This window comes from Rhinichthys klamathensis, unplaced genomic scaffold, assembly GCF_029890125.1.
Source record: "Rhinichthys klamathensis goyatoka isolate OS25496 unplaced genomic scaffold, OSU_Roscu_1.1 h1tg000819l_1, whole genome shotgun sequence".
NCBI lineage: Eukaryota > Metazoa > Chordata > Actinopteri > Cypriniformes > Leuciscidae > Rhinichthys > Rhinichthys klamathensis.
Window position 1 is genome coordinate 343,623 of NW_026607205.1, and position 72,089 is coordinate 415,711.

Consider the following 72,089-nt stretch of genomic DNA (forward strand, 5'->3'; position numbering starts at 1 on the left):
TAATGGAATCACAATTGTTATCAACAAACAAATAATACTTTACATTTTTAATCTAATCTGGTTTATAAATGTTAAAACTTGTAGCATTCTGATGAAATAACCAGAGTCAAGAATGTGTTGTGATGTTGTAGTGCAGTCTAAAAAAAATCCGTAATAATATAGGGCACAGCGTACCTGTTTTTTACAAGTGTTTTACCAGAATTTTGAACTTCATTTTAGGGTTAATGGAAATGTCTGTACAATAAGCTGCCAGTACATTCACTGTTATTTAACAGATTTATTTTTTACATTGTGTATCCTGTGCAGTATTCAGTGAGTATTGAATCTTCTCTTCTGAAAATCAAGAGACCAATATAAAAATAATGAAATGAAATGCATTTCCATGGCAGGAATAAACACTGCTGCACCGAAACTTTGCAAAGGCAGCTGAAATAAAATATCTGACTGTAACAATGCAAATGAATCAAACAAATAGGCCTTATATAGTCTCACAAAAAGCTCTAAAGAATAAGCTGAATCTGTTTAAAAGTGTATATTTTAAAGTTTTATATTAATTTAAAAGCAAAGTTTAATATAAATTGTAAATTAATATAATAATTCCAAGAATATATCATATGTATTATACATAACTACAATTCACATAATATAAATATAATAAATAATTAGCAGCAAAAGATGAGCAATTTTGTGTCTAAAATTTTTTCACTTTAAACCGCTTTAATTTGGAGCGAGAGATCAGGGGAAGTGGCTTTGTGGCATCAGATATTAAATGTCACTTTACTCACAGCTGATTGGCCCAGTTTCGGTCTGCGATGTCTAACCCAGAATAAAACCTGATCCAGAGCAAGTTAAATGTGTTTGGGCAATCGAGAAAAACTGTAAAACGATTTTAGTTTATACGACAGTGTGTAAAACTGTAAAAAAAAAAAAAAAGTCACAATAAAGGCACAATATGTAAGATTCCTGGTTTAAAATATCCAAAAACCACTAGAACTATGTTAAATATTTTGTTGACTTGTGTATCCCACAATTTATCAACAAAAAATGAATCATTGTTATATAGCTCAACATGGTTAGTCTTATTGTTTTCTTGATTTACCGTGAGCCACGTGTTTGTATCTCACTCAGAGACAACACTGTTTTGTCAAGTGTCTAACAGCATAAGCTTTATTTGTAGTGTTGTATTTTTATCCCACTGTAACCTCTATAGATCCTTCTACGACATTACCATAATCTGCTGCTCAAATATTGCCCTTGCCTTTAGAGTAAAGATGTCAGATGTTGATTCAGGATCCTCGGCGGTGCCTCTACCAGTTCAATCCTGGATTCAAATGCACTGGGCGTTTGCTAATATTAATATTTCATTACAAAAACAAAATCATGAAATATTAATAGGGAAAAATTATACTCTTAAGGCTCTTGCACACTGAGTCCGAAATTTTCGTATGCGTTTTTTCCTATTCGTGATTCGGTGGCTCTGAATTGTCAAAACACCATTCAAACACCATTCAAACTGCGGATGCGAAAAACACAGAAAATCGAACCCGATCCGATATTTTTTTTTAATGACGGACGAAAGTTTCAGAGGCAGTGTGCAGGCGTGATTGACATATCGTGAGGTCGAATTTTTTTTAACGTGCAAAAATTTCGGATGCGAATTTCCTACGCTATCTCACGACCAATTCGTACGAATTTGTACGAGTGATTAAAAGGTGGCTAATTCGTAAGAATCCGTACGACCTCACTCGTATGAATTTGTACGATTTGTCTAAACCCACGTGATGGGTAGGTTTAGGGGCTGGGTCTGGGGTAGGTTTAGGGGCGGGGTCTGGGGTAGGTTTAGGGGCGGGGTCAGGGTAGGTTTAGGGGCGGGTCTGGGGTAGGTTTAGGGGCGGGTCTGGGGTAGGTTTAGGGTCGGGTCTGGGGTAGGTTTAGGGGCGGGTCTGGGGTAGGTTTAGGGGCGGGTCTGGGGTAGGTTTAGGGTCGGGTCTGGGGTAGGTTTAGGGGCGGGTCTGGGGTAGGTTTAGGGTCGGGTCTGGGGTAGGTTTAGGGTCGGGTCTGGGGTAGGTTTAGGGGCGGGTCTGGGGTAGGTTTAGGGACGGGTCTGGGGTAGGTTTAGGGGCTGGGTCTGGGGTAGGTTTAGGGGCGGGTCTGGGGTAGGTTTAGGGGCGGGTCTGGGGTAGGTTTAGGGGCGGGTCTGGGGTAGGTTTAGGGACGGGTCTGGGGTAGGTTTAGGGGCTGGGTCTGGGGTAGGTTTAGGGGCGGGTCTGGGGTAGGTTTAGGGGCGGGTCTGGGGTAGGTTTAGGGACGGGTCTGGGGTAGGTTTAGGGGCTGGGTCTGGGGTAGGTTTAGGGGCGGGTCTGGGGTAGGTTTAGGGGCGGGTCTGGGGTAGGTTTAGGGGCGGGTCTGGGGTAGGTTTAGGGACGGGTCTGGGGTAGGTTTAGGGGCTGGGTCTGGGGTAGGTTTAGTGGCGGGTCTGGGGTAGGTTTAGGGGCGGGTCTGGGGTAGGTTTAGGGGCGGGTCTGGGGTAGGTTTAGGGGCGGGTCAGGGGTAGGTTTAGGGGCGGGTCTGGGGTAGGTTTAGGGGCGGGGTCAGGGGTAGGTTTAGGGGCGGGTCTGGGTTAGGTTTAGGGGCGGGGTTAGGGTTAGGGTAGGTTAGAACAAACCTCTCCACAAAAATTTTATACTAACCCTGCTATAGGCCGCCTTCTAACTATGGGCTGTCATTATAGTACAGCTTATTCCCTTATAAGGTAAAACTTTGGACTTATCCTTTATTTACATAAGCTTGCAGAAGCACATATTCAAAATATATGTTTCCTTTTCACACTTATGTAATGCTGCACATACACAAAAGCTTTTGACCGTCGCAGCCCTTTTGACCTTTCTCTAGTTTCACACATTTTCTATATCTGAGGCAAACGATGTTCACAGATCCCTTTAAAAATACATGTGTTCCTAACAACTCTAAACATGTTGCGTCCACACACACCCACACACACACCTACACACATCCACCCACACACATAACACCTCCAACAATGACCCTTAAGTTTGCAGGTCAAGCTCAAATTATGCTTTAAGTAATTTGTGCTTGTCCAGCACATTCAACACATCCTCATTTGAGCAGTCTATTTCATTTTCAACCATAAAACTGTTTACAATGTATATTATTTCCTTATTTAATCGCTTGACTCATCTGATAATCTTTATTAGCTGATGTGCATGATGAATCAGTTCGTTTCGAGGGAGTTGAGCCTTAGTGGAAGATCTTCACCAGCGCCTTTCATCTCCATCCATTACATTCAATGCATGCAAGATAGTCTTAATGTGGTGGCCGAGAGAGAGCTCAACTGAACTGAGTGCTCCAACTGAAGAAAACACATGCACATAGAAAAAAAACACATGCAAATAGAAAAACACCCGCACATTTAAGAAAACATCTTCATCAGTTTCACAACACACGTGTGCTCCAAATACTCATAACACAACCAAATACAGAAACGCTTCACTTTACACTGTTTCATTTCTAACTGTATCAAACACACACAATTGAAATAAAAGCAGGGTTTACAAATTTGAATTTACTACTGTACAATAAAAGCTACACCCATGAGTGCAGAAAAAAAAAAAACTTTATTTTAGGATGTTCAAACCTTCAATTAAAATATTAGAAACTTCAATAAATATGAAAGCAGCAGAACGTGACTTTCATAATGCTTTCTAAAAATAATAGCAAAATATTTTTAAATGATTTCTGTGAAACACTCAAATATGTTGTGGGTCATGCGCTCACATATTGTATGTCAAAATATAGAATCATGATCATATTATGATCTTACGGATGGACAGACAACAATATGAGGTTCGTTAAAAAAGTTATAATATGATTCATGTAATCGAAAATATGTTTAGAGTTCACACTAAACTCTTCTGCATATTAAATATTAAAGTTATTTCTTATACAATTAGGCGTGTCTTTATAAAAAACACACAACAGATCTAAACATTTCTAACCTAACAATGACACCGTTGTCTGCGCTGATTCAGACTAGATTATATTTAGTCTCAGCCAAACAATGCATTGTTAACAGGTCAAAAATGTTTAGATCTGTTGTGTTTTTCATAAAGACACGCCTAATTGTATAAGAAATAACTGAGTTTAACATGCAGAAGAGTTTTGTGTGAACTAACAAATTCAAATTCCATTTTCATCATGTTTTGTAATATATGCTGAGTAACAAATGAACACAAACACACTAAAACCATAATGACATACATAAACTACAGTCTCTATTGAACATTTCTGCTAATTTGTGTTTCGTAATTGTTTTGCTTTAGAAACTTCACTGAAAAGCTGTTAAACCCCTAAAACAAATTAAATACAAACATTAGGAGAAGGATGTTTTATTTTATTTTTTGGACAGTATTTCATAAATCAGTGTCAATGACAATAATTGAAAATTCTCAATAGAGCAAAGAAAAAAAATAGATATCTACAAGAGATTAAAAACAAATATATTATGAAATGTTGCATGAATTACAATTGTTAACATCGCATTTTCAGTTATAGGCAATGTCAGATAAAAATCATAAAAGTGCATCTATCCATCATAAAAGTGAAATAATGCACTTTTATGATGGACAGATGTAGCATTGAGCAAAAACAAATACATCAATGATTACTGTAAATGTCAGATCAGATTAATTAAAAACATGTACTGTATGAAATGTACTTATAAATATAATATCCATATGAATATAATTTCCATTTATACACAATCATCTTATATTCTGATAGAATCTATGATGAATGTTTATAAATGGATTTTACATTTATATAGTATATTCTGTAACCAAATGCTTGATATTTTTGATATTACATGAATCTGTATCATAATAAATAATAATGCAAAAATATTAAATATACATTGTTTAATCAACGACTGCAGATGATGAAGAATATTTAGCTGCTTAGATTATTAGAACTGCTGCTTTCTAAGAGAAAAGAGAAACACATTTTCAGAAGTATAACACAAACAAAGATGAATATAACAGATTTGTGCATCACTTCTTCAGTTATAACTCTATTTGGTCGCCTCTCGAGGGAACTCAACACTGCGTCAGCTGCTCATGCTATGGGGATCATCCATGGAAACCAGTGTCTGAAGCGTGTGTGTAATCGCACCAGTCTTATAAAGATAAGAGCTTGCTGGATTCTCTCTCGAGGGATGAGATGCAAGTATTTGCACAGAGGGAAATCTGCTGAAAGCGTTTTATTGTGATTCATTCGCTGTGTGTCGCTCGCTGTCTTGAGAGATGAGAGTCGAGCGTCTGCCCCTCACGGTTTGGGTATCAATAGTGGAGATTGTGCAGAGCATGAGGAAGAGTTCGATGAGATTATTCTTTTATTTGGTCTTCTCCTGTTAGCTCCGTTGCACTCAAGTCCCTTTTTTAGATCTGGAAGCTTTCTCTGCGAATTCTTCCAATTAAATATCGATATTAATTAAGCATCAATGCTCTCGTGTCGGCTCAGGAAGTCTGTGGCTCTGAGGCCGGTTACACCCTAAGATGATATCATGTGGTGTGTGTAGTTCTTGGTAATTAGATGTGCAGAGAAAGTTGAGGCGGATGCTTTTAATAATCCAACTCTTCTGCTGCCACACAGAAGTCTTAGATCTCCACATTGAGGAGTCGAGATAATGGAGCCGAGATATTTGTCTCCTACACAGTCAAATATTCGCATGTGGAAAGGCTGTGTGAGTATTGTTGCTTGTGAATATCTCTCTCCTGGCATTGCGTCCTCTTTGGAGGCTCTCGCCTTGCCAATGGAAGTAGAGCAAGTGCATTTGACAGATGCGTTGAGGAAGCTCTGCTCTCACAGCTCGTTTCTGAAGGGATGCCTGTAAAAAGTAATAAGTTGACTTTACTAAGAAAAGCTGTGGAAACTGATTGCCTCAAATTTTTCAAGCAAATTAGGTCATAAGTTTTGACTTGATACTACTGTCTACTTCTTTGTAGAGTTAACTTGTGTATTTGTAGAGGTTACCATAAAACTTGAGTACAGGTAACTTAATAAACTCAAGTTTAGGCAACTTACAGATTTAAGTTGAGATTTGTAAGCAGAACTTAAACAAAACAGTTAATTTAACATGTCTGCTTGTTCATTTTACTAGAGGAATGTGTGGAAACTGATTGCCTTAAATTTCTCAAGCAAGTTGTACTCAAAATTCTAAGTTGAAAATACAAAGACAGACAACACATTTGGCAAAACACTAGAATGTTTATTTGTTCAACAATAATAATGTTAAAACATTACTGGCCCGCCAACAACATTTTAGAAATAAAGCACAATGCACTCAAGAAAAAACAAACAAACTAAAGACAATAAAGACATCAATGTTTCTTTGTTTTTAACATCTTTAAAATGTTTCAACAGTGGTTGAAAGCAGAGCGTTTAAGTCACAGAGTTTGGTACAGAATGCCTTTCCTACTACAGTTCTCTTTAAAATTCTCTTCTTATAAAACTCTATTCTAAAACCAAACAAGTAAACTTGAAATTCAAAACATCCTGTTAAATATGGATATTTTTATATTTTTTCATTTTCAACAATTGGAAAACACTGACGTATCTGTAAAACAACACTGAACAATTTTCTTTAGAGTTCTCTTAAAGGAACACTTCACCGTTTTTTCATATTAAACTATGTTATTCCCTTTACTAAGACGAGTTGATACATAGGCCTACCTCTCTCGTCTCAGTGCGTGCACTCAATCGCTCTGGCGCGTCGCGACACTTTGATAGCACTTAGCTTAGCCCAGTTCATTCATTAGGACTCAAACAGAGAAGCGACCAAACACCTCCACGTTTTCCCTATTTAAATACAGTTACACGAGTAGTTACACGACCGAGAATGGTGTAAGATGATTACACCAGTGTAAAATGGATAACTATAATGTATGGCTGAATAGCACTTGAGAGCACTTCGACTCGGTGCAGTAATATCATCACTCCTAAAAAATCCTCTCATCATCAGGAGTGATGATATTACTGCGCCAAGTCGAAGTGCTCTCAAGTGCTATTCCGCCATACATTATAGTTATCCATTTTACACGCTTAGAAAAGCGCCACGTTTTATTTTGTGTCACCATACTTGGTCGAGTTACACTACTCGTGTAACTGTATTTAAATAGGGAAAACGTGGAGGTGTTTGGTCGCTTTTCTGTTTGGATCCTAATGAATTAACTGGGCTAAGCTAAGTGCTAACAAAGTGTCTAGCGCGCCAGAGCGATTGAGTGCACACACTGAGACGAGAGAGGTATGTATCAACTCGTCTTAGTTAAGGGAATAACATAGTTTAATATGATAAAAAAAGGTGGAGTGTTCCTTTAAAGACAGCTCTATTCACTCAAAGCATCATGGCCATGATCTATTACTGCATCAGGCGATTTTTCAGTGATTGGATTTTAGGTTTGAGTGACTTGTGGCCAAGGGACAAAATCACTCTCTGTATGAAGTCGAATGTGCTCTTCAGTGCTGCAGGTTTCGAGCATAAATTAGTCCAAAGAGCAAACACATTGCTTGTGGAAGATTTTCAAGATCATCCACAACCACTGTACCTTCCAGAACGATTGCTGTTGTTGACGCATCAAGATGCAGGGAGTAGGGTACGGCAGCGGTTGCAGACGACTCGGGAATCACTGTCAGAATACCTATTTCAATGTTGGACATATCTTCATTGTCATCAGTCCTAAAAATGGGAATAGCATATAACAAAAATGAGGTCAAAGAAAGCCACAAAACATATTTTAAAGGAACACTCCCACCGTTTTTTCATATTAAACTATGTTATTTCCTTTACTAAGACGAGTTGATACATACCTCTCTCATCTCAGTGCGTGCATTCAATCGCTCTGACGCGCGGAGACACTTTGTTAGCATTTAGCTTAGCCCAGTTCATTCATTAGGATCCAAACAGAGATGAAGTTAGAAGCGACCAAACACCTCCACGTTTTCCCTATTTAAATACAGTTACACGACCAAGTAAGGTGACACAAAATAAAACGTGGCGCTTTTCTAAGCGGGTAAAATGGATAACTATAATGTATGGCGGAATAGTACTTGGACTCTGTGCAGTAATATCATCACTCCTGAAAAATGATATTACTGCGCTGAGTTGAAGTGCTCTCAAGTGCTATTCCGCCATACATTAGTTATCCATTTTACCCGCTTAGAAAAGAACCACGTTTTATTTTGTGTCATCATACTTGGTCGTGTAACTACTCGTCTAACTGTATTTAAATAGGGAAAACGTGGAGGTTTTTGGTCGCTTCTAACTTCATCTCTGTTTGAATCCTAATGAATGAACTGGGCTAAGCTAAGTGCTAACAAAGTGTCTGCACGCGCCAGAGCGATTGAGTGCATGCACTGAGACGAGAGAGGAATGTATCAACTCGTCTTAGTAAAGGGAATAACAGTTTAATATGGAAAAACGGTGAAGTGTTGCTTTAAAGGGATAGTTCACCTAAAAATGAAAATCTTGTCATAATTTACTCACCCTCAAGTTGTTCTAAACCTGCATGAGTTTTTTTTCATCTGTTGAACTGAAAAGAAGATATTTTGATGAATGTTGTTAACCAGACAGTTGAGAGTAGCCATTGACTTCCATAGTTAGAAAAAATACTATGGAAGTCAATGGGTAAACTAAACTGTTTCATTACCGACATTCTTCGAAACATATTATTTTGTGTTCAACAGAAGAAAGAAACTCATACAGGTTTGGAACAACATAAGGGTGAGTAAATTACAGAATTTTTATTTTTGGGTGAACTATCCCTTTAAGAGCACATACTCATTAAAATGTGAAACAAACAAATAAATAAAACGTATCTTTCACTTTCTTTTCTCTAACCCTTACTTTGTTTCAATGTCCTGACTGTTTTTCTTGCCTTCATAACTCTTCTTGCCAGATATCAACTGTTTGAAGAACAGTTTGCCTGTTAAATAAGAACCACATCAGAGAAAAAAATACTTACAAAACATGTCTTGTAAAAATCGGTGGGGTCCTCTCCGAGAAGGAGTGGTAGGCCATGAAGAACGGCTGTTTGTTCCGCATTGATGTTGGATTTCTGCAAAGTTATAAAAATGTATATTGAATAGCGCTCGACACTAGCACAACACAGAGCAAAAAAACAACAGCAAAAGCAACATTTGTTTTGCTATCGAAACATAATTGCGATGAGCTTACGTCATTTTAATCTGCTGCAGCCAATGTCTCCACATTAAGTCTTGAAGTTATTGGTGAAACGTTGAGTGAATCTGTCACAAAATAAAAAGACAAAATAAGCTAATACCTGCTTGTTAGTTACACTATTTTAATTAATGCATCGTGTTGTTAATTTCCATGTGAACGACACGTGAGCATCGAACTTTCTAGACAGAATGAAAGTAACGTTAGGCCGCACAGCCAGGATTTACATATTATTAATGATAATCCCCGAACTTATAAACGATTAACACAGCTTACAAACTGTACATAAAACAGTGTTCAGTAAAAATCGATTTTTGCAACCTAACGTTAGCTAGTAAGCCACTTGTCTCAACTGGTCTCATTCGACATAAAACTAACGTAACTTCAGTGTGCCTTTTCCTCTTACTGCACAATGAGCTAAATAAATTCTGTTTTTAAGCAATACAATAACATTAAAGTTGATAAATAGTTGTTCAAGAGGCTAGCATACCTAGTTTTGCTGCCGCATCCCGATCCCGAACACGAGATGAAGTTCTTCGTCGATGTCGTCTTCTTCAAGTTCAACCGTCCAATTGGGCAAATGCGCATGCGCGAGATGAAAAAAACCCCGAGTTGTTTCGTCTCATGCTGAAACTTCATAACCAACGACCAGTAAATATATAAAGCTCTGTAATACAAATAAGTACTGTGAAGCAGTAGCAGCCGATGGCTTATTAATAAATAAATACACACGCACGTGTGTGTGCGCGTATGTATATATATATATAGCTATAGCTATCATCAAACCGTTTCTAATTGTATGGTATTTACTAAAAATGTTATTAATTTCATTATTATTATTATTATTATATGCAAATTCTGTGCTCCAGATATTTGCAACAGTGTGAACATGCCTTTAGTACAATACACTTACCAATCTTAAGTACAATGTACTAGATTTGTTTAGTTTCACCTAAAAGTTCACAGTACACAGTGTAATCAAGTTAAATCAACTGAGTTTTCAAAGTAAGTTAAATTCACTAGTTTTTCTTAAGTAGAATCAACAATTACTTTTTACAGTGTGATGTTTTCATATCACTTCCATCTGGTGTTTGTGTAACCCCTCCACCCGGGTCCCACTCGAATGTATACCCACTCGAACCCGGGTCTCCGGCATGAGAGTCAGGCGTCCTAACAAGGAGGCTAAAGACGGCAGCCCCTAGCATCTGTCGCTAGAGCGCCTATTGAGATCAGAGGAGTGAAGTTTACTCGCACAGCAACTACTAGCTGGCCTCCGTTACACTTGTGTAAATATAATCACTATATTTGCACACTTTCTAAGGAATGGGCAGATGGATTGAATGAAGTGGACTACACATATCACTGTTATTGAAAAAAATTATATCGCAATATATTTACATTGAATTATTGTCCAGCCCTAAGTGGACTACACCCACTGTTGCCCTCCAGGATAGGATGTGCTAGTGCAGTATAGCACACTTCCTTAGCGAACTTGTGGCGATAATATCGTCACCTGACAGATATGCTTATGAGTGTAGAACTAGACAGGGGAGGTTGAATGTGGTTTATGTCCACTCAAAAAAGTTGGGCCTTAAAGTTGATGTATGTAAGCTTGTACTGTACTAAAGCATAAAAATACCATAATATGTTTGGTATGCATAATAGGGGGGGGGGGGGGGGGGGGGGGTGTTGTGTGTGTGTGTGTGTGTGTGTGATCTCGCCCACTGCCAGTTCACACACTAGTGTTTCGACACCCCGGGGTGTCAGTTGTTAGGAAACAGCGTATTTGCATCATTGCAGCCAGCAAACAAACTGGGTCAGAGATTGCAGATTGCACACAACCTAAAAAGCCTCAGTATCAATCTAAAGATCTCTATGAACGAGAGTATATTAAATCAACTCATCATCTCACAGTGTAAATCTCCTCGGCTTTCATTGTCAATTGCACTCGTTCTTGTTGCGTGTCCTCATGGCGTGAGCTAGCTCGACCTGAACTCACCACCTCTCTTCTGTCCACACACACACACACACACACACTGGGTTCCACATAGGGATAGTAACTAACACAGCGTTGAGTTCCCTCTAAAAGGAGCCAGGGGAACATGGTAACCCTTAGACGTTTCTGTATGTGTAAATCTCTCACCTTGTTTGAGACTCTTCTGAAACTCTGCAATGTCAGAAACTGGGAATGAAAAACAGAAAAATCTGATTATAGCCTTCGTGTGTAGCTCAAACAGCAGAGCGTGTGATGGTCTCAACTGCTACTGATGAAAGAATAATTCATGAATCAGTGTCACTTTATTTGAAAGCATCTGCCAAATACATGCAGTTGTGGAAATAATTGTACATATACCGGTCCTTACAGATTCGACAAAATGTGCAGTACATGTACAAACTATCTTCAGTAAAACTTTTCTTCAATTTATTATAATTCTGGGTCTTCATTCATCATATCTGGTTCTGGGTCTTTGACTGTAAATCCCCTTACAGTGTAAATCTACTGAGGGTTCAGTTATTTGTCCCCACATTAATTTCACATGTCTAGTACAATTATGTGGTTTTGTTTTATTACTACAGTGTATGCCTTTTTCTTGATTTACACAGAAAGAATGGAAGTGAAATGACAACATGCCCCATAGGTGGAGTTGATTATAACACGACCATATTAAATATACACTAAGTTTGTCATGATGGCATGTGTGGTAAGTTTTGAACCGTGATGTGTGTGACAACTCAGAGTTTCTTGTTAATAGTTACTAGAATTATAGTATTGTGTTACTCTTTTGTTCCAATGTAGATATTCATTAACGACAGCTTTTCCTGTAAAGTTTATGTATAGTGAATGAAAAGACAGTTTAGAATCGATTTGACTCCAGTGAAAGTAAAAACAGCATAAAATAAATCATAAAAATCATAAATATACTCACAGTTTGGTTTGCCACTATTAATGCTGTTTTTTCTGACTAGTCTCGGCGTCTTTTTCGGCTCATTAGATAACTTTTTGTCCACCATTTTTCTCTTTCTCTCTTGCGCATATGTTTAATAATCCTGCAGTTTGTGATGCTCCATATGTTCTCCAGTGCGATTACACTATAGCTTTGTATAATCTGTTTAAAAAGTTAAAAATGTAATTAATGTCGTTGTGCTGTGCTACAGGTCTATAGTACATTTCAGTTTCACTATAATACAAAAAACATGTCCATATATAAATATATTAATTAATAAGCATCCCTTTACTAAATAATTAAAGACAAAGTTTTATATTCACTTTATGATAATCTGAAAAGAGGGAATCTCCAGCACAGATCTGCTCTCTGCTTCTGTTGAGCTGAATGAAGTTCCTCCGATGCTGAATCCAGTTATTGTGTTGAATGTTATTTATTGACGCGTGGACCTCCCCTTTAAATGACGCGACGCTTCTCGCAACAAGCTCTGTTAGAAATGAATTAAGAAATTCAGCATTTCTCAACCACACAAGGGTGCGTTAAATTCGACTAAATGAATTAATAGAGCATATTGATCTAGTGGAAAACGAAACGGCACAGTTTACAGTACCGATATTTTTTAATTGACCGTTAAAGTTTTAAATGGGACAATGCATTCAGAGCCGGCAATTGCCATCAGACCTTTTAGTTTAAGTGGACATAAGTGCATTATGGTAGCCTACAGTTACTCATTTAATTAAATCCAAATTTTAAGCAGTTTTTACTGTTCAATTATTTATGAAGCTTTGCCAGCAAACGTTGAGGAAATTATCTGCATTATAGCTTGCGGGTTACAGAAACAGAAATAGAAACGACAGATCAAATCACTGTTTGGAATATTTTTGTCAAAACGCCAATACGAGTTCAAGCTAGACAGTTTTGATTTCATCTCTAAGACCTCATGAAAACAATCTTTACTATTTTATCACAAAGAGTAAAAAAGTAAAAATGTTCATATGACTCACCTTGCAGTTGAGAAGAATAGATGTTTAATTTGTAAGGGTGTTCGCTTCATGTACAGTTCGTCAGAATGCAGTATCAATAGAGAAAGTGCTTAAAATGCTAGAGACAGATCACAGAAGACGAGTCTCTCAAATACCAGAGAAGATAAGAGCAGATAAACTGATATCGAGGACAGATCAAATCAGACAAACCCAACAACCAGAAAATGCTGGGAGGGGGGAGGGGTAGTCCTAGCCTGGTTCTACCAGACTCTCGTACATTTCATTTGTACAGAGAGTCTGGCACCGCTCCATTGACAAGCGTTAACTTCCTTGTAGGCGGGTATTCTATTGAAGTCTAAAACTATTGGATCTGCCCAGAGTCACTCTATCTGCCATAACCAATCGCTAACGTTTGGTCGTGACATATGATTGATTTGATGGCTCCACTGCTGTAATCTATTAATCTAATAATCTATAATAGCATAATAAAATAACCAATCATTTACAACCATTGAACCACATAAACATTTATCATGCTATCTCAGGGCTTTTCAGTCTTTTAGATGCCACTTATCCCCAAATATGATCCTCATGTGAGAGACACCATCACATTTTTTTTTTTTAAATCATCACAAATGTAAAAGGCATCTAAAATATAATTGTCAGGGTCACCATCCAACACTACATTTCCCACAATCCCTCCTGCTCACCTCCAGGAAATCCCCAGTCTACACACAGATCGCAATCAGCTGAATATTAATCACCTGCTGTCACCATCACCTCATAAGAACCGTTGACTTGGGGTGCTTCTCAATATCCCTCCTCGTCTCCTCGCTCCTCCGTCCTCCATCCTATGACCCGGAAACCGATCGAGCTCAGCCATCTTGAAGGACATCTCAATTCTCTAATTGCACCGCGAGGAGGCGAGGATCGAGGAGTGAGGAGTGAGGATCGAGGAGTGAGGTTAGAGGAGTGAGGAGTGAGGATCGAGGAGTGAGGATCGAGGAGTGAGGATCGAGGAGTGAGGATCGAGGAGTGAGGATCGAGGAGTGAGGAGTGAGGATCGAGGAGTGAGGATCGAGGAGTGAGGAGTGAGGATCGAGGAGTGAGGTTAGAGGAGTGAGGAGTGAGGATCGAGGAGTGAGGATCGAGGAGTGAGGATCGAGGAGTGAGGATCGAGGAGTGAGGATCGAGGAGTGAGGAGTGAGGATCGAGGAGTGAGGATCGAGGAGTGAGGATCGAGGAGTGAGGATCGAGGAGTGAGGATCGAGGAGTGAGGATCGAGGAGTGAGGATCGAGGAGTGAGGAGCGAGGAGTGAGGAGCGAGGAGTGAGGAGCTTCCAGAGGAGCTATGAGCGAGGATACACAGGTGTACCCTTTGCGGAAGAGTTTTATCGACTAAACATGACGCATGTATCAATTCTCCTCCCCCTTCACATCTGTCACAATCATTTGAATTTATACTTGACCTATGCAGTTTATATAAACCACACATCTCACATATTTCAACAAGGTATCTTGCTTTATTATTATTATGAATTTCTTAAATAAACAAACTTTAACAACATAAGGGCAGATCCTTTGAGCACTGCTGATGACGCAGTGAAGTGACGCTCGAGTGATCAAGTATTCCAATGTATAAAAAAGCTTTCATTCAATTCCTCCGTCCTCATTTTCTTTCCTTGCAGCCTTCCTCGCGTCCTGCAGGGGGTGGAGCTGAGACACGAGGAAAGGAAGCGAGGATGCACAAATAAGAAATGAGAAGCACCCTTGAGCTTATCCTTGTTCCTTGTTCCTCGTTCCTTGTTCCTCTCCGTATCGATCTACAAAGAGAAAATGTATGTCTCCCGTTTACTTCAGTTTTTAGAAGTAAATATGACTTGAGAGGGCTTCGATCATGTCCAATTTTACATGAAAATTGTTTGCGATCATTCTGATAGCACGTGAAGGTATAACATAATTCACCCCAAATCCAAAAGAAAAATAAGAAATTTTATTTTCCATGAATATTAATCCCTCAACCCTAGGAATGGATGAAAATTAAGCATATTTTCAGTAGCCTATAAATGATCGATAAACTGTTTGATGTCACTTTAGCTATTGTTAAAAAATATATTGATTTGAGGCTGACCAAAATATAGTTACTTATAGTTATAGTTATTTAGTTTTCACGTAGTTGAACTTCTTGAACTCTGATATTTCAATCTCAATCTGATCCTTTTTTCTTTTCTTTTCTTTTTTTTTTGTGCTTTTTGTTAGAATTTGTTATGTTTATGTGAAATTGTGTACAATTTTAGTACGGCCATCCAGCAGAAGAGATTTATTTGAATCTTAATGGGACCTTCCTGGGAAAATAAAGGATGAATACAATTAAAATAAATATAGATGATTATGTGATCTTCTGTTCTTCTGACACTGATCCACTGAACTGTTTGTCTCTAGATCTCATTCTCACCGTAACATTGAATGTGTTTGCAGTCAGAACTCACACAAGCTTTTCTCACAGAGTTATAATAAATATCATCCTGTTAGCCAGCATCTCATTCTCATCTAATGTAGGACATCTGTTTTAGTGAAATTATCGGATACATGCTATAGTTAAAGCTAGATAGATACCAGCATTTTTAAAATGATAAATCCAAAAGATGTTTTGTTCTACTGGTTCCATCAGTGTTTTCACTTCTTCTTTATTTTTGGACAATGTTCACTAAATTCATCTCACATTTTCACACAAGAGACAGATGTTATCAAATGTTATCTTGTTTTGTTTTTATAACCATTGGCATTTACTTTTTTTTTATAACCATATTTAGACTCAAAATGAATATACTTGTTTATGAATAAGTCAATCCATCTTTATTTAGTGTTTAAAACAATATAGATTGATTCACAGTTAATAACAGGAAAACAACAGAATCAATGATGCAAACAATTCAGTTCAAGAGGAATGAAGAGGAAAGTAATTTATTTTGTAATCATATATTTGAATTGCTTTTAACTTATGTGAGTAAGATAATTCATACAAAACTTAAAATGATCATGTAATCTTAACTTGAATATTTTTAGTAGTGGAAACTTGGCTAGAAAAGCCACGTAAGCATCGCTGCGTGACTTTGATCATGCAAAAAGGATTGCCCCTGTGTGAAAACCCCTTGGTCCTGAGCCACCACTGCAGGGGCCGGTTTCACAAAGCTATTTTAATTTTCTCTTCTTTTCTATTCTATATCTATTTAAAAATAAATCACATATACTGCGTTAGATTAAACTGGTAAGGGTCATAGCACTTACATATTGTTGTCCTATTGTTGGTTTAACTGCTACTTTTTCTCTCCTCATTTGTAAACCACTTTGGATAAAAGCGTCTACTAAATGATTAAATGTAAATGTGTGGCATTGAAACAGCAGCCAGAAAACATCACATTTTTGTTTCACAAGTTTTTTGTGTGTCGAATCTGTCGATGTGTATGGACATAACAATTAGGAAAGCTAGGGTTATTATGCTACGTTCACACCGGACGCGAATAGCGCGTCAGGCGCGAGTGATTTCAATGTTAAGTCAATGCAAAGACGCGTTACGCGCGTAAAAGATTCCTGCGGCGCGAATGAGGCGTAGAGCGCGGCGCGGTAGACGCGAATACGCCTCATTCGCGCGTCAAGTTCGATGATTGATTTAGTTCAGGGGTTCTCAAAGTTTTGATAGGTGAGGGCCAATTTAGGAACCCAACATTGAACTGAGGGCCGCCAAAGTGGCGGGGGAGAAAACGAAGAAAAAAAAACTGAAAAGAAAATCCCATTTGAAATTATTTTAATGACCAGGTTGCATCTCTACAGTTTACATTAGTTGCAATAAACACATTTTAATTCATAACTGAGGCTAAACCTGGCAAAACTTGTGAAAATTTTTGGGGGGAGAGAAAGAAACTTTTAAAATAGAAGCTTACCAAACAAGTCATCATCATCATTCATTTCTATCATTGCTTGTCAGTCGCGTTTCCATTATTGCAGATTTGCATATTATTATTTATCTTTTTTAACCCGTAACTGAAAAACGAAAAATGAACGGTTGTTGTCTTTTTAAAACGCAAAGTTGAACAAAATTTTTATTTGAACTGGCTTCACCAACTGCTGCGCAAAAAAAGTAAATATCGACAGACTTTTTCAGATTTTTGTTTAAATGACTTTTGCCCCTTTATTAAACATTTTAAATATTCACAAATTAATATGGAAAACATGTCGATTTTACTGGTTTTCTAAGGCCAAATTAGAACCTGGAATTTATATTTTTCCCGCAGTGATGAATGAGAAGAGCCATATAGCCTGTACGTGTCTGATCTAGCCTGATTTGAGTTATAGGCTAATGATAATAAATGCGTCTGAAAAAACAGCGAGGCATTTTAATTGTTTATTAATAAACTATTGTTTTCTAAGTGTCGGCTAAAAACATATCTCCATCTCCGCTGTTAAGCAGATGCTCTTTTAGAGAGAAATCCACCTTTCATACGGATTACATAATCAGGTATTTGCTTTCGATTCGAGTTTGTTTGTTTAAAAGTGCACATTTTAAGCTTTAGCCTACACAGGCTATATTTTGTTTCAGTTCTCGCGCTCCAGTTCACGGAGATCATGAAAGCGCGTAGTAGCCTAGGCTACTGATTGTTTTATTTTATTTTACAAAAGCACGTTTTCTTGTTATGAGTTTACACAAATAAAAGTAGTTGCGAATAATGCATTATTATTTTCTGTATGACCAGAAATGATAGACTAGTTTAAGTTGTTTCCACTGTTGATAGGAAAATGCAAGTGTTCGCGCCCGCGAACATTTTGAAAGGTAATGGAAACGCGGCTATTAATAAGCTTGACATTGTTAAGATTATTATTAAGTCACATTGAATATTGATTACTTGGTCAACATACCCTTTTAAATTGCAATGGGATTTGTGGTGCTGGTTTCGGTTGGCCACGATTCCTATTCCTGTGTAGACAACCACTGTTCCTGGTGGCCTTGGGAGTGAGGTCAAGTGCGATCGGTCGGTCGGACCATGTAATTACCGCTTATGCCTATGGATGCCGCTAAACACCACTAAACGGAGATATTCATTTTTTCAAAGCAATAGTTTTAACAGTTTTACAGATGTTATCGCGGGCCGCCAGAAATGTTTCGGCGGGCCGCCATTGGCCCGCGGGCCGCACTTTGAGAACCTATGATTTAGTTAGTGCTATTTGTGCATTCACGCGTTTGACGCGAATTCGCGTCTGCCGCCCGAGTTGAAAAATCTGAACTTCTGCGTCAATTCGCGCCGCGTTAACCAATCAGGAGCCTGCTTGCTGCTGTCACGTGGTGAAGTGACAGTTTATAATGTTATTTTATGTTTGGCCTCAATAAACTATTTTGTAATATGACAAAAATACTTGGTGTGCAAAGCAAATCTTTCACATAAAAACTCGATTTCAATATATGAGAGATAATCATTTTGTATTGAATGCTATCTATTCCATATCTATTCTATGAAACATTATTATTCTAATGTAAAGACAACAAACAAAATTTAGTGTATAAAAACTTTTTAAAAAATCACAGGACAGGTTTCACTTTTGGAGGCTCCAATTATTATCAAAACAAAAATAAATGACAGATTAGGTGTGTGCGGGTGAGGGTGAACCTCGCGCCGGGCTGTAGAGCGCGGGCTCGACAGGCATAGACCACTTGAGGCCGAGGCCTTATACGGCCTACGCTGTCCTCGTCAGCGTCCTCACCGTTAGGTCCACCAAACCTAGCTCATGGCCAATTGTGAAACTCCTGAAACCCTCCGGAGGGTCTGGTGGACCCGAGTACAGCGACGATGTCCCCTACGCAGCTGTTTCTGCTCTCCAGAGCATATACCAGCGGTGACTCTCTCGAATAATGCTAAAGCTAATGCTCGATAAACATCTAAAAAGATGGCCGCCAAAGGGTTTCGAAACTTTCGCCTCTGATGCGCGTAAATTTCGCTTCAAACTTTTGTTTTTACGCGCGTCAATTTCGCCATTGACACGCGAATTAACACAAAGTGGTCAAGCGTCAAACTAGACGCGGTAGACGCGAATTTGACGCGCTATTCGCGTCCGGTGTGAACGTAGCATTAGGAATCATGTTATTAATGCCTTAGACACATTCAGTTCTTACACATATGAATACAGTTATAGTGCAGTTTAGTTTAATTTTGTGTAAAAATATCAAAACTTTGCTGCAATCGGATGAAATAATGAGTCTAGAAGGATATGTTAAATTATGACCTATGTTTTGCATGCTATTTTTAACTATAGTGCACTCTGTGCTGTATTGTTAGTTCTCTGAATTTCTAGTTAAGATCTTGGAAACACTGTGAGCTGTTGTTGTGGATTAGATATGTGGGTGTGCTGTAAACCTGTCTGGACATGTTGGACTAGTCTTTCACATTCAAGATACTTTCACTTTCAGTTATACTGAAAACAATGGTGATAAGCCAAGAATGCGTCACACAGCCATCATTCATCATCACAAACTGATGGCTGTGACAGATTCTTGGCCTAACACCAAATTATTGTCATTGTAACTGCATGTGAAAGCATCTGCAGTATTTACTTGTAGGATTTAAACTGAGAGTTTTATGCTCATGTTGGATTGAACGTTTTACATATTCTACACTTTACAATAAGGTCTCATTTGAAAACATTTGTGTAACGTAAGAACTACGGAAGCAATTGCAAGTAACAATATTTATTGGAAAACTCAGAAGACAGTCCACAGACAGGCAAGGTTGAAAACTCGGTACACGATCCACAGACAGGCAGGTAAGTGGCGCAGGGACTCGATGGTCAGATGGATACAGTGCAGGTGAAGTGAGGTGACGATCAACAAGACGAATCCAGAACATCCACAGGGAACAGACAGGAACAACGAAGGATACTGGAACGTAGAGGGATCAAACACCGGACATCACAAACAACGATCTGACAATGGAGATGAGAAATAGGTGAGATTAAATAGACCGGGATGATAGACTGCAGCTGGTGATGAGTGATTACTGAATGAGCTCTGATGAGCAGCCACGCCCCTCTAATCAGCACACACACACATGTAACAACAGAAACACGAGACATGAATGAGATATAGGATTTACCCACCGTGACAGTACCCCCTTCCCTAGGAACGCCTCCTGGCGTTCCCAGACTCCCTTACCTGTCGATTGTAATCATCGATAAGGGAGTGATCCAGAATGTCTCTAGCTGGCACCCAACTTCTCTCCTCCGGACCGTAACCTTCCCAGTCCACCAAGTACTGTAATCCGCGTCCCCTCCGTCTCGAGTCCAGAATACGATTAACCGAATATGTGGATTCCCCATCTACGAGGCGCGGCGGGGGGGGAACCGGGACTGGCGGATTAATGCGAGCATAAAAGACGGGCTTAATTTTGGAAACATGAAAGCCCGGATGGATTCTCCTGTACACTGGAGAAAGATTCAGGCGGACTGTCACCGGGCTAATGATTTTGGTGACAGCAAACGGGCCAATGAATTTAGGTGCAAGTTTATTCGAGAGGAGAGGAATATCCTTGGTAGAAAGCCACACTTTAGAACCGACGACGTATACGGGAGGCTTCCGCCGGTGGCGATCGGCTTTGGCCTTGGTGCGCGCCCCCACTTGGAGTAGAGTCTCACGGGCTCTCGTCCAAGTGCGATGACACCTCTGGACGAAGGCGTGGGCGGAGGGGACCGCGACTTCGGATTCCAGACTAGGAAAAATTGGTGGCTGGTAACCTACGCTACACTCAAATGGTGATAGGCCCGTGGATGACACTGGCAACGTATTGTGGGCGTACTCCACCATAGAAAGTTGCTGACTCCACGAGGAAGGATTCTTGGACACTAAACATCGCAACGTTCGTTCCAAATCCTGGTTGGCTCGCTCAGTTTGACCATTGCTCTGGGGATGGAACCCAGAGGACAGACTCACAGTCGCCCCCAGAAGTTTACAAAACTCTCTCCAAAATTTGGATACAAATTGGGGTCCTCTGTCAGAAACCACGTCTGTCGGGAGGCCATGAATCCGAAAGACGTTGTCAACGACAATGACCGCTGTCTCCTTGGCTGAGGGTAATTTGGGCAAGGGAATGAAATGGGCCGCCTTCGAGAACCGGTCCACCACGGTCAAAACTACCGTGTGACCCTGGGAGGGTGGGAGGGCGGTAATAAAATCTAGTGCGATATGGGACCAGGGTCTCGAAGGCACCGGCAGCGGTTGGAGTAACCCGTCCGGAGATCGATTGGAAGTTTTACCTGTGGCACAAACTGAGCAAGCCAATACAAAACTGCGAACATCACAAGCCATGAGAGGCCACCAGAATCGTTGCTTGACTAAAAACATAGTACGATTGACTCCTGGGTGACAAGCCACATTGGAACAGTGACCCCACTGAATAACGCTGGACTGTAAACTCTCCGGCACAAACAACCGGTTCGGTGGGCAACGAGTCGGAGGCGTTACCCCTTCTAAGGCCTTCTTGACCTTCGATTCGACCTCCCATGTGAGTGTAGAGATGAATAGATTCTCAGGTAAAATGCACTCGGGAGTAGACGGGCGATCGGAACGGTCAAAAATGCGCGATAAAGAATCGGGTTTGATGTTTTTAGAACCCGGGCGGTACGAGAGAGTAAAGTCAAAACGTCCGAAAAAAAGAGCCCACCGAGCCTGCCTGGAATTGAGTCTTTTAGCCGTACGAATGTATTCCAAATTCTTGTGATCGGTCCAGACGATAAAAGGTACCCCCGACCCTTCTAACCAGTGGCGCCACTCTTCCAATGCTAACTTGACTGCCAACAACTCTCTGTTGCCAATGTCATAATTGCTTTCGGCAGGGGACAAACGATGGGAAAAAAACGCGCAAGGGTGCATCTTGTCGTCTGAAGGAGAGCGCTGGGATAACACTGCACCTACCCCCACCTCTGACACATCGACCTCCACCACGAACTGACGTGATGGATCAGGGGTTATCAAGATGGGAGCTGAAACGAAGCAGCTCTTCAGTTTGGCAAACGCAGCTTCTGCTGCGTCTGACCACCTGAACGTCGTTCTGGGGGAGGTCAAGGCAGTCAGAGGCGCGGCTAGTCGGCTGAAATTGCGAATAAAACGCCGGTAAAAATTGGCGAACCCCAGAAACCTCAGTAGGGCCTTACGGGAATCAGGACTTGGCCAATTTACCACTGCCTTAACCTTGTCAGGATCCATGCGCATTCCCTCAACCGAGATGATGTGACCTAGGAAAGGAACAGACTGTGCATGAAACACGCATTTCTCCGCCTTGACAAAAAGCCCATTCTCTAACAACCTCTGAAGCACCTGTCGTACGTGTTGCACGTGTTCCTGGAGAGACGATGAAAAAAATCTATATATCATCCAGGTAGACATATATGAATTGATCGATCATGTCTCGCAACACGTCATTGACAAGTGCTTGGAAGACCGCTGGGCTATTGGACAAGCCGAAAGGCATGACCAAATATTCAAAGTGCCCCCTAGGGGTGTTAAATGCGGTCTTCCATTCATCCCCCTCCCTAATGCGGACCAAATGATAAGCATTTCTTAAATCCAATTTCGTGAAGACGGATGCTCCTTGCAACCTCTCGAAAGCTGAAGACATCAATGGCAAAGGATATGTATTCTTTACCGTGATGTTGTTCAGCCCCCGGTAATCAATACAAGGTCGCAACGATCCATCCTTTTTCCCCACAAAAAAGAACCCCGCCCCCGCAGGAGAAGAGGAAGGGCGGATGAACCCTGTTGCTAGAGAATCAGAAATGTATTTCTCCATGACCTCTCTCTCTGGGACAGAGAGTGAATATAATTTGCCCTTAGGCGGAGACGTACCTGGCAATAATTCTATAGCACAGTCATAGGGACGATGTGGAGGGAGAGAATCAGCCCGAGACTTACTGAACACCTCCTTCAGATCCCGATACTCCGTGGGCACGTTAGATAAATCCACTGTCTCCTCCTGTAACACATGAACAGAAACAGACGGACAAGCAGAGACAAGACAGGACTTATGACAAAAACTGCTCCAAGCCGCTACGGATTTGAGTTGCCAGTCTATTTTGGGATTGTGACGAGTGAGCCATGGGTGACCAAGAACTATGGGTGCAAGCTGAGTGTCCAGGATGTAGAATGAGATGGTTTCTGAGTGATTGCCTGATGTGGTGAGGATGATATCTTCAGTAACCAGAGATATGGTGGGGAGTTTCTGACCGTTGAGGGCGTGCACTGCAATCTGATGGGTGAGTGGTTTGAGGGGAACTTGGTGCTTGAGTGCAAAGTTGTGATCCATGAAGTTACCCTCGGCGCCCGAGTCCAGAAGTGCATGACAATCGTGACGGTGGTTGGACCATCGGAGTCTAACCGGAAGGAGAGTCGATGTCGATGAGGTCTTCTCGGCGGAGATCCCACCCGATAGTAGCCTCATACTTACTACCGGGCTGGGCCTTTTAACGGGCAGTTGTAGGCAAAGTGTCCCGCTCCTCCACAGTACAAGCAAAGGCCCTGGGATCTCCGCCTCTCCCTCTCCTCCCGGGAAAGCCGGGCTCGACCTACCTGCATGGGCTCGGGATCGTAGACGGGGCTGACCGCGTCCCCACCTCCAGCACGGTGACCCTCCGATTCCGCCGAAGAACGGTAGTTGGGTCCTCTTCGCTCCACACGAGACAGTCTGGCGTCCACTCTCAGTGCTAGCGCGATTAAATCGTTGAGTTTCGGTGGTAAGTCCATGGCATAAATCTCCTTTTGGACGCGGTCAGCCAACCCATGCAGGAACATATCCCACTGCGCCTCCTCGTTCCATCGGCTCTCTGCCGCCAGGGTCCGAAACTTGATCGAGTAGTCCGACACGGATCGATGTCCTTGACGTAACTCGACCAGCAATCTGGCCGCTTCTCTGCCTCCCAAGGCACGGTCGAAGACCCGTTTCATTTCGTCGGAGAGCGCTTGGAACGAGGTGCAGCAGTCTTCCTGGTTTTCCCACACCGCCGTTCCCCATAGTGCCGCTCTCCCAGTCAGCAGCGTTAGCACGAAAGCCACTTTAGTTCTTTCCTCCCGGAAGGTTCTGGGCTGGAGAGAGAAATGCATGGAGCATCTAGTTAGGAAAGCTCGACAAAAATTGGGTTCACCTGAGTATGTCTCTGGGGCTGGTAATCGTGGTTCCGACTGGGAGGGGTCCACTGGTGGTATTTGGGGAATCGGCGGTGGGACCGGCGCAGCGGGAATACGCAGCTGTTGGACTTGCTGAGTGAGCCCGGACACCTGCGCCACTAACGCCTGAACAGCACGAGCGGTGTCGTTGATATTTCTCTCTTGATTCTCCATCCGCCGTCTGCTGTTATTGACGAAATCCTCCAACGTCTCAGGATTGTCACTCGCTGCTTCCATTTCTGGTCAGATCGTTCTGTAACGTAAGAACTACGGAAGCAATTGCAAGTAACAATATTTATTGGAAAACTCAAAAGACAGTCCACAGACAGGCAAGGTTGAAAACTCGGTACACGATCCACAGACAGGCAGGTAAGTGGCGCAGGGACTCGATGGTCAGATGGATACAGTGCAGGTGAAGTGAGGTGACGATCAACAAGACGAATCCAGAACATCCACAGGGAACAGACAGGAACAACGAAGGATACTGGAACGTAGAGGGATCAAACACCGGACATCACAAACAACGATCTGACAATGGAGATGAGAAATGGGTGAGATTAAATAGACCGGGATGATAGACTGCAGCTGGTGATGAGTGATTACTGAATGAGCTCTGATGAGCAGCTGTAACAGGTACATAAAGTGTACTGTTAAATGTATGTATAGTTTATAAGAATTCACACAAAATTGTTCGTTTACATGTCCTGATATGAGTGCCTAAGTGGAATGAGTACCTTCCCCTTTAATTAATGTGATGTCATGAGTCAATATAATTTCCTGTTCTGTCCCCTCCTCTTCCTCTTTGCATTGATGATTGCAGTGAGAGGTGAGGTTATTTTGGGCTCCCGATAATCTTAATTAATCTCTATTTTAATTGTTGCTTTTATGTCTACATTTTCACTCTAATTCCTGTGTATAATATTATTTTACCTATATGTGCGGTTATTTTTGTCATTTCATCCCGATTAAGTTATATTTTTGCATCTGGGCCTAATGTGAAATGAGAGCACACGTGATAAGTGTACATCACATTTGTTTTATAGATTTAACGAGGGCGACTCTCACTAAGAGGCTGATTACATTTTGTTTGTATATCAGGTACGTTTTCTGTTATATGCATTTTATGTGATTTTATTCCTCTTTGCATTGGTGATTGCAGTGAGAGATTTAACGAGGGCGACTCTCACTAAAGAGGCTGATTACATTTGTTTTATATCAGGCATTAAAGATTTGTGAAGCTGCCGAATGCTGTTCTGTTATTAAGTCAACAAAAACACAACGCAGACAACAGACCAGTTACACAGCCACGCCCCTCTAATCAGCACACACACACATGTAACAACAGAAACACGAGACATGAATGAGACATAGGATTTACCCACCGTGACAATTTGTTAACTAGGCCTACATTAGTTAACATGAACTAACACTGAAGTCACTTCTACATAATTTATTAATATAAGTAAATACTAATTTCAACATTTACTAATACATTTTTAAAAAATTAAACGTATTTAATGTGTTAAGGCACAATGAACAATTGCAAAGCCAAAGGCTTTGAGGATTTAAGTCTATTGAAGTCGCATCTTTTAGCTTGTCTTTTAAAACTGATCAGAGGAACAGGATTTAATGTTGTGTGTGTGACTGTGTGTGTGTGTAATTGTGTTTGCTGTATTGAGTGGATAAAGCACTTTGGTCAATGGCAGTTGTTTTAAATGTGCTATAGAAATAAATAAATAAATTGTATTGTATAGACATTTTTAGTTTTAGAAAACTTTGCAACTACGTGTCAACTTGTTCTACTAACCCTAACCGTACTAATACTCTAATGACTGCTACTAATACTCTAATGACTGCTAGTTGACATGTAGATGCAAAGTTATTAGTTAGTAGAATGAGTTTGTTTTTTTTCCTGTCAGTTGCAGCAACACCTTTGTATGTTTTTCGGTTTCAAATAATGGGCAGTTATGGTATATAATAATTATAGAGTCTGACTCATAATTTTCATTGAGTCAGACTTGACTTGACTTGATTTGACTTGACTCATAATCCGAACACACGTTCAGATGTGACACTGTCACTTTAAATTACACAATGCTCTGCCAGACATGATCTGCTCTGAAAAGGACATTCCTGCATTATTTCTTCTACACAAAATAAGAATCTTCAAAACATCTTTTATGCTTCACTGAAGAGATAAAATCATACAGGTTTTGAACAACATGAGGGCGAGTTTGATGACAGAATGATAATTTTGGGTCAAACATCCCTTTAAAAACAAAGAGAAAGACAACCATTATTTTTTTTTTCTTTTAATACTTTTTAAGGACTAGTGTTTCAGTACTAGTGTTTCAGTACAAGTTACTGCCAACACACATCAGAGATTACAAAATACTGTAGAGGAGAGATTTTTGTGATTTCTATCAAAATCCAGTATCATATTTTTGTGATATCTGTTGGGTAACAAGTAAACACAAAGCACACTAAAAGTTTTTTGGGTTTTTTTTTTTTTGTACAATGAAATATAAAAGTTACAAACTCTGTTGGACCAAATTTTGTCTGGTTCAAAATCCGGCTCACCAAATTATACATTATAAGTTCATTCATAAGGCGTGCCACACCATGTTTACTATATAAAAGGAGAGAAAGTCTGATCCTTGTTGTCACATGTGTAGCAGCGCAAGTTTGGTTAAAAATGTTATCATAAAACTGGTTGGAAGACGACAAAGAAAATACAAATTTGGTTGGACCTTATTGAGACTTTATCTCAAAACGTTTGAAATCTTGATATTTTGAGACTTAGAGATCCTTTTATATATTGTTTTGGTCAAAGTTTTAATTTAATTTAATTTATTGTCATATTTATTTATTTTTATTTAGTCTTATGATTGTGGGCGGATCTTAGGCTTTGTTGTTAATAGTTACACATAAAAATGTTTCACACACACACACACACACACACACACACACACACACACACACACACACACACACACACACACACACACACACACACACACACACACACACACACACACACACACACACACACACACACACACACACACACACACACACAACAGGGGTTAAAGTTTTTTCCCCCTAGACAATAATTGAACATTTTTAATATATTTTTGTTGTCAAGACTGTAATATTTGAGTCTGTGCATAAACTGACTTCAACTGACATAAACTGACTGTGCATAAACTGACTTACTATTATGATATTCATTGAAGTAAAACAGTCTAGACCTAGTCTTCAAGATATGGAAAATAGTGAGATTAACCATTTTGAAATATGAAATATACTTCATTGTCCCTGATAGGGACATTTGTAATGGACTCAATAGCCAGCATTTCAACAGAACCTGATAAATTGAAAAATTACACAAAATATTCATACACACCATACATGTAAACATGAGTCGCTAATCCATTTGATAACAGTTTCTAGTAACTTACATACTGAACTATCAACCTATCAACTCCATAAAACCACAATCTTCGTAAAAAATACAATCTTTGGTGAAGTCTTTCACACACCAAATTAACGTGTGTGTGACAGACGGATCGATACAGCTTCTGCAGTAATGCGGTCGATGTTCTGGTCTGTCGTGGTGAAGAAGGAGCTGAGCTGCAGGGCGAAGCTCTCGATTTACCGGTCGATCTACTTTCCTACTCTCACCTATGGTCATGCCTCGGTGTCCCCCCGGAAGAGCTGGAGGAAGTGTCTAGGGAGTGGAAAGTCCCGACTCGGCCCCTATAAGCGGAAGAAGATGGATGGATGGAAAAATAAATACTCTGTAAAAACCCCAAGTAGATTTACACAAACTGAGAAAGTCTAAAAGCATTAGGTTGTTGTGCCCCGCTCTCCATTACTTAGGGTAAAATGAGTGCCGTGTGTGTAGATTAAGATGAGTGCAGTGTGTGTAGATGCGCAGTAGATGGTGGTAATACACTAACAGGAGGAATAGATGGAGACTGTGTTTCTGTTCTCCATCTTCAGTCAATCCTGCACACACACACACTTTAGAAGTATCTGTAGTTTCATGCTGGTGTTTGTCTGATGGTGTTTGTTTGAGTCTTCACAGACTCTTGTATTCCAGAAAGCAGGTTGTGAGACTTTCTGTTCCTAAACCTGAGGGACATTTCAGGGGTGAGCAGCCGTATAGCATCTGTAGAGCAGGTCATTTTAAACAAATGTTAAACAAATCTGTGGTCATGAGCGATGAATCGAACAGATGCAAATGAAGCATTAGCATCAGGTTCATGTGTTAGTGAATGTGCACACGATACCAGCACTTGTTTTTACTAATTCTTGTTCTGCTGGTTCCATCAGTTGTCATGATGTTTTGACGTCAATCTTCACTTAATGTAGCTCACATCTTCAGACAAGCACAGAAGTTATCAAACTGTGTTTCTAATTATAAAACATCACATGTCAGCAGTGTCATGACTCATGAGAAAGAGTAATGTCACTATTTACATAGAGCAAAGGATAAAAGATTTACATTTTGCTTTGCTTGCTGCTCTCATTTGTTATCTTTTTTTATGTATGCATACATGTACCAATGATTATTTTAAATTTAGTTTATTATATAAACTTTTTTGTATTTTTTTTTGTTATAATGTATGAGTTCAGAAGGTTAGAAAAGGATTCAACCGCAGTTGCTTGTTGCAATTCCAGAGGATCACAACAAATAAAATAAAGAGATGGAAGTAATCTTTAAATAACTTTATTTGTACTTTAAGCTTTTGAGGACCTAAAGTCAGGTCACTATTATTTATATTGTGCTTTTTACAATAGAGATGGTTTCAGCTTTACAGTGATAACAGGAAAATAATGCCATTAAGTTTGGCATAAAATCTAGAAGAAAGTCATTGTCTAAGTTTTTGATTGATTAATTTCTGTTGTCAAAATCATCTGGAGAAAACCGTGATGTCATCGTCCAGCTGAGTTCAGTTCTCATATAATGCTGTCAAAGCAGGCGGATAAAAAATATGAAGAATTATAAGATCATGTTTGATCAAGAAATGTCAGTCATAACCGATTCCTGCAGATGCGAAAGAGTGTGTGATCATAGTGCCTCAAGTTATTAATGTACAACACAGAAATAAACACAAACTGTTTCAGTAAACAAATATTATTTATTTTTATTTTTATAAAAAGTGTGAACCAATGTAAGTTTTTTCTGTGGTAGTGCAGATGAACAGATGCATGAAAAGTATCATACTGTAAGCTTCACAAACCTAACCACAGCTTTCTAAAGATAAAACACTCTGATGATATTAAGTGCATCAGCTCTATGAATATTAATGAGTCTCACCTCTTCTGTATCTTCGTCTGAAACATCAGAATGAAAGTCTTCAGGTTCGTCAGTGTCAGGAGAAACTAGAACACAAGCATCTGATCATCTTCATGTACAGTTTATATAGCAGATAAAATAACAGTTCAGGACTGATGTGACATTCAGACACCAGAGAAGAAGAAAGACAATAACAGTGTTTTATCTTAAACATCATAAAGACTCACAGTTTGGTTTTCCACTGTTAATGCTGTTCTGTCTGACTCGTCTCCGTATCTGTTTCTCTCTTGATTCATTAGTTTGAATCTCGTCCTCTTTCTTTGCCATTTTTCTCTTTTCCTGGTGTTTAATTCTCCAGCAGTTCATGATGATCCACAGATCTTCTGCCATTAAACATTTTACACTGTTAACTTCAGTTCTGTTTAGTACGTTTAGAGACAAGTTTAGAGTAAGAGTTTAACTCTTGTTAATGATTCTTGTGTTGTAGATTTACATTTCAGTCACACTATAAAACAAACATCAATGTCCAAAAATACCCAAAGATAAAAGTGTTACCTTAAAAAATACCGAGCAGAAATAACCACGACCTGAAGCCTGTAGTGTCTACCTGTCTATGACATTATCATCCTGTTTGTTAACCAAATTTAATTCAAATCATGCAAACATATGTCATAGTCTGACGTACTCGTCAAATAGCAGTGAGAGCGCGACTTGCGACAACACTCATGGAAAGAATCTGCTTTTCTTTGGTTATTAACATAGACTGTAAAATAAAATTAAACAGGCGTGTGGGGCCTTTATGGCCAGGGTCGATAATGTCTCCACCATGTTTTTTGTTTGTTTTGTTTTTGGGTGTGGGTGTGGGGGGTCACTGGGCACCCACCGGCAGAAACATATGGTGCCTATGCATGCAAATATGTGAATTACCATGATTTTTCACTTAAGGTAATGCAATTAGCCATGAACTATCATACAACATGTGAATAATAATTATTAGGCAAGCTGGTATTCTGATTTTTTTTAAAACCTCATTTGACCAATTCCAAATCTCATCCATGTTAATAATTCCTAGGACTGTATATAATCATTTATATGTGATATAGGCTAATTGTTGATGTGCGACACCATGAAAAATGTCCATATTCAGATTTGCATAATTAGTTGGCAGTATTTTCTACAGGTAAAAAGAATAAATTCAGAATATTTGAAATGCAGTTCATTTGCATCTTTTCTTGGCAACCTGTTATTTTTGTGACCCTGCTGAAACAACGAGCGTCTAACTTTATGATGGTCATGCCTTCATTTTGAAATGTACACAGTGTTGCGTCCTTTTCATGTGCGTTTCATAACTTTGATTCCCTATCGGTCAGTCACTACAACGTAGGTCAGACTGACCAATAGGAATCTCGCTAGAGAGGCCAATCTACTTCGAGTGAAACTAAAACAAGCCAATGCACATTGGCGTGCAATCATTTGCATCAGCTGTGAGCCTCGTAGCGCGGGTATTTAACGAGCAGCTGTTGCGATTGCACACTAGCTTTTTGCTTCGGAGCCAAACGCTTCAAGCTTGATCTACAAGAGTGTGACTCTACGAGCCTCTTCTTTGGACCTGTCCTTCCCGGTGCGGGCGTCACAGCACGGCAGCGCGAGCAGTCTTCTTTTTCTCTCTCCTGTCTGTTGTGTGTTGAGCAAATCAAAAGCTGTTGTAACAGCTGGTAAGGTGCGCCGTACGAGCGCTCAAAAGCTGTTTTCACAGCTGGTAAGACAGCGAGAGAGAGAGAGAGAGAGAGAGAGAGAGAGAGAGAGAGATCGCGCACAGACAGGTGCACATTCCTGTCTGTGTTCGCAGTGACAGTTCCCCTGCGTGTTTCAGCACCAGTGAGAGCAGTCCCTAAAAGAGCTTACACAGATAGAGAGCGTCTTTAAAAAAAAAAGATGACTTTCTATTTGTGTGTTTCTGGATGCGGCCGTTACCTGGGCTCACAGGATGGTCACAAACGCTGCCTCGTGTGTCTGGGCATTAAACACTCTGAGGCAGCGTTTGTGGATGAGTCATGTACCCATTGTGGGAAGATGACCATCGCGGAGCTGCGGTCGAGACTCTTGTTCCTGCAAAGGGGCGGAGTCCCCGTGCCTCTGCCTCGTTCCAATCCTCCTCAGAGGGTTGCTTCGGGCGGTGACACGGGTGACCTGAGGATCATGGTGAGCGCGTCTCCTTCGGGGAACCAACCCCCTAGGAGCCCTCACCCCTCTCATGCTCCGCAGCCAGTTGAGTTCCCATTGGAGAAAGCTGGACCATCCTCGAGGTGTGTACCGGTTGTCTCCTTTGGGGCTCCCAGTGAAGACCAGATGTCGATCACTGCACCGGAGGGTGGGTCAGACCTCTCTGCGGATGACGACTCGGCACCGCTGCCTCCTTCGGGTGTGCCAGCGGTGCCTGAGACGGACCCGGAGATGATGGCCATGCTTTCCCGGGCCGCCAACGGGGTCGGGCTCGTGTGGAATCCCCCACCGTGTCCCGAACCCTCGAGGTTGGACGATTGGTATCTCGGGGTGGCGCGCGCTGGTTCTCAGCAACCCACCCCAGTGCATTTCTTCCCGGAAGTGCATTAGGAACTTACAGGGACGTGGACTTTTACTGCCAGAAACCGTTCCGGTGGCTCCTCCTTCCTCACCAAGCTTGATGGCGGGGCGGCTAAGGGATACACGCGCATCCCGCCAGTGGAACGGGGCGTTGCTATGCAACTGTGCCCTAACTCCACTTGGCGTGGAGAACCGTGTCTCCCTTCCCGGGCCTGTAAGTACTCGTCGGATTTAACCGGCAAGGCTTACAAGGCCTGTGGGGAAGCTGCCTCTGCCATGCACACCATGGCGTTGCTGCAGGTCCATCAGGCCAAGGCACTGAAGGACCTGCACGAGGGTGGTCACGATCCCCAAGTTCTTCAGGAACTTCGTATCGCGACGGACCTCGCGCTTCGTGCGACGAAGGTGACCGTGCGGTCGGTGGGTCGTGCGATGTCCACCCTGGTGGTCCAGGAACGCCATCTCTGGCTGTGTCTGGCTGACATGAGGGAGTCTGACAAACTCCGGTTTCTCAACTCCCCTGTGTCCCAGACCGGCCTCTTCGGCGACGCGGTCGAGAACTTCGCCCAGCAGTTCTCGGCTGTACAAAAGCAGACGGAGGCCATCAGACACATCCTGCCGCGGCGGCCAGCTGCTGCCTCCACCCCGCCGCCCGCGGCACCTCAGTCTGCTCGTCGCCGAGGGCGTCCGCCTGCGTCTGCCCCTGCTCCCGCGCCGCAGCAGCAGCCTCCACCAAAGCGGCGCCGTGGAGCCAGTCGCAGGCAGATTCAGTTTAGACATAATTTCCATTTTAAGAACATAAACATTTTTACACAGATTTCAATCAAGCCATCTTTTGAATTAAACACATACGAGCATAATGATAGGAAACACGACACTTTCATTCCAGTATCTCTAATATTTAAAACAATTACATGACTTAGATGTGATCTAAGCAGAATAGACACATACAGGGGTTGTAAACACAATATATAATTGTTATGTTACATGATTTTGATTCTGGGTCAGTCAAGAATTGTTCTGGGATGAGTTTTATTGGTATTGGAGAATTGGAGGAAAGTCCTTATGTGTGTGTGTGTGTGGGTATCCTTATGGTCAGCATTTGTGCATCCGTGGTGTGTACCACGTGAGGGTTTAGTTTCGCAAATGGCTGTCTTCAAGACAAAGGGTATTTTGTATGCAAGTCCACTTTTTCAGCCTTAAGGATATAATTGATGAGGGGAAAACTAGCTCGGGACGCTGAATGGTTCAGTCTGTTTAGTCGCAGGGGTCAGGTGACGTCTTGTTAGGGCCTCTTGCTTCACCATTTCTGAACAGATCTGTTCTTGCCAAATTATAAAACATTGACAACGTCCTTCCTTTAGTTAAGCAACAAAAGGTCTTCTTGGCTCATAGCCTCAGGGATAATTTGGAATATGCAGCCCCTTGTGTTTGATTATGTACGAACGCTTCCCTCGTGTTTGGTCCATTCTCAATGTTGCTACAACCCCTAGTTGCTCCAGAGGCGTTCGACCTCTGAAATATATAGCAATTGTAAGTTGCTTTGGATAAAAGCATCAGCTAAATGAATAAATGTGACCTGATCCAGCAAAATGAGTCACAGTGACCCAAATTTAAAAATTGAGATTTTGGTATTAATGGAAAGAGGAGACCATAAGCTTTCAATTGATATCCTAGTCAAAGTCATACCTTGAATGGTTGTAAAGATATACACATTTGAATTATGGTCGTCTGCCCTCTTTTTCCAATTGAAAACCTGAGAAAATCGCTTTTAAAGTTTTTTGCCCGTTTTTTGTTGATATCTTTCAAAATCCATTACATTTAAAGGGATAAACTATTTATTTTACAGCTTAATTTGACCAAAGACATTAATATATAAATGCTATTAAACCAGGCTGAAGCTCAAATTATTTTAAAAGTATTTATTTGAATAAATAATTTAACAGTAGGCCTTTTACAAAAATGTACTAAAATCAGAAAGATTGAACAGAGGTGCTACATTTTTGTTTGAGAGAGAGGGTGTGTGTGTGTGTGTGTGTGTGTGTGTGTGTGTGTGTGTGTGTGTGTGTGTGTGTGTGAGTGTGTGAGAGTGAGAGAGAGAGAAAGTGAGAGGCAGAGAGACAAGGAAACAGAGATCAAATAATGCTAGTCTATGCAATCATATCTTAGTGTAGGCTAGTTGACAATAACAGCGTAACAAATTCATAACGGAGATACCAACAGTTAAATATTGGGTTAATCAAACACATTGTAATGGATTCTCCTTGCAGATAAATAGCTACACTCATTCACATTTGTCAATCACGTTATGTCAATCACGCGTGCACACTACGAAACTTTCATCCGTTATATAAAAACAATCGTAAGTTTTTCGCATCTGTAGCAAGCAGTTTGAATGGTGTTTTGACAATTCGGAGCCACCGAATCAATACGAAAAAACGCATACGAAAAAAAACGCGGACTCAGTGTGCAATGGCCAGGGGGCTTGATGACGCGTTGGCAACTTTGCTCGCTTTTGACAGCGACATTTCTCAAATTAATAATATTTAATCTTTCTGAGGAGATCTGCTAGCTTGTTTATTACACAGAGCGCTCGCTGCGAGTCTGACAGGAGGGTGGCTGGACCAATCGCGTGCCGGTCAGTCGAAACGGCTTCCCATCGACAAATGATCAGCATTTGTGTCGATTTCTAAGCTTTTTGATTGGTTCTATACAACGTGTAACACCATTTAAAGAGCAGAGATAGTGACGTTTCAGGGGATACCCGGGAAATGCTCAGAGGTGACGAGAGGAGTTGAGAAAGGCAATGTTCATTTCCAGCCAATTTAGGAAAACTTTGTACACTTTAATAGTAATTTAAATACCTTTACTCCATTTTCTGGACTACGAAACTTTGGGAGATTATTTTTGAATGTCTGTTCTTTGAAATTAGCAAAAAAAAAAAAAAAATCTATTATTTCATTGTTTTTCCACATAATCGGCCCATATCTTAAAATAGAACGTTGCGACTTCCGACTCATTTCGCCAGATCGGGTCACAAATGTAAATGTAGATTTCTTACCTATTCTCATTTCAGAAAGTCTGGATGATGGATGCAACAGTGGACCTGCTCAGATTTGGCTGCACTCTTTGCCCAGCCTCCCTCATTGTTAGACCATGGTTGACCACATGATCAACCAAAGTGTCTCGGATCTCATCAGAGATTACAGTCCTTGGCCTTCCTCGTCCTCGTCCTCGTCCTCCTCCTCTTACTCTCAGTCCTCTGGCTCTGCCTCTGTTTCCAATGTTGACATCCATTGCTCCATTGAAGAGCTCACCTGTTGCCCTTTTATGCTAAAGCTCTGATTGCTAATTGTAAAACTGTGTGACGGGTGTTTGCCCTTGTGATGAGTCAGTGTGCATATTTGAATGGCAGTGTATTCCATGTGAAAACAAGATATTTTCTGCATGACAATTGTGCCAAAAGCAGAGAATTGTGTGTAGTGTTTTGAAAAAAGTGTGTTTTAGAACTGCAATTTGAGTGTAAAGCAGGAATTGTGCTTGTAGTTTAGCAGAATTGGTTCAGGGGGTTGGTGAATGAGTTACATGTTGTGGTCATTGTGTCTCAAGTACCAGAATTTGTGTGTAAACAATTGAGAAAAACTGTAATAATTTCATTTAGGATGTTTTTCAAACAGACAGTCACTGAAAGCTTGCAGCATCATATCACGAGTGTTATACTGTAAATTAATGTTCAAAAACAAGAAATGTACGTTTGCAACTGTGAGTTTAAAAAATAATAACTTCCCAACGAATGCAGGTTATAATTTACCACAAAAATCAAAAGGAATAATTTATTTATTTATGAACATTTATTAGAGGATCAGCCCCATGAGATGAAACATCTCGTTTTCATGGGGGTCCTCAGGATCATGTCCAAACAATATAGAAAAGCAAAACAACAAGAGTAGATACAAAATACAAGATACAAGAAAAACCTCAACGCACGCACTCACACTCATTCACACCATGCACCCCCTCACACCACACACACACACACACACACACACACACACACACACACACACACACACACACACACACACACACACACACACACACACACACACACACACACACACACACACACACACACACACACACACAAGCTCTCACTATCCCCACTCTTCACAAATAGAGTTAAAGTAAATCACAGTGGTTCCCGAACTGTGGTATGTATACCATTAAACAGTAAAACGTTTTTTAATCTTAGACTCAGCATGATGGTGCTCTGAAAGTCAAGCATTTTAAGAGTGGTATTAAGTGTGAGATGTAAGAGAACAATCGGTGTAACATATTGCATAAAACACAATAATCCCAAATATAACTGACAAAGTTGACATCACTAGATATGTATATTTCTACATATATACACATTCATACACACATACATAACATGACACATATCAATGCTAAATCTGAAATGCTAGAAACAGAGAAGTATTCTGAAGATGTGTTAACAAAGCAGTTCAGAACAGAGGAAAAGACGTAAGCGAGCGGATAGATGAAGGAAGGCTGTTCCAATCACGAGGGGCTTTAACACAGAAAGCATATTTCCCAATTTCTCTCTTAACTCTAGGGACAGTAAAGAAGATCTGTTCGTTGTGACGAAGATTATATTGTGAACTGTAAGGCACTAAATATTGCGATAAATAATATGGATATTGAAAGTAAATGCATTTAAATATAAGCTGAAACCAATGAAATTGTCTTCTGGCTGAGGGTGCAAGCCAGGACAGCTGGTCATACATCACACAATGATGTGTCCTGTAGGGGCAGCGAAGGGTGAATCGGCACAGGCTGTTGTATACAACATCGAGAGAGTGTAGACAAGTGGCAGAAGTGTTAGCATATATAATATCTGCATAGTCCAGTATAGGTAGCAGCAACTGGGAGACTATTCTTCTCCTAACCTGAAAGTTAAAACAGTCTATCGATTGATATAATGTTTTAAGACGAAAGCTAAGTTTGTTGTTAAGCGCGTGTATATGAGCTTTGAATGAAAGATCATTTTCTAGCCAAACACCGAGATATTTAAATTTTTCAATTGACTCTAACGGAGAAGAATCCAGAAAATGCAGATTAAGATTATTTCTATCTTTCTTCTGGAAAAGCATACAGTAAGATTTTGACTTATTCAGCAGGAGTCTATTAAATGACAGCCACTGCTGGACAGAATCAAAGTCATGTTGTAAGAAATAATTTATGTCAGGAATATTCAATTTGGAGCAATATATAATTGTATCATCTGCATAAAGATGAATGTCACATCCTGAACAGCAGAGTGGCAAGTCATTAATAAAAATGGAAAATAACAGAGGCCCAAGAGAAGAACCCTGGGGTATGCCTTTATCTACACCTGTAAAATTCGACTGACTGCCCCTGAAGGACACACATTGGCGGCGGTGATGGAAATATGAATTAAACCACAGAAGAGATGAACGGGAAAGGCCAATTAAATATAATTTATCCAGGAGCATATAATGATCAACTAAATCAAACGCTTTTGTAAGATCTAAGAAGATGGCACCAGTACTCATATTGTTATCAAAACTAGTGAAAATATCATTTGTAAATTTCAAAAGAGCAGTGGTAGTTGAGTAGTGTTTCCTGAAACCTGACTGGCATTGAGATAGTAAATTGTTATCAGAAAGGTAGTTAGATAATTGATCGAAGATAATTTTCTCAAAAATTTTCACAATACTATTAATTATTGAGATAGGTCTATAATTGTTCATGTTTTGGGTGTCCCCTCCTTTATGCAATGGAATGACTTTGGTACACTTCCATGCCAGAGGCACTTCATGGGTTAGAAATGACAGATCAAAGAGCTCAGCCAATGGAGAGGATAGGACATGTGAAGAAATTTTGATAAACTTACCCTCAATGCCGTCAGGGCCCGGTCCACTGCTAGAGGATAGCTCGCTAATGGCCAGCTGGACATCAGCTGAGCTAGCCTGTCGAAATGTGAAAGAACTGTCATAGGGCTGGGAATTAACAGTCGGTTCTGGGTGAAAGAGCGATGACTGTACCTGAGGTGTTTGGGAGAAATGCAAACTAAATGCATTTGAGATAACTGCTGGATCATTAACAGGTGCATTATTAATTGTCATGTTACTCCTGGTACTGTTCGGCTTGTCAAGTAAGGTATTCATTTTTTTCCAAAATTGTTTAGGATTATTGAAGTCATGTGACAAAGTCTTTTTAGATGCAGTTACATGAAATCCGTTTTACGTGTGTTCCATTCCACATTTGTTTTAAGGTAGGGTATTCCAATATTGCTTTAAACGATCACAGTTAAGTCCCCGATATTCTTTATTGATTTTTTGCCACCCCAATAAAATCACTGGGTCTTACCTGGCCACCCCTGTAAAAAAGTTCTGGCTACCTAGACACCTGATAACACTCACAGCTCATCATACAGGGTTCGAGTTGTAAATCCTCTTCACTCTCATCAGCATCTCCTGCTTTCTTGGGCTGGTTGTTTTAATTCAATCAGAGGATCCAGAATACAATCCAGCAGCTCAAACTCATGAGTCTCAGAGGGGCGTGAGAGATTAACAACTCGGTCAAACTCCTCGGCGAGCTCCCTCTGAAACCCCCCACGAGTCCAGTCTCTGCTCTGCCTCATTAGATAAGCATTTCAGACACCGGTGGAGGCGTTCTTCAAAGCGTCATCTACACAGTGCGAGTTCCCTTTCGAAAGGGAACTCCAAAACACAAACGTAACGCTTGTGTTTTCGTTCTAATAAGAAAATGTCAAACAGATTTGATGTAAAGGCTAGGTCAGAGTGACTGGTCAAAAGTCAAAGATATATGAGGGGTTGTTTTGACTCCTTTATGAGCTTTAAGAGAATATGAAAGATCTTGCATTATCTCATGTCTGCTGAGATGGAAACAGACATTTTGATACAAAGCTACACCACATAACCATTTTAAAAAAATACACCTACTCGATCTTACAGCACAGAAGAAATAAACATATCAGAGCATATAGTAGACAATATATGATTAAAGAAATCAATAACATCTAAAAGAATAATAATATATTAAGTATATAATAAAATAAATTATATGAATAAAGACATTATCATAAACATTTACCATTTTGGATACAAATGTCATAATTTTCTGGAGTTTATGAAGGTTGTGATGGCCTCAATAGATATGGTGAAAAACTATTTTTTTGTGATATTCTGTGGAGGAACTTCAGATATGAAAAACAGATTATGCTCTTTTAGTATACAAAATAAAAAGCATAGCATAGCATAAAATGTGACATTTGTGACAAATGTGACTGTGACATTTGACTGTGAGTGTGCATAAGTTTATTCCAGTGTTTTTCCCAGCTCATGCTGAAACTGAAACTGAAACTCGTTACTGTATAAAAGCTGATCTTTCTGAACGGTTTGAATCTCTCAGAGCATCACTGGATGTGTCCTCTCTTCTGCTCATCACAAGGTAATTAAAACACTTTATCTTTAATTGTTCACTAAAGAGATTTGTATTAATTCATTTGTTAAATCCAGACATTTATGTCTATATTCAAAGTGAAACTGAAATGTAAACATGTATTGCTCAACAATCATTCACTGATTTTATTACATGGCTTGGTAGAATTCCAATGTAGAATGCGGTGTGTTGTTTCTTGATAACAGACGCTGCTTAGTATAACACACCGTTGCCATGATAAACAGAGCGTTGCCATGGACGCAGTTCAGAGACGAAACGGACTATTTTCTTTAGCGGAAGCAATACAATCGTTTTTAAATCAATAAACTCCTTTTTAAATCAATATGTTAAGTCAAATTATTGATTTATTTGGCAGGTAGCCGTGTAATAAGCGGGATGATGTATAGCAAGGCGGTTGTTATAGCGAATACAAACCCTTCAGGCTCTGCTCCGCGTCGGGCTCCTAGTCAGCCTGTCGGGGTGGTGTTCGCTATAACGACCGCCTCGCTATACATCATCCCTTACATAAACTTCACTCTGAACTGAACCACTGTATTCTTTTGAACAGATATTACCAAAGTCAAAATATATGATAAAGTACAGCATGGGAGAACATGCGCTTCACAAACTACAGAATAAATAAACGTGTGGACAAGTAAGAACGAGAAGAATGGGGAACAAAAAGGACAAAACGTTACAATCTAATGAACCAGAACAGAAAAACACGCCGAGTCTATTCAGACACAACAGCATTAATAGCGGGAAACCAAACTGTGAGTATTTATGATGTTTAATATCAAACTGTCATTTTTCATCATCATGTTTCATCTTCTCTGGTGTCTGAATGTGTAAAATCAGTTCTAAACTATAACTTTTCATCCACTATACAGTATAGGAAAAGCAACTTACAGTTGTGGTCATAAGTTTATATAGTTAGTTTTTTCCTATGAAATTCTGTTCAAGTCGGTTAAGCTTATTCTTATTAATAAAAATACTCACATTTAGTAGATTCTGCAACTTGTATGTAAATGTATATCCACAATTGTAAGCATTTGGAAGATTATTTAATTCAAAGTGAAACTGATTTATGAATCCATCAATCAAATGAACGCTTTATTTGACCCACTGACTTGCTATAATCTGATGTTTGTGTTCTTCATTCACAGTTTCTCACATTTCACAGATTCATTGTGATGTTTTAGTGTCACAGAAAAGGTGAGACACACACATCATATACAGAGAAATAGAGTGAAAACCGAAGCAGAAATCTGATGTTATATTAATCTTTGTGTTATATTTCTGTGTTTCTCTTTTCGCAGATGAATCGCAGCAGTTCATCCAACCTACAAAATATTCTTCATCATCTTCCTTTTTCAACAAATAATAAGTTTATGGTTAAGACATGCACTGCACTGTATCTCATCTCGTCTCCATACCGGTGTGATGACTCCAACTTCCAACCAGATGAACTGGATTAATACTCTGAATGTTCTGATCCAATCTGACTTCTGACCTGCAACACTGCCTGGATTATAAACAGACACGGTTCGCTTGTTGGCCAGAGGAGGACTGAGACTGGGTTCTCACAAGGTTTATTTCTCCATTCTGTCACTGATGGAGTTTGGGTTCCTCTCCACTGTTGCCTTGGCTTTTGGCTTGCTTAGTTGGGGACATTTATTATTCAAAAATAGTATTGATCCGCCTTACTTAAGGTGGACGATGACGCATGACTTTGTTGTATTATTTTCATGTTATCACTGAAGCTAAATCTGTATTGTAAAAAGTGTTATATAAATAAAGGTGACTTGACTGTTACAGTATATAAGATGAATGTGTATGAATGGATTTTAAATTTATATAGTACATGTTTGGATTTCATGAATATAGTACATGCTTTCCTGAACACATCTGATCATTTACATTTGCTGCCGCTATGGGTGTGTCTAGATTTCTAGGCTAGAGGGAAGGAGGAAAATGAGAACATTGTGTGCATTGCGGTTTCCCCCAAAATGTCTCCTAAACCAGGCCCTATACCCCAAAATAATCGCATGGGAGATAAATCCCTACTTACACCCTCTATAAATAATTGTGGAGAGCAGCAAATAAGAGAATGGGATGATATGAGATCTGCCCATAATCTTTATTCATCAAGCTCATACCTGGACTAAAGTAAAAGGCTCTCCAGAGACCCGTTATGGCTAGAATAAATTATTAGCAGAAGAAACCTATAAAAAGCACCCATCCAAAGGGTACAGTATAACACAATACAGTACTGTATATCCCTACATCAAACATACTTATACTCTGTATCATAGACTGTAAAAAAAGATGGACGACGCCCTTCACTATTTTCCACTGGAGAGAAGTGAAGCCGCCAGTGTCCCGATATGGCGCTGACATATTGGAACTTGAGTCTGCGCAGTCGCGATCTCGGGACCAGTCATGCGCAGTCGTGAGCAGGAAGTAAAGCCGCGAAATCAAGGCCCCGCCCCCTCACTCTCGCCCAATCAATCGCAAGCACACGCCCCTGCACCTCTGTCTGCTCCGTTCCTCTCCAGTGATGTCTGCTGATTGCATTACCTCGTTAAAATGAGGTGCAATTGCCTATCCTCTCCATATTTTGAGTTTTAACTATTATTTAGAGGTGATACTGACTATGTTAGTCTGTATTAAGAAGGAACTGATTTATCTGTGAATGTACACCTTTATACTTATACTAATGTAATATGTTTTTGTTATTTTAGACTAATATTCAATACACTTTGGAAAGAAGCACCAGTCTCCTCATTCTTTATGTCCTGACTGACACCCAGGGGTGTATACTGCTAACAAGTAGAACTAGAGCCAAGCTGTGTCCTTTCCTCTCCAACATACTCCCTACATCAAACCCAACAATAGTTGGGGAGGGAGGCAATCGCTACACAATACATTTACCTTTCTATTCAGCTAACAAGAAAAAATATTCTCTATCATGTTCAGTCGCATTATTATCTGTTATAATAATACAGATTCATGTAATATCAAGTTCATGCAAAGGCACAGTCACAATATTATACTATAATATATATATATATACTTTCAGTAGCTCTGTGAAAAATCACATCCAAAAATATAAGAATCCAACATTAAAGCATGTGAATAAATCTGTTTTTCCTGTAAAATTATCAGATTTATTTAGAAAAACATGTGCATTAGGCTACATTTACATTTTCAGCAAATTCATTCAGATGTTTTTGTCCATTTCGACTTACAAATGAGAAATGCAACAAGTGATTTGTTTTAAGGTGCTGTACATCATGAGAGGACGTGTTGCTGTGCTGTGGACTCTTTTACATTTATAACCATTTTTAGAGCTATATCTTTATCGTTATCATGGGCCTTAAAGTTATAGTTCACCCAAAATTGGGTCATCATTTACTCTTCATTTAAGTTGTTCTGAACTTGTATGAGTTTCTTTCTTCTTTTGAACATAAAGGACATTATTTTGAAGAATGTGGATAACCAAACAGTATCTGGACTCCATTGACTTCTGAAATCTGGAATTTCTGTCAAATACATGCTATTTTAGCTTGGTGTAAAACATACAATATGCTTTAAATGGTTCTTCATAAATGTAAATATGCACTACTATAACGACAGGATAAGGTGATGTAGCGGCTGTGGAAAAACTAATAAAGAACAGAAGTTAAAGCATCAATCGTTCTCCCCTCCGTCCAACTCAGAAACTCAAAGGTTTCCCAGTGGTAAATAAGACTGGGAGTTCATGTACAATTTTAACTAGGAAACCCTTATTTATGATCATTACAATAGTATTTGAAGCATTAGTCCTGATAATTGATAATAATCGCATTATTGGTGCACATGTAAACATACTCGATGAGGTTTGATGAGGTAATGATCAAACTGTTCAGCAAAATTGCGAAATCATGTCTAACTTGTATGTGTGTATTTCTGTATGTACCGAGAGCTCCTGAAAAAAAACACAACAAACTCCTTGTCTGTTTGCACACACTTGGTGAATAAAGCTCATTATGATTCTGACCTTCTGTACTGATTAACTTTACCCAGTTTACAGTGGGGCAAAGCTTTAAACAATATGGCTGTTCTTGTTTTTCATGCATGAGAGTCTCGTGGGCGCTCTGGTCATTAGAGACTCGAGGAAATCTTGTGAACAGTTTCTCAAGACTTGCTGAGGCCATAAACAAGAACTCTATAAATAGACCGGCTATGGTTACAAGAAGAGAGTTGGTTTCTAAGAATATGTGTCACAGTGTCTGGGTGTGTTCCCCGGGTATCCTCTAGAGGTCCTCTTCCCCACGGTGTCATCCCTTCATGAACTACATTCCCCACAATACTAGTCTGTACCCATAACTTTTATTGCACTCACCTGTTCCCCGTTCATTGTAACCAGCTGTTTCTTGTTAGTCCTTGTTAGATCTTGTGTATATATTCCCTGTCTGTGTCTTTACGTGTCACGGAGTCGTTGTTTTGTGTCCCCACACTTCTTGTCTGTTTATACCCGTTCTTGTTTTTGGATTGCTTCTCTGGATATTTGACCTCTGCATGGATTACAACGATTTTGGATTGCCCTCTTAATAAATTACTGCACTTGGATTTTCCCTCGTCCTGTGTGTGTTCATGACAATATGTTGAAAGTCAGTGGAGAGGATTTTGACACTCTTGTGTTGTTTTAAAAAGCCATTTGGCCCATTGAAAACCAAAGGAAGTGTGTTAAATGTCACTGGGCCCACCCAAGCCTGGGTAACAACATATATTTGTCTGCTCCAAAATTATTGGAATTCAAATGCGCGACCTTAAATCTCTTTGGGAGAAACGTGTTCTTCAAAAAGTAAAAAGCCTGATGAATCAACATCATATTCTGGGGGATGAATTTGTCCTTATGCCATCAGGTCGGCGTTACTTGCAGCCCCCTAGAAAAACTAACCGCTATGGTAGATCATTTATTCCCTCAGGAATCAGTCTGTTAAATATTGAGCTGAGGAAATAATTATGGACTGATCTGGTTTTGGCACTATGCACTTTAGGAGTTACGGATTCGGAACTTGATGTTTTTATTTATTTATTTATTTATTCATTTTTATATATACAACCCAAATTCCGGAAAAGTTGGGACGTTTTTTAAATTTGAATAAAATGAAAACTATAAGACTTTCAAATCACATGAGCCAATATTTTATTCACAATAGAACATAGATAACATAACAAATGTTTAAACTGAGACAATTTACACTTTTATCCAATAAATTAACTCATTTCAAATTTGATGACTGCTACAGGTCTCAAAATAGTTGGGACGGGGGCACGTTTACCATGGTGTAACATCTCCTCTTCTTTTCAAAACAGTTTGAAGACGTCTGGGCATCGAGTTTATGAGTGTCTGGAGTTTCGGTGTTGGAATTTGGTCCCATTCTTGCCTTTTATAGGTTTCCAGCTGCTGAAGTGTTCATGGTCGTCTTTGACGCATTTTTTGTTTAATGATGCGCCAAATGTTCTCTATAGGTGAAAGATCTGGACTGCAGGCAGGCCAATTCAACACCCGGACTCTTCTACGATGTAGCCATGCAGTTGTAATAGCTGCAGTATGTGGTTTTGCATTGTCCTGCTGAAATACACAAGGCCTTCCCTGAAATAGACGTCGTCTGGAGGGGAGCATATGTTGCTCTAAAACCTTTATATAGCTTTCAGCATTCATAGTGCCTTCCAAAACATGCAAGCTGCCCATACCGTATGCACTTATGCACCCCCATACCATCAGAGATGCTGGCTTTTGAACTGAACGCTGATAACACGATGGAAGGTCTCCCTCTTCTTTTGCCCGGAGGACACGGCGTCCGTGATTTCCAACAAGAATGTCAAATTTGGACTCGTCGGACCATAGAATACTTTTCCTCTTTGAAATAGTCCATTTTAAATGAGCCTTGGCCCACAGGACACGACGGCGCTTCTGGACCATGTTCACATATGGCTTCCTCTTTGCATGATAGAGCTTTAGTTGGCATCTGCAGATGGCACGGCGGATTGTGTTTACCGACAGTGGTTTCTGGAAGTATTCCTGGGCCCAATTAGTGATGTCATTCACACAATCATGCCGATGAGTGATGCAGTGTCGTCTGAGGGCCCGAAGACCACGGGGCATCCAATAAAGGTCTTCGGCCTTGTCCCTTACGCACAGAGATTTCTCCAGTTTCTCTGAATCTTTTGATGATGTTGTGCACTGTAGATGATGAGATTTGCAAAGCCTTTGCAATTTGACGTTGAGGAACATTGTTTTTAAAGTGTTCCACAATCTTTTTACGCACTCTTTCACAGATTGGAGAGCCTCTGCCCATCTTTACTTCTGAGAGACTCTAACTCTCTAAGACATCCCTTTTATAGCTAATCATGTTACAGACCTGATATCAAATTGCTTAATTTGTATGTATAGACGGTGTACTGTAGGAACTGAATTGCCCCTTGGGGATTAATAAAGCTATCTGTATCTGTATCTGTATATATCCCCATTGTGACTTCGATTGAGCATATTCACATATTGACAGCACAAACTCCCGAGTCGAAGAGTAAGTGATTTGAGTTATGATCGGCATTGTTTTAGATTGTTCTTATGGATTTTCAATAAACCTGTTTTTGAAGAATTGCCTGTTTTTTGCTTTGTTTGTTTTGTTACAATTGACCCTATTGGTTACAACACACCCCGGTAGAGGAGATTGTAATAAAGGCACACCATGTCTTTGGCATCAACTCATAAGGGCTGTGATATTCTTGCAGAACTATGAATTGGTGTCTTTTGTAGTAAACAAATGTGAGTACATCGTATGAGCACTAGCTCAAAACTTCAGAGTTACAAATTCTGAAGCAAAAAGTGTTACAACCATACCTTAATAATGTCAGTTTATTCCATGTAATTTCATAGTTTAGTTCATTATCATCATGTCAATGGAATCACATTCGTTGTCAACAAACAAACGATACTTTACATTTTTACTCTAATCTGGTTTATAAATGTTAAAACTTGTAGCATTCTGATGAAATAACCAGAGTCAAGAATGTGTTGTGATGTTTTAGTGCACTCTAAAAAAAAAAAGGTAATAATATAGGGCACAGCGTACCTGTTTTTTACCAGAATTTTGAACTTCATTTTAGGGTTAATGGAAATGTCTGTAAAATAAGCTGCCAGTACTTTCACTGTTATTTAACAGATTAATGTTTTACATTGTGTATCCTGTGCAGTATTCAGTGAGTATTGAATCTTCTCTTCTGAAAATCAAGAGACCAATATAAAAATAATGAAATGAAATGCATTTCCATGGCAGGAATAAACACTGCTGCACCGAAACTTTGCAAAGGCAGCTGAAATAAAATATCCGACTGTAACAATGCAAATGAATCAAACAAATAGGCCTTATATAGTCTCACAAAAAGCTCTAAAGAATAAGCTGAATCTGTTTAAAAGTGTATATTTTAAAGTTTTATATTAATTTAAAAGCAAAGTTTAATATAAATTGTAAATTAATATAATAATTCCAAGAATATATCATATGTATTATACATAACTACAATTCACATAATATAAATATAATAAATAATTAGCAGCAAAAGATGAGCAATTTTGTGTCTAAAATTTTTTCACTTTAAACCGCTTTAATTTGGAGCGAGAGATCAGGGGAAGTGGCTTTGTGGCATCAGATATTAAATGTCACTTTACTCACAGCTGATTGGCCCAGTTTCGGTCTGCGATGTCTAACCCAGAATAAAACCTGATCCAGAGCAAGTTAAATGTGTTTGGGCAATCGAGAAAAACTGTAAAACGATGTTAGTTTTCTTGATTTACCGTGAGCCACGGGTTTGTATCTCAGAGACAACACTGTTTTGTCAAGTATCTAACAGCATATTTGTAGAGTTGTGTTTTTATCCCACTGTAACCTCTATAGATCCTTCTACAACATTACCATAATCTGCTGCTCAAATATTGCCCTTGCCTTTAGAGTAAAGATGTCAGATGTTGATTCAGGATCCTCGGCGGTGCCTCTACCAGTTCAATCCTGGATTCAAATGCACTGGGCGTTTGCTAATATTAATATTTCATTACAAAAACAAAATCATGACATATTAATAGGGAAAAATTATACTCTTAAAGGGGTCAAATAATGCCATTTTTGTACAAGCTAATATGATTCTTTAGGGTCTAAATTAAAAGTTTGTAATATACTTTAATTAAAAATTATCATTAGTATTGTAAGAAAACACTTATTTTACCTGGTCAAAAACAGCTCTGTTTTCAGCATGCCGTTTCAGTGCATATGACTTTAAATGATCATGAGCTTTGCTGACTCCACCCCTCTGTTCTGAGCGTACACCGTTTGTAACACAATAACCATAACACGTTGTTCAGTATAAACGTGGGATTATGAATTATATTGAGAACATCATATATAGAAAACATGCCGTAATGTACCCTGAGTGTAAACCTTAGACGCATTCATTGTGAAGCGTGCAGCTAGCGATTTACAAGGATTAATATAAATATTAATATTAAGTTTAATAAAACGTTACACTCACTTCAGTTCTTCTGGAGGTGCAGCAGGAACACGAATATCTGGTACCGATCCTTTTTTCATGAGCAGCTTCCTAGCAAATCCAGCTTTATACTGACCCTCGTTTATAAAGCAGTCTGGTGAGAAATGATTCGCGCAAACATGAAAGCATTGACGTTGCTCGTGGGGAATATTCCCTTCGAAAACAAACTCAGCCACTGCGTCTTCAGCGGTTCGGATTTAGGAACATTAAAATGACTGTGTTCGTTATTACACCCAAGAACAGAACACCACAATCGCTTAGACGCCATTCTGCTCATAGACAGTGCTCCAGCATATCAACAATGACCGCGCCGGTCCGCCCGGACTATGATTGACAGCTCACTCACGAGCGAGGGCGGGTCTGTATTGAAACGCAGCTGTCAATCAACACTCATGGGAGGGGCTTCCGAGCGTGTGACGTCACAGGCTCGAACGGCTCGATTTGAGGCAGGGGAAAACATATAAGGAGATTAAAACAAAACCACTGGATGGATTTTTATCATTATATGATGGTTGTGTACAGGCACTGCCAACACACATTTCAGTACAATCAACTTGTAAAAGTGCATGTACCATTATATGACCCCTTTAAGGCTCTTGCACACTGAGTCCGAAATTTTCGTATGCGTTTTTTCGTATTCGTGATTCAGTGGCTCTGAATTGTCAAAACACCTTTCAAACACCATTCAAACTGCGGATGCGAAAAACACAGAAAATCGAACCCGATCCAATTTTTTTTTTATGACGGACGAAAGTTTCAGAGGCAGTGTGCAGGCGTGATTGACATATCGTGAGGTCGAATTTTTTTTAACGTGCAAAATTTTGGATGTGAATTTCCTACGCTATCTCACGACCAATTCGTACAAATTTGTACGAGTGATTAAAAGGTGGCTAATTCGTGGCTAATTCGTAAGAATTTGTACGACCTCACTCTAAATTTGTCTAAACCCACGTGATGGGTAGGTTTAGGGGCGGGTCTGGGGTAGGGTTAGGGGCGGGGTCTGGGGTAGGTTTAGGGGCAGGGTTAGGGGCGGGGTCTGGGGTAGGGTTAGGTCTGGGGTAGGTTTAGGGGCGGGGTCTGGGTTAGGTTTAGGGGCGGGTCTGGGGTAGGTTTAGGGGCGGGGTCTGGGGTAGGTTTAGGGGCGGGGTCTGGGTTAGGTTTAGGGGCGGGTCTGGGTTAGGTTTAGGGGCGGGGTCTGGGGTAGGTTTAGGGGCGGGGTCTGGGGTAGGTTTTTTGTACGAATTCATACGAATTAGCCACCTCATAAAATTCGTACGAATTGCCGTGATATCGGGTTGGAATTTTGGACTCAGTGTGCAATGGCCTTTAGACTTGTTTAAAAAGTTTTACGAATCACCACAACATGATTTCGTTTTATTTAAAAAGATTCAGAATAATACAAAAATTCCAACGGCAAAAATAACATAAACACGTAAAAGTGTTCACCCGGATTGCGGCCTCGAACAAACCTCTCCACAAAAATGTTATACTAACCCTGCTATAGGCCACCTTCTAACTATGGGCTGTCATTATAGTACAGCTTATTCCCTTATAAGGTAAAACTTTGGACTTATCCTTTATTTACATAAGCTTGCAGAAGCACATATTCAAAATATATGTTTCCTTTTCACACTTATGTAATGCTGCACATACACAAAAGCTTTTGACCGTCACAGCCCTTTTGACCTTTCTCTAGTTTCACACATTTTCTACGTCTGAGGCAAACGATGTTCACAGATCCCTTTAAAAATACATGTGTTCCTAACAACTCTAAACATGTTGCGTCCACACACACCCACACACACACCTACACACACAGAACACCTACACACCCACACACACCTACACACATCCACCCACACAGGGACGGACTGGGACTAAAAAACGGCCCTGGACTTTGACTAGGCCCGGCCCAAAGCAATCGGTGCGCGGAAACTCGACAACAACAACAATAACGCCTGCCATGAGTGTCACTTTAACTGTGGCTCATGATACTATACCATCCAAATTATAGCTAACAGCATATTATACAATCTATTCCATGCTGTCTTAAAATGAATTTATTACTTAATAATCTTAATTAGTTTATACAGTAATTAATCTTAGCTACTGCACAAATAATAATACCACATCTAAATGAAAATACACCATTACAAATGTAACTTCTGTATTCAAAATCTTCAAAGTTTGTAAGCATTAACTGTAACATTACCAACATTTTTAAAAGTAAAAGCACAACATATTTCTTAATATTAGCTCCTGCATACAGGCATTTTACAGCTAAAATGTTGAAGTTTAGCTGTTTTAACTACTGTAATCATTAAAAATGTAGCAAGCTGAATATCACTTCCTAACATCATCCCTAGCAAGTAACTTGCAAAGTAATTTCTGATTAATTCGGTTCGGGAGTAGTAGAGATAAAAGCCCGCCCGCACTGACAATTGATTGGTTGGGTCCTTACATGCGCTTCGTGAGGGACACGCGCACACTAGCACACACACGCAATCTCTCGCTCCCTCTCTCTCTGCCGTGCACGCGCTACGCATGCGCGCTCTTGCTCGCTCTAGATTCCGGGAGATTTTAACTAATTTGCGGACATCAGGGAGCCGCTATCAATATGCGGGAGACTTGGGACGTGTGTGGCGGCTGGTGGGCCGGCCCGCCGGCCGTCCTGGAGTACCGGCCGTTCTGTGATTCTCCAGATCACACAGATGGCCAGTCCGCCCCTGCACCCACACACATAACACCTCCAACAATGACCCCTAAGTTTGCAGGTCAAGCTCAAATTATGCTTTAAGTAATTTGTGCTTGTCCAGCACATTCAACACATCCTCATTTGAGCAGTCTATTTCATTTTCAACCACAAAACTGTTTACAATGTATATTATTTTCTTATTTAATCGCTTGACTAATCAGTTCGTTTCGAGGGAGTTGAGCCTTAGTGGAAGATCTTTACCAGCGCCTTTCATCTCCATCCATTACATTCAATGCATGCAAGATAGTCTTAACCCTTTAAGTGTCACCCCCCTTTTTTTTGAATATACATGAAAATGCACATTTCGAACTTAAATGGTTGTAATTCAAGAATGCTTTGGAATATAGACGTAAGATTGGTCTTGTTTTAAAGAAGACATTTGGCAGATTTTTGTAGAAGTGAAATAAATTAAGAAAGTGAAACAGAAAAAAAGTTATAGAAGTTTGAGTTTGTGAAAATGTACAATGTAAAAAATTTAATTATTCATATTTTATATAAAATATATATTTTCAAAACCTGGGCGACTCTAAAACTGCAAAAAAAAATCAAAGCCAAAAATCTGAACAAGTTGTGTTTCAAATTTTAGGTTGATATCTCAAAAAATGAGCTTTCAGTAAGATTTTGTTTGGGCGCAGTGCCATACTTTTTCACTAGATGACAACCAGACTCCATTACTGCCCATATAAGGGCGCCTCCATTGATGATATGAACCATTATTTTCACAATTTTCATACAATTTATGAAGTAGACATCCTATTCAGAAGTAATATGAGAAGTTTGGCAGATTTTGATATGAATTCAACCTCTAAGAAACACATAAAAAGAACACGCATGTGCGTTTTAGCTCCCTACCACATCATATAATTTTTTTCTCTATATTAAAAAAAAAATTCAGACCTTTTTTTCTAAAATATGGAGAATATCTTGCTGCTTAGATTATTAGAACTGCTGCTTTCTAAGAGAAAAGAGAAAAACATTCTCAGAAGTATAACACAAACAAAGATCAAAATAACAGATTTGTGCATCACTTCTTCAGTTATAACTCTATTTGGTCGCCTCTCGAGGGAACTCAACACTGCGTCAGCTGCTCATGCTATGGGGATCATCCATGGAAACCAGTGTCTGAAGCGTGTGTGTGTAATCGCACCAGTCTTATAAAGATAAGAGCTTGCTGGATTCTCTCTCGAGGGATGAGATGCAAGTATTTGCACAGAGGGAAATCTGCTGAAAGCGTTTTATTGTGATTCATTCGCTGTGTGTCGCTCGCTGTCTTGAGAGATGAGAGTCGAGCGTCTGCCCCTCACGGTTTGGGTATCAATAGTGGAGATTGTGCAGAGCATGAGGAAGAGTTCGATGAGATTATTCTTTTATTTGGTCTTCTCATGTTTGCTCCATTGCTCTCAAGTCCCTTTTTTAGATCTGGAAGCTTGCTCTGCGAATTCTTCCAATTAAATATCGATATTAATTAAGCATCAATGCTCTCGTGTCGGCTCAGGAAGTCTGTGGCTCTGAGGCCAGTTCCACCCTAAGATGATATCATGTGGTGTGTGTAGTTCTTGGTAATTAGATGTGCAGAGAAAGTTGAGGCGGATGCTTTTAATAATCCAGCTCTTCTGCTGCCACACAGAAGTCTTAGATCTCCACATTGAGGAGTCACAGTCAAATATTCGCATGTGGAAAGGCTGTGTGAGTATTGTTGCTTGTGAATATCTCTCTCCTGGCATTGCGTCCTCTTTGGAGGCTCTCGTCTTGCCAATGGAAGTAGAGCAAGTGCATTTGACAGATGCGTTGAGGAAGCTCTGCTCTCACAGCTCGTTTCTGAAGCGATGACAGTCGAGTGTGTGTGAAGCTGAAGCTGCTCAGTGGCTTCGATTGTGAGATTGTGGGTGGGTATGTGAATGTGAATGTGTTTTTTAAAAGCTGATGTTTCTATATCACTTCCATCAGGTGTTTGTGTAAACATAGTCACTATATTTGCACACCCAGCCCTAAGTGGACTACGCCCACTGTTGCCCCTCCATGATGTGCTAGCGCAGTATAGCACACTTCCTTAGCGAACTTGTGGCGATAATATCGTCACCTGACAGATATGCTTATGAGTGTAGAACTACACAGGGGAGGTTGAATGTGGTTTATGTCCACTCTTCACTTGTTGTCCTCCCCAATTTAAAAAAAAGTTGGGCCTTAAAGGTGCTGTATGTAACTTTTACTCTACTAAAGCATAAAAATACCATAATATGTTTGCATGTATTGAGGAAACATGCTGAGTTCACACACTCGTTTCTCTGAAAAACACTTGTGTTCCATGTTAGAATGTCGGTTGTTGTTTTGGTGTGTGTGATCTCGCCCACTGACAGTTCACACACTAGTGTTTCGACACCACGGGGTGTCAGTTGTTAGGAAACACAGCGTATTTGCACTAGGCTTGCCGCGATAGACGGTGTTGACGGTGTTACCGGTTTTAAGCCCCATCACCGGTGACATCACTTTCCCACCGTGACACCGCGATGTCTTGACTTTTTTAAAGTATTCGTTTTTGCTAAAATATTTATTTGAATTAATTAAAAATAATAATGATCAATTATTTAGTTCAGAAGAGAGCATACATTATAATTAAAAACTGAACTGCGCAGTGCGTGCCAAGAGCCAGTCACGTCACAGATCAGCAAGCATCAGGAGTCCATTTAGCACGTGTGGAGATGAGAACGAGTCAAATTACAGAAAAGCAAGATAATGGCGGAATGTGTCATTTATTTAGGCCTGTTTTATTTTCTTATTCGTTAATAAACGTTTTATTGTTCTTATTTGTTTGGGCCCACAGTTTGACGATTTTCAGCCTATGCATGGGGTTATTTTTATTCGTTCGTTATGCTAATAAAAGTTCTGTCTATAAATAAAAGTTTTATTATCAGCGAGCCGAGTTGTTGTTTTTTTGTCCATTCAAGCAATTTACGCTTATTTCGAAAGTGAAAGTATAACGCGGACGCATTTAAAAGCTATTTAACCCCCCCGTCCCGCCCCCCACGGTGACACCGGGATTACCGGTGTTGTGACACGTCGATTAACCGGTGGGAAATTTTCCTCACCGCGGCAACCCTAATTTGCACCATTGCAGCCAGCAAGCAAACTGGGTCAGAGATTGCAGATTGCACACAACCTAAAAAGCCTCAGTATCAATCTAAAAATCTCTATGAACGAGAGTATATTAAATCAACTCATCATCTTACAGTGTAAATCTCCTCGGCTTTCATTGTCAATTGCACTCGTTCTTGTTGCGTGTCCTCATGGCGTGAGCTAGCTCGACCTGAACTCACCACCTCTCTTCTGTCCACACACACACACACACACACACACACACTGGGTTCCACATAGGGATAGTAACTAACACAGCGTTGAGTTCCCTTTAAAAGGAGCCAGTGGAACATGCGTAACCCTTAGACGTTTCTGTATGTGTAAATCTCTCACCTTGTTTGAGACTCTTCTGAAACTCTGCAATGTCAGAAACTGGGAATGAAAAACAGAAAAATCTGATTATAGCCTTCGTGTGTAGCTCAAACAGCAGAGCGTGTGATGGATTCGATTCCTCAGAACTGATTCATGAATCAGTGTCACTTTAGTTGAAAGCATCCGCCAAATACATGCAGTTGTGGAAAGTAATTTTACATACACTTTACAGATTAGACAAAATGTGCAGAAATTAACACATTTACAAAAACATATATATTGTATGATGTTTTAATTCTGTCTTGCCCTGAATAAGCATAACAGACTTGAAATGTATTTCACATAACAGAGGTTTACATACGGTCCTCAACACAGAATAATAACTATGACTATGTAAACTTATGACCACATCTGTAAATACATTGGTAACACTTTAGAATACTGTTCCAACATTAATAAATAACTACACAGGAACAAATGACCAATACAATATTAACATTCTAGAAACTACTATTAACTAACAAAAAATGATTAATGATTTAGAAATGGCACGCAGCTGAATGATAGTTCACTATTAGCTAATCAGAGGTGTTGTGCAAGTTACTTCCAAACTGTACATTATAGATTACTTGTTACTGTTATTTAAAAGTAATTATTTACCTTACAATATTACTGTCTCAGAATTGTAATGTGTTACATTACTCCTGTATTACTTTTGAGTTGCTTTCACCAAAATAACTATACAGAAGTAGAACTTAACATTCTTAAAAGACAAAATGTACTCCAGAGCATTTTACATCCAAGGCGATATGATGTAGCATAATGACTGTGGGCTAGCAGGCTACTAACAACATAGCTTGTTTTTTTAAATTGCTAGTGCTATTTCGCGACGTCGCTTCTTTCGGTTTTAGACAAAGGTTGCATTTGACTATTAGGTTCTTCTTGTCCTTATCTCTGACAAACTCGATGTAATGCGCATATGTCCATCTGGCGAATGTACAGTCTTCTTCTGCCATCTTCACCATCAGCCGCTCTTCCACTGACCAGCGCGAGAGGTCGAGATCATGCCTCGCTCTCCTGTAAACACGCCCTAAACACGCCTTCACTGGACTAGGTCACACAATACCAGCAAGAGCGAGATGAATGAAATAAATCGCTATACAAACATATCAGAAGCTGTCATTTAGTCTTTATATACAAACTTTGACACCACACGTGGCTATTGACTGACCACGAACTTGTAATAACTTACATTTTTCATTCGTTACTGTCTCACAATCTTGCTGTTTTCTTTCTTTTTTCTTTTTTTTTTTTACAATTACATTTTGGGCTAAAAGTGTGTTGTAACGCAAGCGTTACTGAACATGTACCGAGTAAAATATTACTGAAAATTGATTAGTAATGCCTTATGCCGCGTTCACACTGAATGCGAATTGAGCGTCAAATTCACTTCTACCGCGTCTAGTTAGACGCTTGAACATTTTGAATCCACTCGAGTGGATTATAAAGCGAGCGTTTGAAGCGAAATTGACGCACGAATGAGGCGAATCCGCTTCTTGTGGGAGGGGCCAGTGCTGTGCGGTTCTGTTTGCAAGATGGCTGATGTTGATCGAGCATTCATCGAGAGAGTCACCGCTCTGTGTTTGCTCTGGAGAGCAGAACAGTGGCGTATGGATCGTCGTCGCCGTACTCGGGTCCACCGGACTCTCCGGAGGCGTTCCCAGTCTGGCGAGTTTCACCACTCGCTCCAGGAGCTGCGCCTGGATGACGGCCGCTGTCAGCGGTGCTTCCGCCTGTCCCGTGCCCAGCTTGATGACCTGTTGTCCCGCATCAGAGCGAGGATCCCAGCGGGCGCTCTATCCCAGCTGCGTTTATCACCTCTCTGCACGTGACAGCAGCAAGCAGGCTCCTGATTGGTTAACGCGGGGCGAACAGGCGCCAAAGTTCAGATTTTTCAACTTGGGCGTCAGACGCGAATTTGCTGGAATTGAAAACGCGTGAATGAACAAAAGGCACCAAATAAAATCACTCATGCGTAACACGCCAGACGCTCAATTCGCCTCTTTCAATTCGTCAAGACTAGACGCGCGAATGAGGCGAAATCGCGTCCATCTCGCCGCAGGACCTCCAGACACGTGTCAACGCATCTTTACATTGACTTAACAGGGAAATAACGTGCTCTAGACGCTCTATTCGCGTTCGGTGTGAAAGCATTACACTACTGTGTTACAGCAAAAAGTCATACGTTACTGTAATGCATTACTTTTGTAACGCGTTACTCCCAACACTGCTACTACCACTTTTTTCGTTAAAATGTTAATATATATATATACAAGGCAAACTATAACATTTTGTCAATAAAATACAATTATTATTCATGTAAAATAATGCCATTTTTAATAATTAAAAATAAACACATTTTTGAGTTTGACAACAAACAAACAAAACACAGCTGTACAGCATATAGTTCAAAACATAATAATAATTAATCATTTCTGAACATAGTCTTTATTCACCCTTTTGTCATGGTTTCTCAATAGAATTCATAAAAGTATAGAATAGAATATCACAGTTCTAATAGGGGCTCATAGTAACGCAGTGTGACAACATGCCCCGCCTGAGCAAATGGGGTTTAAACCCTGGTAGTGTCTTCTGCTAATTAGCGAAGCATTAAAGAACCATATCAACTGTTAAATAATAGATAAGATTAAAATAATATCATATTTGTCTTATTTTAAATAAACACAAAAAACAGAAATGAAAAATTAACTTGATTAATTAAGAAATTCAATTTTGCTATGCGGTTAAATAAATGTTCAGTTATATCTTCCAAATATTTTTTAATTTTGCCTCAATTTTTCTCGATATAGTGTTGATATGGCAACTAAATACACTAAGTTTCGTCATGTGGCGTGTGTGGAAAGTATTATAATATTGTGTTACTCTTTTGTTCCAGTGCCGTTAATGACAGAACAGTAGGCTGGTGCTTTTCATATAAAGTTTATGTACAGTGAATGAAAAGGCACAGTTTAGAAATACTCACAGTTTGGTTTGCCACCATTAATGCTGTTTTCTCTGACTAGTCTCGGCGTCTTTTTCGGCTCATTAGATTGTAACTTTGTGTCCTTTTTGTTCACCATTTTCCACTCGTCACGTTTAATTATCCTGCAGTTTGTGATGCTTCATATGTTCTCCAGTGCATTCATTTACACTCTGCCTTTGTATAATCTGTTTAAAAAGATGAAAATGCAATTAATATTGTTGTGCTGTATACAGGTCTACTGTACAGTAGCGATACATTTCAGTTTCACTGTAATACGAACATAAATGCCCATATTTAAATATATTAATTAATAAACATCTCTTTACTTAATAATTAAAGACAAAGTGCTATATTCACCTTGTGATGAGCTGAGATCTCCAGCGCAGATCTGACATCTCTGTGGCTGTTGCTATGAATGAAGTGCTTTATGCTTTACGTCACGGACGGTCCGCCCACTGTGGGCGTCACGGAATTTCCTACATCACACGCGTTCGGTGACGGTGAGCGTCACGGGATTTACATCGTCGTGTAGGCAACAACAACAACAACAACACATGCGCAAGGTTTAATATCTGTTTTTTCCACTGTTCAATGTAAAGAACACCATGGGGAGTGCGGGGCTAAGTAAGGGATAATCCTCCGCTTCGCATCGGGTGGTTCTTCGCCTCTATGTCGTGCATTAAAATCCTTTAATGCATGGCTAGCCGTGGATTATCCCGCTTAAACCTTGGTTATTTGCTAAGTTAAAAAAAAGTTAAAGCTTTAACTGATGTTTACAGTGTAATTTTTTTAACAGACGTGTAAAAATGACGGTTATTTTCTTAAGTTACAGCTTGTTAGTTCTAGCGTCCGCTTTAAATAAAGTAGAGCCATCGGATTGCTTTTATTTGAATGAATTATCACATTTATTTAAATTCATTATTAAAAGAGAGAGAGACATAGAACTGAAAGTGAAGGAACAGAGAGAGAGAGAGAGAGAGAGAGAGATGCGTGCGCGAGTTACCTGTGTGCGTCTCTCTTTAAAGTCTACAGTCTACAGTCGTTGCTTAAGTATATAGCTAACTTAATGATTCTTTAATGAATTTATTCGTGAAGATACTGGACAAAGACAAGAGTGTTTTGACACCATGTAGCCTACATTTTTTCATCATACGTTTTTTTCGATTTTTGAGTTGTGTGTATTACGTCACCAAATCTAACTTTATATGACCTTAATCACTGTCTTGTTGGCTAAAACATAGCACAGTTTGTGTGTGTCAGCAACTCCTAGTTGGCTAGGCTTAAACATTTTTTACACAGCAGGGTTAGATGTAGCACAGTGTTACAACTAGCCGCCAAGTGTAGATGATAATCAAATGAAAACAGGGAGCAACACAACTTTTCAGGTTTGAGTAGCCTATTTATTTGTATATTTAACTTTGTTGGACTTTTACAAACAATTTTGGAATTTAAATGTCAAAGTATGTTTTTTTCACATTTGTTTTCTATGCATTGATCAATGATCACTTGTTTATTTATTAAAAAGCCTGTTTTGGATGCAATAAACCCTTTAAAATGTGATTTTGAGGTCGTTTTTATTATTACTACTGTTATTATTAATAATAATAATTTTGCATGCAGCTGCCGCACAAAAATATAATTCAATAGCAATTACAATATTTGATCATTTTATATATTTATTTATTTATTGCAAAACTGTGCAACCCTTTCATATATCTCCATGATATTGATCCATAAAAGGATGATTGGATGAGGGATGTATGGATATCTATCTATACAGATGTACAAACAATATCAAACTATACAGATAAAATAGTAGCCTACTAAATTGTTACTAAATGTAACAAGTGTTACAACTAACCCCTCTGTCTGTTACAATTAACCCCGCATAAGTTGTAACATTTGCACTTCTGTCACTTTCAGTGCAACTGTGGAAATGGAAGCTCCTGGAAAAAAACTTTAAGTGTTCATTAGTAGCAGAGATGTGTATGTTGCTTGTGTAAAAAAAGATGCATCTAACTTAATTATTTTTTTAATAATTGAGCCAAAACCAAAATGTGTTAGGCTGTGCCCAAATCTCCCATATATTAAGCTATACAGTTTTATTTATTTTGTTAGGAAAATACCATATAGGCTACTTAAAAATAAATGGGCTCAATGCAAACCAAATTTTTCACATTTTAAAAATGACTGTAAATTATATGTAAATCTTTTGGAACAAACAAAAAACAAAATACACAGTTTTTTTTTTTTTTTTTTACTGTTTATTTTCACATTTTTTTCCCTCTTACCAAAGCAATAAAAAAATAAAAATAAAAATAATAATAAAAAAATAATAATAATAATAATAATAAAGAAATAAATAAAGATAAATAAATGATAATAATAATAAAAGATAAATAAATAATAATAATAAAAAAACATATAATAATAATAATAACAAATAAATAAATAATTATTACATGTCTGCTATGTCTACATTTAGTTAGTTAACAGTGTCAATTTTATACTTCATGTATACACAGGTATCACACATATATACACATTTTCTACGCAAGTTTTATACAGACCGCAGACCATATTTAAATACTTATTTGGGGGATCCAATACATGTACACTTCTTGTTTTCAATCCATATTAATACATGTTATTACTTGCCATTCACGTCCAAAATAGTCTTTAAGAGGAGACCAATCATTTACAAAAGTATCCAGAGTTCCATCCAGTACATTATGCCGTCTTTCGTATGGTAAGAGTGACAAGAGTTTTTCACGCCAAAGAGTTAAAGTAGGGGAGTGTTCTTTGATCCAAACATGAAGTATGGAAAGGCGAGCAGCATACAACATTATAGATATTATTTTTGTTTCCAACACACAATTATTTACACCAAGGATACACAATCTAGGATCCAGTGGCACTTTAATGGCAAACGATTTTTCAATTTCCTGAACAACCGAAGACCAGAATGATGCAATTAGAGGACAGGTCCATATTAAGTGGAAGTACCTGTGTTCCTTTTACACTTCAAGCAGAACTTTGTACATGATGTGTCATATTTACTTCGAATTAAAGGAGTCACATGCAGCTTGTTAATGATTTTATATTGTATTTCATATGATTTGTTTGATTTAGTAATTTGTCTCATGTTCTAATACTTTGCCCCATATCTGGTCTTCCAGTGTAACACCAAAATCAAGTTCCCAACTTTGTTTAATATTTATTAAACTTTTATTATTTGCTGTAACTTGGTCATAAATATATGTCATTGTTTTACTTTTCAATGCAGCTGCTTTTAATAAAATGCTATCAAGCACATTTGTTTTCCCACCTTGTTTGTAGTATTCAATAGAACTAAGATAACTTCTCATTTGTAAATATCTAAAGAAATGGGCTTGAGAAATATTAAACTCGTACTGTAATTGTTGGAAAGACTTAAGAGCATTATCTGCATACATATCTAATATTCTTATGATACCAGCTTCTCTCCACTCATTAAAACCAGCATCTATACAGGTATGTCTAAAATCTGGGTTATTAGCAATGGGAGCCAAAAATGAATATTTGTCAAGGCCAAAATATTTACGAACAGCACTGAGAGATCTACAAATATTTTTCAGTATATAATTTTTCTTAATCTTGGTATATATTTTTGTGAAACATATAAACGGAAGGTGTTCTAATTGAACCCTATCCAGACCTATACCTTCCAAATCTGGAAAGCAGAAATGGCTTTTTTTAATCCATTCTGCCATGAATTTTAATTGTGCAGCCCAATGATAAAATTTAAAATTTGGGATGCCAAGTCCTCCTTTTTTTATTGGTAGTTGAAGCTTTCGAAGTTCCATCCTTGGCCTTTTATTATTCCACACAAATTTTCCTACCGCACTGTGTATTTTTGTAAACATTTTGGATGGAATATAAATAGGTAGCATTTGGATAACATACAACAGGCGAGGGAGAACATTCATTTTGATTATGGCTATGCGGTCCAACAAAGATAGTGAAAGATTAGTCCATCTTAGAAGGTCAGTTTTTATTTTAGCTATTACAGGTAATAAAGTATGTTTTATCAATTTTGAAAAATCTGCACAAAAATATATACCAAGATATTTAAATCCTTTTGTGGTCACCTTAAAAGGGTGATAGCTTAATGAGCTTATTCTATCGCCAAGCGGAAAAGCTAATGATTTTTCGTAATTTATTTTGTATCCTGAAAACTTACTAAAGTTTTCAATCATTTTGGTTAGTAAAGGAATAGATTTAGCAGGATTCTTCAAATATAAAAGTACATCATCTGCATAAAGCGATATCTTATGGGAACTGCTCTCTGTTTCAATGCCCTCTATCTCCTTGCTCGTTCTTATTGATGCCGCCAATGGCTCAATAACTAAGTTAAATAAGAGAGGGGACAGAGGGCATCCTTGTTTTGTTCCTCTCTCCAGCAAGAATGTTTCAGATGCAGTTCCGTTAATCAAAAGAGCTGCCTGAGGATTGGTATACAATAATTTAATCCAATTGATGAAACTTTCATTAAATGAAAATTCTTTTAAAACTCTAAATAAATACTTCCATTCAACGCGATCAAAAGCTTTTTCTGCGTCCAATGCAATGACCACTGCCTTTTCTTTTTTATATGCTACATACTGTAATATCCCAAGCAGTCGCCTTACATTGGCGCTAGACTGTCGCGTCTTAATGAAGCCTGTTTGATCGCTAGAAACTAATTTATGTACCACGTTGTTTAATCGCATTGCCAGAACATTTGCTAAAATCTTTGAATCTGTATTTTGAATTGATAATGGTCTGTATGATGCAGGGTTTTCTGGATCCTTGTGGTCTTTTGGTATTACTGAGATAATAGATTGCTGCATTGTCTTTGGCAATTTCTTCTCATTAGAAGCATACTGAAACGTTCTTGTAACTAAAGGAGCTAAAATGTCCACAAAGGTTTTGTAGACCTCTGCTGGGAAACCGTCTGGACCACATGCTTTTCCATTCTTTAAAGAATTTATTGACTTTTTCACGTCATCGACAGTAATTTTAGCACCAAGTGACAAATTATCTTGCAAGTCAAGTTTAGGTAACTTAAGCTTCTGAAAAAACAAAGTCATATCCCTTTCACCATCTATATTCTCAGATTTGTACAATTCACCAAAGAATCCTTTAAACACATTTGTTATTTCATCTGATGTATAAACCAATGTACCGCTTTTATCTCTTATTTTTGATATTGCGGACTTACGTTTTTTAATATTAATTAAGCTTGCTAAATATTTTGCAGATCTATAACTATCATACTGTTTATACTTTTGTAAAAAGAGTTCTCTTTCTGTGTTTTGGATTTCCAATGAATTGAGAGCTGTTTTAGCAACCATAACCTGATCCCAGCTTTCAATGGAAAGACTGTGCTTATGTTTAGTCTCAGCCTCTTGTAATATTGACTCTAGTCTTTTTTGTTCATAAATAATTTTTCTTTTCCTAGCAGCACAGTATGAAATCATCAAGCCTCGAAGATAAGCTTTTGTTGTTTCCCATACATTCGCCGGATCAGTATCATTATTATCATTAATTTCTAGAAAATGCTTTAAATTTACTTTAGTTTTGTTACAAAAATTAAGATCAGATAGTATTGATCTATTACATTGCCAAACATTTTTATTCTTATATAAACGAGTAAATGCAACCTCAATTTTAATTGGGGCATGATCCGACAAATGTATATTTCCAATGCTACTTTGTTTTATTAATTCCAGTATTATTTTAGTAACCAGAAAAAAATCAATTCTTGTATATGTTTTATGAGGATTTGAAAAAAAAGTATAGTCCTTATCTCGAGGGTGCATATGTCTCCACACATCAACCAAATCAACCTCATCAACCGTTGTTGCAGAGCTCGCTGTCTAGGAGTTTGTTTTACACTAGTGATGGTGGGCCTTTAAGCTTTAAGCCTATATCGAGCTTTAAACAATCAGATTGTTTCAAAGCAGCTTTACAGTGATTATAAGAAATTAAAGTAACAGAGATTGTTTTGGCTTTACAGCAGCTCTAGAATAAAGTTATTGTCCAGCTAAAGATAGTTTTGATTGATTCACTTCCGTCTCTAGATCATTAGTTATTGACTTAGGGGCCGCTAACACGACACTAACAGAAAACCCTTAATTCGCTCCGGCCCGCTCATCCGCACAACAACAGTGTTCGGTGCTCGAGAACGCAAACCTTCAAATAGATTCCAAGGTGCAAGCCTTGAACATTTTGGAAAAAAAGGTTATCTCTGTGCAAACCTCAAAAACGCAGACGGATGGCACATGCACATCATGTGTTTATTCTATAGGCATACGCATTTGAATATATGTGTGCGCAGGCGTTTAGTCCTTCTTTACAAACAAACCCTCAAAAACCTTTTCTGGCCGTAAAAATGTTTAATAAAGAATAAGTTATCGCTTCCGCATAGCGGAAAGCACTGTTGCTTTGAATGCTAACTAATGCCTTGCTTTGAGCAATGCCTGAATTGCTTTGAACTAATGCTTTGGGGGCACTGGATTTTATGTAACTTTAAATCAACACAGAAAAGCCTAAAATTCGACCTAGAATCAGTGACTTTAAATTTATGGAGATGAAACTGGCCACATGGAGTTAGCAGTTTTAATCTGTCATCATCTTTTTTGACCAAATCAAAAACAGTATATTCATTATTTCAAGGATTAATTGTTAACTCCAAATATCTCTGAAACTGAACCAGAATGTATAATCATATTAAGATATCTTTGATACTTTCAGAGTTAACAGGGATGCAAAGCAAACTTTTGAAAAAGAAATTTGAAAACTGCTTTTTCCCATAGAAGGAAACAAGATACATTTCTAGTTTCAGGGCCTTATAGGGCCTTTAAAATGAAGATATTAAAATAAATGTTTGTTAAGAACCAAAATCTAAAAGAATGCAAAGATATCTTTAATACTTTTTGAAATAGGCCTACTTACAGGCATGCAAATTTGGGGGATTTTTTTGTGAAAATGTCTCTGGTTACTATCGTACTATCGTAACCTCGGTTCCCTGAGAGGCAGGAACTCTACATTGCGTAGCTACGCTGCAGGAACTCCTCACTTCTCCACTTTTGTTGAAATCTTATGAGCTAATGCCAGATTGGAACAGCTGGCCAATTGTCGCAAAGTATGCAAATACTGACAATTGCTTCAGAATCACGACTGAACGCTGCCCAGCTGATCGAACAGCGAACACAGCGGCTAACGCAATGTTTCATTCCTGCCTCTCAGGGAACCGAGGTTACGATAGTAACTGGAGACATTCCCTTTCAAGAGCGGAACTCTACATTGCGTAGCTACGCTGCGGGAACTGTATGAAGTCCTGCTGTGAGTGTAGTGAAGATAAGCCCGGGGAAAACGGCGCCAAGCTACACCAGCCACAGAAGAGACAGACAGTCAGCCAATAGCCGCGCCGATAGGAGTGCTCGCATCTGATAGGCGGAACTAGACCAATGAGACATCATCCCCGATTCAAAATTGCATATACAAACGCAATGAAAGCGAAGGCTGCACTGATCCAGGGCAGACAGCACTATAAGCACTCTAGCATGAAAGTAAACACAGTGACAATGGCGTTAGTGGTAACAGCTGTATTAAACACTAGTAGCCACATACACAGAGTCAACAGCATAGCGGTAACCACTGCATACAACTCGAACAGTTCACAATACATGAGTAAGGAACTTAACTCACCGAAACCACTTGAGACCCACAAAGCCCTAGACAGGGCAAACAGCACTATGAGCGTCAGCAGATAAGCGGGCAGTGAAAGCTCCTGTGCTTTAAGCGTGTAACATTAGGCACGTAGCCCCGTCTAGGTCGGAGAGTAACACTGCAGTCGCCGGGTCCGAAACAGATATTATCACCGTCCATGAGAACATGTGTAAGTCTCCAATGCGCTTATCTGAAGCAAGGGCTTGGAGCAGAGGTGTTTTTGTTTTTTTTGAGTTCGATTGGTTCGATTGGTTTAGCAATTGGTTCGATTGGTTTAGCAATTGGTTTGATTGGTTTAGCAATTGGTTCGATTGGTTTAGCAATCGAAACCAAGAACTCAAAATGAGCCCTCAAAACTAGCCCAGGGCGGAACCGAAGGCGGCCGTGAAGGACATAATGCTCCCTAGAGCATGCCTTCCGATCGATTGCCCGTAACCGGGAAACATAACAAAGCAGTAGTGGCCACGTATTCCTTCAGAGTGGGTCCACTCACATTATTTTTCAATCTGTGCTGCATGAAGCGCCAAACATCCGACACAGGGGGAACCACCGGATCAATGTCAGTATCCTGGCACCATTTACACCAATCACAGAGTAGAATAACAGCGAATAGCGTCGCTCCTCTGAGAGTGCTCACAGCTGATGGGCAGGGCCAGACCAAGTACTACAGAATTGCATATCATATCATATCATCTAGAATCAGGCTGTACTGAACAATACAGAGCAGCATCACAGCAGAACAGCGTCCGCGGCCGTAGCGACGACAACTGTTAATATACGCAGTTATAACAGTATAGCCAGTTGCACTGAAGGATAAAGGGCAACTGTGATGAGGTTCAAGGGTTAGGAAGGAAGAAGACCAGGGTCGGCTTCCTCTTGTGCTGATTGGTTGATTACCCGAATGTGCTACTCCCGGACTTTGTTACATAAAACTTCATAACAAAACAAACTAAAGGCACGCACAAAGCGCATTCACCGTGTCACACACTACGGCACAAAACAGACGTTCTCTCAGCATTCAGCTCTTTACAGTCCCTCGTACGAGTCCTCAGTCAATCTCTCTCTCTCCTTCTCTCTCGTTCCAGCACGGCTTATATCCGGTCTCTCCGCGCCAATTACTGCAATAAGGCCTCGTTTACACTGTCAGTGAAATGTGACCCAATTCCGATTTTTTGCTCGGATGTGTTCTATGACCGTGTAAACGGGAAAAAAACGCATGCATTCGGATATTTCGAGATCGGTTTCAGGCCTCGTTCATATGTGGAAATAAATCAGATATGTGCAAATGCGACTGTCATGTAAACAGGCAGATCGGATTTTCTGAGGCATTAGGCTACGTCTCCGTGGTTTAATGACGAGAGAAACCCTGACGCATCTGCAAAACTTCGTGTTGTCGTAGGAGAGGAGTGTGGACACGCATTGAGACAACATACCAAAGGTTTGCTTGCTCATCCTAAAATTTCGGACCCACTGCTCCTCATTAAAGCCCGCCACGATCTCATGAAAATGCGTATCTATTGCACAAATTTTATTTCTCATGCCATTTATGCCCAAAATAGTTTTTGCGTGCATATGATACGCAGTTTTCGCATGCATATGATACACACTTTATGGCGTGTAATACACACGCACTCCACACCCCTAATCCTACCCAAGAGGTTTACAGTGCGTATCATATGCACGCAAAAACTATTTTTGCCGTATAAATGATACGAGAAATAAAATTAGTGCTATAGATACACACTTTCATGAGATTGTGTTGTATGTTCCCTCCAGTCCTGAGAGGCAGGCTGCAGTGATGGCCCTTTACGTCCTCCTCCGCCTCTAAATCATGGTGATGTTTGGCGAACTTCGCATATCACAAAGCTAGCACCAAGCATATTTCGCATTCGTCCATCTGTGCAAGAAGAACCCCCTTTAAGCATGCGCGATGTTTCAGATCTATGTCAAGTGTAAATGCATGAATCGGATATGGGTCACACTTCGAAGAACGTGTAAACGGACGGTAAAAAAAATCGGATATAGGCAACAAATCAGAATTGGGCATCAAGACCTGCAGTGTAAACGAGGCCATAGACACAGGTGTTCGTTATTTGCACTTGACCTACTTACGTACCGCTCGCCTCCTTTCTCTCTATCCCGTTACAGGCCGCGCTGAACCACGCTCCCCTCGCCACAACAACATAACGGCATGAACACAGATCAGTATTAACATAAGCACAGCATCAGCAGCCGAAGTAGCAACGACTGCGCAAACCCGTAGTCAAGACTCAAGACTAGGAGATAATTGATGATAATCACTCACCGAAAGCACTGTTCTGTGAAGATCAGCCTTTTGCAAAACATACAACCCTAAAGACGTGCCTACATGTCCCATGAAGAGGCGATAGACCTCCACGAGTGAGCTCACATGTTAAGGGGGTCTTTCCTCCTGAACGTGCGCTAGTGAAGTGTTCGGTTGATGGGTCTCAGGTCCAGTATCAGACGGAGTCCTCCATCCCTCTTGGGCACCACGAAATAGCAGCTGTGCACTTCCATTCTCAGAACGGGGCGTTATGTGACGGGCCCACGCCTGACGCGGTGAGATCTGCATCTGGACTGAAGAGAATACTTGTGTTGAATTATTCTCAGTAGCCAAGGTGAAACACCTGAAATAACTGTCCATGCGTCTAAAAAATTACACCGCGGCCGTATTAGTTCTATGGCCGCTGTTACCAGTCTGTAGACTGGAGCCCTGCCCCAGCCAGGCTGCCGATCGGCAAGAGCGGTGTCGTGCACGGCAGGGGAACATTGGCACTCTCGCGTTTTTCCATCGGGAGGCCACTATGGGCACGGACTGCAACTCCTCGCTGCTCGGGGCAGGACGAGTGACACAGTGTTGAGTTTATAAGGAGGAAAAAGTCCTTTGTGTGAGGGGATATGTGCTCTTATTGTGGAGCTCACACAAACAGCACACACACATTGCAAATGTCGCCTACAGGAACAGAGGGGACATGATGCCGAACACGGCGCTTGGGTGCAGATTCTGACGCAATTGTCGCGTGCGCCCGAAAGCGCCCGAAAAGTGTACGTGCGCCCGAAAGCCCAAAATGTCGTACGCAAAAAAAATGTCAGATATAAAATCCGTGCGTAATATATAAAAACCGTGCGTAGGCCAGAACCTGCGCAGAATTCACTTTATAAATCCCAGTCAGCGTAAGATTGTGCGCACATGCTTCTCCTCCCCGAAGTAACCATATAGCCTATGGAGCTTACAAACGCATAGTTTTACTATGCATATCCTCATCTGCATGTCATTTGATTATGATTATTCATCCAAGTGATAACATGTTTAACGGTACAAGACATTAGGAAAATATGAAATACGGATGTGCCGTCACATTATTAGCCTACATTAATACAAATAATTTAGTAGCCTATCCTTGCCTTGTTTTTTAATAAATAAATCAAACAGTGTAAAATAGCCTACATTTCAGAGATAAGATTTTAAGATAAATAAGTTTTTCTCACTCTTTTCCATTGCCCAAAGAGTATTTTTTATTGATAAATATTTAAATATAAATCAATAAAAAATACTCTTGCACTAAACAAGTACTATGTTGTAAACAAACATAGGCCAGCAGTTATGCAAGTTTATGACTTAAATATTGTAGTCTTGACTATAAAAAAATATTCAACATTTTCAATTATTGTCATATTGTCAACTTTTCAGTGAAGTTTAAACAGAAAAAAAAACACAAAAAAAAAAAGAAAAAAAAAAAAAGTTTTTTTTAATGATTTAGGCTATATGTAGCCTATGTTTAGCAGAGCTAGAGCGCTACTTTATGGAATAAAGTTACATTGTCAAAATAAGGGGCTTAATTTAACTTTACTCCATTTAAGCCCATCGGCAACTATAGTTGCCGCAGTGTATAGTTGTCATTTTTTGTTGACCACACACACACACACACACACACACACACACACACACACACATATATATATATATATATATATATATATATATATATATATATATATAATCATGAAGGTCTCTAGAATCATCTTACAAATCTTACAAGAGATCTATAGTTTTTTGTATACTTAGTCAAAAGTCCAAGCGGCAACTATAGTTGCCGGTGGGCAAATGCCTTGTAAGTAGGCTTTGCCTATCATGGGGAAATGGGGTATACTGTGTTAATAGGTTAATAAATCAAGGTTATTGGACTTGTTTAGTGCACAAACATAACTTTACCCTTTAAATTAAACCTCTACTGTCTGTAAGCACTGTTATTTTTGTTTTTTTTGCCATTTTGTCATTTGTTTTGTTTTTTATTGTTTGTTACTTTTTCTTCATTCTATTTATTTGTATTTATTTATTTTTATTTTTATTTTTGATACACAATGCCCTGTTGTGACTGCACTTTGTTCTGCACTATGTTCCACCACTTTAACTCTTGTGCGGTTTACAGTCGGGCTGTTTGTGGTCTCAGAGACCCCAGGAAACAAGATGTAATTTTGTAACAATTTGTTTTATTTTATTTTTTAACAAATGTAATTTTACTCAGTTTATTAATGTTTTTACTCCACATTTGGACATTTTTACTCGACAAAATTTATATAAATAAATGTAAAAAAAGTTTTTTATGTAAAATCCAGTTTTTCAATAATTTTTATGTAAAAATCAGTTTTTCAATAATGTTACATTATGATTAGAATCAAACCTGATCAGGATGTTACAAAAAGAAAATCTTTAGAGTTAATCATTTATTTCAAACATCTGTTTTTCATATAATTCAAAAAATGTAAAATGTGCCACTTCATTTATGTGTGTTCTGTGTTCTTTCTGACTTTGCAGATGAATTTTGTTCATTGACAAAAATCATTTGATTCTAATCATAATATAACATTATTGAAAAACAGATTTTTTTCCAGTACAAAAAATGCTTAAACTTTGACAAAAAAAGTAACTTTTATTGTTATAATTGTGATTTCATATTAAGTAGATATGAATACAACTGGAAAAACTTGTGAAAATATGTCTTTCATTTAGTCAAATAGCAAATAGTGGAGCTCTGCACCATCTACTGGTTAAAGTGATCATTTGTTACTTTTAAAACTGCATTTTCCAAAAGATGGGCAGAAATCTTACACTAAACCATGACAAATTATCCATGTTATCTGTGAATGAAAGTTATAAATGTGGGTCAAAAAGACCCCGGACAGCACATTGAGCACAAGGTTTAAGACAAATGGATTTGTTGTTTGTTGTGTTTTGAAATTCAAGAGATTATAAGCTAGATTCAGCTTTTTTGGGTTTGTATCAAATGTTCTTCGACTTTTATACACAATAAATTTGTTTATGAATAAAGATTGATCTGTTGAAAGCAGTTATTTTGAGATAGATGGCAAATGTTCTCCTCCTATTCATATTTGACATTGACAGGAGGCATACAACATTTGCCCACCGGCAACTTTATTTGCCAAACAATCAAATACAATTTTCAAGAAAAAAAACCTGGGGAAAATAAATGCAGAACATGTTCACAGAACACTATTAACACGACTATATGAAACCATTCAGAACAATTTGGGCACAAATAGGTAAACTTAGTTAATGACAGCAACATGTGGTTTTAGTAATTACTTTGGTACTTTGAAGAAGCAGTAGAGCAGCTTTTTTATATTACAAACAGTGTTTTAATTTGGAACCTGAAATCTAGTGTAGCTCAAATTAAAATCTGTGTGTATTAATGAGTTTGTCCACAAGGTGTCAACACTGACACGAGCCGCTGCTTTCACACACACACACACACACACACACAGTCAGAAGAGAAACGGAGGAGCCTGGAGGACAAGAACAACACGCTGCAGTAAATCTGCTGTTTCAAACTGTTAGTACATTCATTGTATTAATTACCAGGTAAAATATAATTAAAAGGTGTGGTTAAACTCTGAATAAATCAGATTTATTAAATGTACGCGCGTAAAACTCAGCTCGTGCTGACTGGATGATCACATGACAATTTGTGAAGGTTATGAATTGTGTTGAGCGATATTTTATGTAATGAACGGATGAAACCTGGTAGACACAAGATGTAACACAATATAAGCAACTGAGGCCCCATCCACACTACTGCGTTTAGAAACGGATAATTAAAACGAATACGATCTCCGTCCACACCAGTGTTTTAGCTGCGTATTAGAATTGATCTCCGTCCACATTAAAACAACTGAAAACGCGGATCACATGACCATTCACCAACACTGGGCATGCGCGCGCCGGTGTAAACACAACTTCATTGATAAAATGATCCCACCATGCTCTGGGTTAACCCCAAACCGACGCTCCATGTACGGTCAACGCCGCCGCTGCACACGGGAATTGTCACAGATCGCTGGAATAATAGCTTGACTCCGGTGCATGTAGGCAGTTATAGCGGTGTAAAATGCAGAATTTACTTGTACAACAGCTGCTAGCAAAGATATACGCCATGACTGATGACACCCAATCATAGAGCCGAGCGTGAGCCTCTACTACGTCATCGTTTTGTCCATCGTGTAAGTCCTCCGTTTTGTCCCGTCTACACTAAAACCAGTGGTGTAGTCTACGTGATACGCAGGTATACTCCGTATACCCACTAGAAAATGTCAAGGATTTCCGTATGCCCTCTAGGAAATGTCAAAGATCTCCGCATACCCTCTTTAAAAAACGTGAGGATTCGTAACAACATCGTTTTGTGAATGAACTTTCATTCATAAAT

At 39.4% G+C, this 72,089-nt stretch overlaps 2 long non-coding RNA genes across 2 annotated transcripts; both read right to left on the reverse strand.

The window, feature by feature from the left end:
- Window positions 1-4,847: 4,847 nt before the first annotated feature.
- Window positions 4,848-12,245, reverse strand: LOC130078124 (uncharacterized). Its single transcript, XR_008805889.1, has 3 exons — window positions 12,178-12,245; window positions 11,394-11,432; window positions 4,848-4,997 (listed from the first exon to the last, which is right to left on the reverse strand). It is a non-coding gene; the product is annotated as an uncharacterized LOC130078124 (long non-coding RNA).
- Window positions 12,246-52,016: 39,771 nt separating this feature from the next.
- On the reverse strand, window positions 52,017-57,750 carry LOC130078126 (uncharacterized). Its single transcript, XR_008805891.1, has 3 exons — window positions 57,592-57,750; window positions 54,570-54,608; window positions 52,017-52,059 (listed from the first exon to the last, which is right to left on the reverse strand). It is a non-coding gene; the product is annotated as an uncharacterized LOC130078126 (long non-coding RNA).
- Window positions 57,751-72,089: the final 14,339 nt, after the last annotated feature.